The sequence below is a fragment of the Nelumbo nucifera genome, chromosome 5 (genome assembly GCF_055504915.1).
Source record: "Nelumbo nucifera cultivar China Antique chromosome 5, China Antique-T2T, whole genome shotgun sequence".
Classification (NCBI taxonomy): Eukaryota; Viridiplantae; Streptophyta; class Magnoliopsida; order Proteales; family Nelumbonaceae; genus Nelumbo; species Nelumbo nucifera.
This window is the reverse complement of record NC_142653.1, coordinates 63,059,329-63,131,417: the sequence shown is the minus strand read 5'-3', so window position 1 is coordinate 63,131,417 and position 72,089 is coordinate 63,059,329. Positions and strand designations below refer to the sequence as shown.

Here is a 72,089-nt window from a genome sequence, read left to right as displayed (position 1 = left end):
TGTTGTTTGGTTTAATTCTGTGTAAAACCCTAAAACTGGACATTTGTAGAGACTCATGTTAGTTTTAAATGTTCACAGCCGTTGGATAAGTCTGGGGAGATTTATCCTGTCAAGGCTGATACTGGTGTGCCACCAAGTGTTGGGATGGCCTGTCTCAGCCATCAGGGTAAGACCCGAGGCACATACAGCATGGGATTACTTGAATCCTTGAACCGGACCAGATTTCCAGTCTTGCCCTGGACCTTGGAGATAGATGGGCAAAACTAGAAAGTTACACCTGACCCCTAGACTCGATTATGACACTTCACTAGGTGCTAGATCAGTCTGCCTTTGATATGCCAATCAGTGAGATCCTTAGTGGGGATCAAAACCTGGGTATGTTGGGGCAGTTTGAGAATTCATCTGAGTGGGTGGTCATAGTGACAGAATCGGCCACTTTGTCGGACAAAGGGTAATGATCGGGAATGCACTCTCTCTGATGGAAACCAAACTGCCGGCAGTTGATTTCAATCGTTGGAATTTTGTTTTTGCAAAATTAATATATTTACATATATATGTACGGTTTCAAAATGTTTGCAAATGGTTTTAATTCCCGGGATCCATGTGAGAGGAGAGTGCGGCACTGTTCCTTGCAGCCGAGGGAGAGGTCCTCTCTTGTCGGGCAGTGCTTGATCATTAAGGGCTGAGAGGTTAAGTGTAAGACCATTTAGGATAATACCTGATGGGCTAATCTTGCACCTGCCCACAGTCCCTGGGTTTTTATAAGATGGCTTGGCCCAGGGACCACTTAATGTAAGTGTTGGGCCCATAGGGTTCATACGATGGACTCAAGGGGTTCATTGAGATTTTCAGTGAATTTGGCTGGGCCTTGTATTAAAGGCTGGGCCGAACCCATGTGGCTGGTGTGTAGATCAATGCTTGGGTCCCACGCCATACAAAGAAGCCCAACTGGGCAGCAGATTGGAAACTAATTAAACACTGAATACTTAATGGGCCAAAAGCCCATTTCGAAGTGGGCTGATATGATCACCCATCAATGGGGCGAATTTGAGATTGAAGTTAGCAAAAAGGATTGGGCTCTTAGCCTTATCCACTCTTAGAGACCAAATTCAAATCAGATTTGAATCTGGTAACCTTCTGATAAGATCAGGAGTAAGCTAACTCTATCTGGGAAAGGGATTAAGATTATCCCCTATCCAAATACTGATTTGGATTGGGATAACTCCTAATTAGGAGATTTCTTAATCAAGAAGAAAAGAGAGGAGATTTTCGAATGAACCAAGAGAGGGAAATCAGATTTCGATCCAAGAGGTTCTGGTAAGCAAGAAAGGTTCCTGCGAATTGAGATTAGATCTCATTCTCTCCAGAAAAGAAAACAGTTCAGCCTTTTCGTTTCTGGAAATCTCCTCCTGCCGCCGCCATCTGCATTGTTGCAAGATTTGATCTTTGCAGAAAAGAAAGTCAAGAAACCAGTTCTTGACATCAGTCTTGCAAGAAAGACTGAAAGAATTCAGTGTTTAGTACATCCAGGGGATTCTTGTGAAGGATCCAGTGTGTAGGACGCACCCTGCTGGTTCTGTTCCATCCATAGCTGTGTCATCTTCAGCAGGGACAGATCTTGGAGCATTCTTTGGGCGTGAACACCAACTTTGGGAGATACTGCTTCTCCGGATCAGGTATAATCCTCCCATTTATCTTTTGGTACAGATCTGGTTTGATTAGGGTTCAAGTAGATCCTTGAATATTGTATTCTAAATTCAGGGAATATGATTCCCAGTTGGGAGAAGGTAGGAAATTTTTGAAATTCGCCCCACCCATTCCGCAACCTTTATGGCGTCCATTAAATGGATCCTACCATTCTTTCAATCTACGTGCTGAATAGGGTTCCAACCAAATCAGTTCCGAAAACTCCATATGAGCTTTGGACCAGAAGGAAGTCAAGTGTGAGACACTTGAAGATTTGGGGTTGTCCTGCACACGTTAAAAGAACAAGTGCGGACAAGTTGGAATCTAAAACCAGCCGTTGCCTGTTTATAGGCTACCCAAAGGATTCGGTGGGTTATCTATTCTATGACCCAAGTGAGCAGAAAGTGTTCTGCAGTCGAAACGCCCGATTCTTAGAATCCGATTACATCCTGGACACCCATCGTCAGGAAATAGTTCTTGATGAGGAGAGCTCAGGAGCAGTGGGAGATGACCCACAAGTTCCAGGTAATGACCAACCTAGAAGGTCCACCCGGGTATCCAGACCACCAGTCCGATATGGTTATGACTAGGATAGTTACCTGGTGGAAGCCTTGACTAGTGAAGAGGATCCCGTGTCTTACGCGGAAGCTATGTTAGACACAGACTCCCAGAAGTGGGTGGAGGCCATGAGAGCCGAGATGGACTCAATGGAGACCAATGGAGTCTGGACTCTAGTGGATCCGCCCTCCGGGGTAAAAGCAATTGGTTGCAAATGGATCTACAAGAGGAAGAAGGGCCCCGATGGCAGGATTGAGACCTTTAAAGCTCGTTTGGTGGCGAAAGGGTATACTCAGAAAGAAGGCATCGACTATGAGGAAACCTTTTCACCGGTGGCCATGCTTAAATCCATTAGGATCCTGCTAGCTGTAGCAGCGTACCATGATTACGAGATTTGGCAAATGGATGTCAAAACAGCGTTCCTGAATGGAGATCTTAGTGAAGATATCTACATGCAGCAGCCGCAAGGCTTCATTGCTGCTGGTCAGGAACATATGGTATGTAAACTTAATAGATCCATATATGGACTTAAGCAGGCTTCTAGGAGTTGGAACATCCGTTTTGATTCTGCAGTCAAAACGTTTGACTTTGAGCAGAATCCGGATGAGCCCTGTGTTTACAGGAAATCCAGTGGGGATAAGATCACCTTTTTAGTCTTGTATGTGGACGATATCCTACTCATTGGGAATGATGTAGGAATGTTGACTTCGGTCAAGGTATGGCTATCACAGCAGTTCTCCATGAAAGATCTTGGAGAAGCTTCATACATACTGGGTCTTCGACTCTATAGAGATAGATCGAAGCGGATAATTGGATTATCCCAGGCTGCTTACATTGACAAAATTGTCAAAAGATACAGCATGGAAAACTCCAAGAAAGGAAACGTTCCTTTCAGGCACGGAGTCACTCTCTCCAAGAAGATGTCTCCCAAGACTTCTGAGGAGATTGAGAGCATGAGAGACGTTCCCTATGCCTCAGCTGTGGGGAGCATCATGTATGCCATGTTGTGCACTCGCCCGGACATAGCTCAGGCGGTGAGTGTGGTAAGCAGATTCCAGGCAAACCCAGGACAGGAGCATTGGACTGCTGTGAAAAACATACTCAAATACCTTCGAAGGACGAAAGAGTTTTGTCTGGTATTCGATGGTAGTTCACTGCAAGTTCTAGGGTATACCGATGCCGATTTCCAGTCGGATCCAGATGATAGAAAGTCTACATCTGGGTATGTTTTCACGATAGGATCGTGTGCTGTTTGCTGGAAAAGCAGCAAACAGGGGTCCACTGCAGACTCCACAACCGAGGCCGAGTACATTGCCGCAAGTGAAGCTGCCAAGGAAGCCGTGTGGATGAAGAAATTCATACACGAATTGGGAGCGATTCCATCCAGCACATCACCCATCCCGTTGTTGTGTGACAACAATGGAGCGATCGCCCAGGCTAAAGAGCCTCGGGCCCACTGGAAGTCAAAGCACATCGAGAGGAAGTACCATGTACTGCGGGAGATCATTGGTAGAGGGGACGTCCTAATTCAAAAGGTAGCATCAGCGGATAATGTGGCAGACCCATTTACCAAGCCACTGACACAGAAGGTGTTTGAGAAACACGTGGAAAGTATGGGACTCCGGCTTGTACCAGATTGGACCTAAGTGCAAGTGGGAGCTGTTAGACAGTTTTGTATGCCCTTAGCTTCAATCATTTTGATGTACTTTTGTTATTTAGTGGAAATAAATAAAGTGCATGTTTGATTCATGTTGTTTGGTTTAATTCTGTGTAAAACCCTAAAACTGGACATTTGTAGAGACTCATGTTAGTTTTAAATGTTCACAGCCGTTGGATAAGTCTGGGGAGATTTATCCTGTCAAGGCTGATACTGGTGTGCCACCAAGTGTTGGGATGGCCTGTCTCAGCCATCAGGGTAAGACCCGAGGCACATACAGCATGGGATTACTTGAATCCTTGAACCGGACCAGATTTCCAGTCTTGCCCTGGACCTTGGAGATAGATGGGCAAAACTAGAAAGTTACACCTGACCCCTAGACTCGATTATGACACTTCACTAGGTGCTAGATCAGGCTGCCTTTGATATGCCAATCAGTGAGATCCTTAGTGGGGATCAAAACCTGGGTATGTTGGGGCAGTTTGAGAATTCATCTGAGTGGGTGGTCATAGTGACAGAATCGGCCACTTTGTCGGACAAAGGGTAATGATCGGGAATGCACTCTCTCTGATGGAAACCAAACTGCCGGCAGTTGATTTCAATCGTTGGAATTTTGTTTTTGCAAAATTAATATATTTACATATATATGTACGGTTTCAAAATGTTTGCAAATGGTTTTAATTCCCGGGATCCATGTGAGAGGAGAGTGCGGCACTGTTCCTTGCAGCCGAGGGAGAGGTCCTCTCTTGTCGGGCAGTGCTTGATCATTAAGGGCTGAGAGGTTAAGTGTAAGACCATTTAGGATAATACCTGATGGGCTAATCTTGCACCTGCCCACAGTCCCTGGGTTTTTATAAGATGGCTTGGCCCAGGGACCACTTAATGTAAGTGTTGGGCCCTTAGGGTTCATACGATGGACTCAAGGGGTTCATTGAGATTTTCAGTGAATTTGGCTGGGCCTTGTATTAAAGGCTGGGCCGAACCCATGTGGCTGGTGTGTAGATCAATGCTTGGGTCCCACGCCATACAAAGAAGCCCAACTGGGCAGCAGATTGGAAACTAATTAAACACTGAATACTTAATGGGCCAAAAGCCCATTTCGAAGTGGGCTGATATGATCACCCATCAATGGGGCGAATTTGAGATTGAAGTTAGCAAAAAGGATTGGGCTCTTAGCCTTATCCACTCTTAGAGACCAAATTCAAATCAGATTTGAATCTGGTAACCTCCTGATAAGATCAGGAGTAAGCTAACTCTATCTGGGAAAGGGATTAAGATTATCCCCTATCCAAATACTGATTTGGATTGGGATAACTCCTAATTAGGAGATTTCTTAATCAAGAAGAAAAGAGAGGAGATTTTCGAATGAACCAAGAGAGGGAAATCAGATTTCGATCCAAGAGGTTCTGGTAAGCAAGAAAGGTTCCTGCGAATTGAGATTAGATCTCATTCTCTCCAGAAAAGAAAACAGTTCAGCCTTTTCGTTTCTGGAAATCTCCTCCTGCCGCCGCCATCTGCATTGTTGCAAGATTTGATCTTTGCAGAAAAGAAAGTCAAGAAACCAGTTCTTGACATCAGTCTTGCAAGAAAGACTGAAAGAATTCAGTGTTTAGTACATCCAGGGGATTCTTGTGAAGGATCCAGTGTGTAGGACGCACCCTGCTGGTTCTGTTCCATCCATAGCTGTGTCATCTTCAGCAGGGACAGATCTTGGAGCATTCTTTGGGCGTGAACACCAACTTTGGGAGATACTGCTTCTCCGGATCAGGTATAATCCTCCCATTTATCTTTTGGTACAGATCTGGTTTGATTAGGGTTCAAGTAGATCCTTGAATATTGTATTCTAAATTCAGGGAATATGATTCCCAGTTGGGAGAAGGTAGGAAATTTTTGAAATTCGCCCCACCCATTCCGCAACCTTTATGGCGTCCATTAAATGGATCCTACCATTCTTTCAATCTACGTGCTGAATAGGGTTCCAACCAAATCAGTTCCGAAAACTCCATATGAGCTTTGGACCAGAAGGAAGTCAAGTGTGAGACACTTGAAGATTTGGGGTTGTCCTGCACACGTTAAAAGAACAAGTGCGGACAAGTTGGAATCTAAAACCAGCCGTTGCCTGTTTATAGGCTACCCAAAGGATTCGGTGGGTTATCTATTCTATGACCCAAGTGAGCAGAAAGTGTTCTGCAGTCGAAACGCCCGATTCTTAGAATCCGATTACATCCTGGACACCCATCGTCAGGAAATAGTTCTTGATGAGGAGAGCTCAGGAGCAGTGGGAGATGACCCACAAGTTCCAGGTAATGACCAACCTAGAAGGTCCACCCGGGTATCCAGACCACCAGTCCGATATGGTTATGACCAGGATAGTTACCTGGTGGAAGCCTTGACTAGTGAAGAGGATCCCGTGTCTTACGCGGAAGCTATGTTAGACATAGACTCCCAGAAGTGGGTGGAGGCCATGAGAGCCGAGATGGACTCAATGGAGACCAATGGAGTCTGGAATCTAGTGGATCCGCCCTCCGGGGTAAAAGCAATTGGTTGCAAATGGATCTACAAGAGGAAGAAGGGCCCCGATGGCAGGATTGAGACCTTTAAAGCTCGTTTGGTGGCGAAAGGGTATACTCAGAAAGAAGGCATCGACTATGAGGAAACCTTTTCACCGGTGGCCATGCTTAAATCCATTAGGATCCTGCTAGCTGTAGCAGCGTACCATGATTACGAGATTTGGCAAATGGATGTCAAAACAGCGTTCCTGAATGGAGATCTTAGTGAAGATATCTACATGCAGCAGCCGCAAGGCTTCATTGCTGCTGGTCAGGAACATATGGTATGTAAACTTAATAGATCCATATATGGACTTAAGCAGGCTTCTAGGAGTTGGAACATCCGTTTTGATTCTGCAGTCAAAACGTTTGACTTTGAGCAGAATCCGGATGAGCCCTGTGTTTACAGGAAATCCAGTGGGGATAAGATCACCTTTTTAGTCTTGTATGTGGACGATATCCTACTCATTGGGAATGATGTAGGAATGTTGACTTCGGTCAAGGTATGGCTATCACAGCAGTTCTCCATGAAAGATCTTGGAGAAGCTTCATACATACTGGGTCTTCGACTCTATAGAGATAGATCGAAGCGGATAATTGGATTATCCCAGGCTGCTTACATTGACAAAATTGTCAAAAGATACAGCATGGAAAACTCCAAGAAAGGAAACGTTCCTTTCAGGCACGGAGTCACTCTCTCCAAGAAGATGTCTCCCAAGACTTCTGAGGAGATTGAGAGCATGAGAGACGTTCCCTATGCCTCAGCTGTGGGGAGCATCATGTATGCCATGTTGTGCACTCGCCCGGACATAGCTCAGGCGGTGAGTGTGGTAAGCAGATTCCAGGCAAACCCAGGACAGGAGCATTGGACTGCTGTGAAGAACATACTCAAATACCTTCGAAGGACGAAAGAGTTTTGTCTGGTATTCGATGGTAGTTCACTGCAAGTTCTAGGGTATACCGATGCCGATTTCCAGTCGGATCCAGATGATAGAAAGTCTACATCTGGGTATGTTTTCACGATAGGATCGTGTGCTGTTTGCTGGAAAAGCAGCAAACAGGGGTCCACTGCAGACTCCACAACCGAGGCCGAGTACATTGCCGCAAGTGAAGCTGCCAAGGAAGCCGTGTGGATGAAGAAATTCATACACGAATTGGGAGCGATTCCATCCAGCACATCACCCATCCCGTTGTTGTGTGACAACAATGGAGCGATCGCCCAGGCTAAAGAGCCTCGGGCCCACTTGAAGTCAAAGCACATCGAGAGGAAGTACCATGTACTGCGGAAGATCATTGGTAGAGGGGACGTCCTAATTCAAAAGGTAGCATCAGCGGATAATGTGGCAGACCCATTTACCAAGCCACTGACACAGAAGGTGTTTGAGAAACACGTGGAAAGTATGGGACTCCGGCTTGTACCAGATTGGACCTAAGTGCAAGTGGGAGCTGTTAGACAGTTTTGTATGCCCTTAGCTTCAATCATTTTGATGTACTTTTGTTATTTAGTGGAAATAAATAAAGTGCATGTTTGATTCATGTTGTTTGGTTTAATTCTGTGTAAAACCCTAAAACTGGACATTTGTAGAGACTCATGTTAGTTTTAAATGTTCACAGCCGTTGGATAAGTCTGGGGAGATTTATCCTGCCAAGGCTGATACTGGTGTGCCACCAAGTGTTGGGATGGCCTGTCTCAGCCATCAGGGTAAGACCCGAGGCACATACAGCATGGGATTACTTGAATCCTTGAACCGGACCAGATTTCCAGTCTTGCCCTGGACCTTGGAGATAGATGGGCAAAACTGGAAAGTTACACCTGACCCCTAGACTCGATTATGACACTTCACTAGGTGCTGGATCAGGCTGCCTTTGATATGCCAATCAGTGAGATCCTTAGTGGGGATCAAAACCTGGGTATGTTGGGGCAGTTTGAGAATTCATCTGAGTGGGTGGTCATAGTGACAGAATCAGCCACTTTGTCGGACAAAGGGTAATGATCGGGAATGCACTCTCTCTGATGGAAACCAAACTGCCGGCAGTTGATTTCAATCGTTGGAATTTTGTTTTGCAAAATTAATATATTTACATATATATGTACGGTTTCAAAATGTTTGCAAATGGTTTTAATTCCCGGGATCCATGTGAGAGGAGAGTGCGGCACTGTTCCTTGCAGCCGAGGGAGAGGTCCTCTCTTGTCGGGCAGTGCTTGATCATTAAGGGCTGAGAGGTTAAGTGTAAGACCATTTAGGATAATACCTGATGGGCTAATCTTGCACCTGCCCACAGTCCCTGGGTTTTTATAAGATGGCTTGGCCCAGGGACCACTTAATGTAAGTGTTGGGCCCATAGGGTTCATACGATGGACTCAAGGGGTTCATTGAGATTTTCAGTGAATTTGGCTGGGCCTTGTATTAAAGGCTGGGCCGAACCCATGTGGCTGGTGTGTAGATCAATGCTTGGGTCCCACGCCATACAAAGAAGCCCAACTGGGCAGCAGATTGGAAACTAATTAAACACTGAATACTTAATGGGCCAAAAGCCCATTTCGAAGTGGGCTGATATGATCACCCATCAATGGGGCGAATTTGAGATTGAAGTTAGCAAAAAGGATTGGGCTCTTAGCCTTATCCACTCTTAGAGACCAAATTCAAATCAGATTTGAATCTGGTAACCTCCTGATAAGATCAGGAGTAAGCTAACTCTATCTGGGAAAGGGATTAAGATTATCCCCTATCCAAATACTGATTTGGATTGGGATAACTCCTAATTAGGAGATTTCTTAATCAAGAAGAAAAGAGAGGAGATTTTCGAATGAACCAAAATACAGGGAAATCAGATTTCGATCCAAGAGGTTCTGGTAAGCAAGAAAGGTTCCTGCGAATTGAGATTAGATCTCATTCTCTCCAGAAAAGAAAACAGTTCAGCCTTTTCGTTTCTGGAAATCTCCTCCTGCCGCCGCCATCTGCATTGTTGCAAGATTTGATCTTTGCAGAAAAGAAAGTCAAGAAACCAGTTCTTGACATCAGTCTTGCAAGAAAGACTGAAAGAATTCAGTGTTTAGTACATCCAGGGGATTCTTGTGAAGGATCCAGTGTGTAGGACGCACCCTGCTAGTTCTGTTCCATCCACAGCTGTGTCATCTTCAGCAGGGACAGATCTTGGAGCATTCTTTGGGCGTGAACACCAACTTTGGGAGATACTGCTTCTCCGGATCAGGTATAATCCTCCCATTTATCTTTTGGTACAGATCTGGTTTGATTAGGGTTCAAGTAGATCCTTGAATATTGTATTCTAAATTCAGGGAATATGATTCCCAATTGGGAGAAGGTAGGAAATTTTTGAAATTCGCCCCACCCATTCCGCAACCTTTATGGCATCCATTAGATGGATCCTACCATTCTTTCAGTAAGACCATTGAGGATAATACCTGATGGGCTAATCTTGCTTCTGCCCACAGTCCTTGGGCTTTTTTAAGATGGCTGGACCCAAGGACCATTTAGTGTAAATGTTGGGCCCATTAAGAGCCCATGGTGATGGACTTAGGGGTTCACTGTCTCCTACAGTGAATTCGGCCAGGCCTTGTAACAGAGGCTGGGTTGAACCCATGTGGCTGATGTGTAGATCAATATTTGGGTCCCATGCCACACAAGGATAACCAACTGGGCAGCAGATTGAGGGGCTAGTGAGCAGATAGACTTAATGGGCTTAATGCCCAATTCGAACTGGTTTAATAAGATTAATTAAAAGAGGGCGGTTCTAGGATTTAGATCAGCAGATAGGATAAGGGATTATTTGTATTAGGAAACTCCTAATGGGATTAGGAGAACCTCTCTTTAAGGCTATAAATAGAAGAACAGGGCGAACCTCTAGATCATCTTACAGACTGTTGAATTCCAAAGAGAGACAACACAGTTTGACTGCACTATCTTCTTCTTTCCTGCTCTTGCCGCCCTACCAGTTCGATCTCCACCTGTGGGAGTGATCAAGAAAGGTTCTTGATATTAACTTTTGGTAGAAAAGGTAATCTGAAGTTGTGCTCACCAGCCCTCCATCACATTCTTGCTGAAAAATTTGGTTCTTGCTAAAGAGCCATCCTACTGATTCTGCTCCACCTCACATAGTGTCATCTTCAATGGGAGCAGCCTTTGATTTTCTCCTTGGGCGTGAACATCTTCGTTGGGAGTTACTGTTACTCGTATCAGATATATCCCTCTCCTACCTTTTGGTTTCATATCTGGTCCGGTTTGGTTTCAAGATTGATCATTGAAAATGCAGTTTTCTAAAATAGGGAATGTGATTCCCACATGGGAGAGAGAGAAATTTTTGAAATTTTGCCCAACCTTCCTGTAGGGTTCGGCCTTCCATATGATGGATCTCTCATCCCTTCAACCCCATCATCCTAAGACCTGAAGTTGGAACTGATTCCGATCGTCCGATCGAAGTCATTTTGATCCTAATCCTCATTTCAAATCAAATCCAAAATCCGAGACCATAAGTACATAGAGCCCAAAAATCCAAATCCAATGAAACCAAGATCACCCGAGTCCGACACCGTTTACCCCATCATCCTAAGACCCGAAGCCGGAACCGATTCCGATCGTCCGATCGGAGTCATTTTGATCATAATCCTCATTTCATATAAGATCCAAAATCTGAGACTATAGGTATGTAGATCCCCAAAATCCAAATCCAGCGACATCGAGATCACCCAAATCCGACACCGCTTACCCCTTCATCTCAAGACCTGAAGCCAAAATTGATTCTGATCGTCTGATCCTAAATCATAACCCCCAGAAAATATGAAATCCAACTTTATAGATGGATAGAGCTCGAAATTCCGTGTCCAACGGTACCAAGATCGTCCAATTCTGACACCGTTAGCCCCTCAATCTTGAGACCCGAAGCTAGACTCGATTTGGGCCCTCCGTTTAGAATCCTCTTCATAATAACTTCGAACCTAGGGCATTCCACGACCCAAACTTCCCTCAACCTCTAGAAACATCTTAAAAATCTAAGATTTGACCAGACATAGCTTTCAATCAATCAAATCAATCACCTAAACTTGGAATGTCCAATTTAGGTAAATTGGTGAAATCTTTCACTCTTTGTCTTGATTGATTGAGAGAATCTCTCACAAAGCTATCTTGACAGACCTTTCTCTCAATCAATCTCCCTCCAAAAACCATTCAGACATCATCCATTGATCTCCTTATCTTCCATCTCAGCCCTTCATTCCCCTCTCAAAAAATCTATAAATACCACCCCTTTCTCACATTCTAGACACACAAAAAAGCCTAGAGAAATTACTTTATACTCACTAGTATAGAAAGTACTCCCTTCACATCCTAAGCAGCTCCAGCCTTCATCCACTCACGTCCAAGGCCTTCCCCACTCACTCTCCAATATCCCTTAAGCTCCCCCATACCGGTATTACAATCAAAGAACTCTTACGTTATGTTTTGAAGCATGAAGCATTCCTGAAGTGACGACGATGTAGCAGAAAAGTTCCCATCATCCAGCACGTTCTCCACCACTTGGGCACATTCCATCACACTAAAATGACTCCAGATGTTTCGAGGATTGAACTAAAGAGTTAAATCCGTCTGCGCATTAAACTGAAGAGAGGAAATATAATGATTATGGAATCCGAAGCTTGTTGAAATGGACCATGAAGAATTCAATCACGGTCTACACCCATAAGCGGCATATCTCAGATCTGTTTTTGTCTCCATTTCATTTCTCTCATAATCTCTAATGTGATATCATTTGTTTATTCTTCTTAAATTTTTTTTACTTTTATAAGCTGCATATCTAGTCTTTTTTTTTATCTCTATTTGCTAGTTGGTTCATTATAATTACCATTTTCTTTTTCTTTTCCTTTCTTGATTTTCTTGAAGTAGCTTAATAGGACTAGATTGTATTGTTCTCCTTTTTTTGGTGTTGATTTACTAGCAATTTATCCAACCCAATGATCGGATTAGTCGTTTGCCACTTAGAAGTAGTAGTGTAAGATAGGATCAATTTCTTATTGAAGTCAACATATTTTTAGCATCATTAAATACGTCATCCACTCTCATTTTAGTTTAACAATCATTTGGCACTTAATAATCTAATTTCATCTTTTTGTAGCATTTTGAAAGCCAGCCCCATCCTCTTTTTGTCTCTTTGGTCAACCGGCCACCCATTTCTAATTTGTGATGACCCATTTCTTTTAATTCTAGTATTCATACATGTTTCTTTTGGCATTTACTTTTTTTTTCTGAAATTTTATAGGCTTTTATATTCACATTTCAATCACAACCCTTTCAAATTAGCTAGTGGTTTGCGTAATTTATTCATCTCTTCTTCCATGATTTAATTTGTTTCACTTCTAGCTTTCTTTTGGTAAATTCCATTTCTCTCGCATCTTGACAAATTTAAATGTGTGTGTTAATTAAAATTTCAAGTCCAAAAATTGAGAAATCTTTTTTAGAACATTGGTGAAGTAGAGGCCAGTTCAATCGGGCGCGTGTGGGGTGCTTAACACCTTCCGACACCGTACCATGGTTCCCGTTCCCTAAGAATCTCATCCCCATTGGGCAACGAGTTACCAAGAAAACAAAATGTTTTTCTTGAAAAATTTCAGGTTTCCTTAAATTCCCAATTCCAAAAATTTAGGTGGTGACTCCAAACTCCATATCACAATCCGTCCCTCCCTCCGGGTCGAGTAGCCATGGATGGTGACTCCACTAGGGATATTCTAAGAGGACATAACTCAAAAAACCAATTTTCAATGATTATTTTAATTAGTTTTGGGCTTTCACACATGTTACACACACATCACTCATGCTGCATTGCATTTTGTCTTTCCGATTCGACTATAGGTGGTTCTTGGTATGATTGCTTAAGGATAACTATCCTAGAAAGAGGCGGACCATCTATCTTACCTCTGGCATATCCAACCACCACTTGAATAAGGTTGGTGGCTCTGGATAAATGTAGTGAGGCCTCAACAACGTACCCAAGACTTGTCTTAAGGTATATGGACACCACGACCCAATTGAGGTTCCCCTACGCCCCTTAGGAGCCTATAGAAACAAACCCAAGCCATTGCATGTAGAGCCCTAGCAACTACCCTTAGGAGTTCCAACTAGGCATTTTAGTTAAATGGTACTTATTTGCATTTGCCTTTTACTTGCACTTAGTTCTTGTTGTCTAGCATCTTTCTTTTTGTTGCATTTGTATTCTTGTTTTTGTCATTGCTTAAACAAGCAGGTAGGAGCAATTGTGGGCGCACTCAGGTACAATTCTTCATTTTCTTTCAAATAAATGCTTGCACAACCTGAAACCATGATTACAACCCAAGGTCAACCTAACCCAAGTATGGACTTCTCACAATACCTAAGGGTTATTGAATAGATGTACCAAAACCATATGGAAAAATTGCAAAATCAAATAGATCTATTCAAGAGTGAAGTTAAACAGCTCTGACCCAATGATCAGGCCTAGCCCAACCAATGGTAAAGCATTCAGGCCCAACCATCGTGAGCCACATCTGTGCCAGTTCAACCCAACCAAGGGCTATACAACCAAGCCCACACTTCATGGTCCCCATGCTTTCCAATTCAGCCCAACCAAGGGCAAATCACTCAATCCCAACCATCATGGAGCTCATCCATGCCAATTTTGCCAAACTATGGTCAAATCACTCAAGCCCAACCATCATGGGCCACATTTATACCAGTCCAGTTCAACCAAGGGAAATACAATCAGAGCCAACCATTGTGGAACACATCTATGCCAGTTCAGCCCAACCAGGGGCAAAATACGTAAGCTCAACCATCATGGACCCCAGCTCAGCCCAATCAAGGGCAATACAGTCAAACTCAACTTTCCCAAGTCCCATCAATGCCAATTCAGCCCATTCAAGGCCATCCAAGGCAAGCCCGACCATCACAGGCCACAATTCCAATGCAACCCATCCAAGGGTATTCTTGTCCAACCCATCCCTCACCAATGCCAGTCCAGTCAAGCCAAGCCTAATTCAATCAAGCCCAAGTCCCAATACAAGGGGCAACAATAGCCCAATCAATCCAGACCCAAACACCTTGGTCCTCTGCTCCAATACATCCATCAATCCAAAATTCCATGCAAAGGGCAACCTTCTAGCCCGTGACCCCAATCAACCCAGGGTTGGACCAACGGTTAGACCTTGACTTGACTACTGGACATAGGCTACCTCCAAGATTTAAGTGGCCTGACATGGAAAAATATGATGGGACAGGATGCCCAAGGGCCCATATCAGAATGTATCAACAAATACTAAGGCCCATGGGCTTAACTAATGAGCTTCTAGCCCAATCATTCTTAAGGAGCCTAACTAGACATGCTCCAACTTGGTTAATGAACACCAACCCTAACCTAGTGAAGACTTGGCCAAGTCTAGTTGACACATTTGTCAACAACTTCTCGTCTAACACAAACATCCTATTGTCAAGGCGCAAACTAGAATTGGTCAAGAAAGGACCAGAAGAATCATTCATAGACTTCATAGCTAGGTGGAGGTCCCAGGCAGTCCAAGTCCTTAAGAGGCCTAGTGAGGAGGGCCAAATTTCAATGGTCTTATGGAGCTTGAATAAAAAATATGCTAGTAGATTGACCTTGACTTATCATCCTACTTTTCAAGCCCTAGTTTGTGTAGGTTGGCAAGTGGAAGACTCTCTAATAGCCGATAATGCATCCACCATCGAGGTATCACCAGCAATTGACATATCACCTAACAATGAGCAAATAACAGATGCCGAGTCATTAGAAATTGAGGTGGACCATCTCAGGAGTGAGCTTTGAACTTAAGCAACAATCTATAGTGCATCACCGCCTAACAATCAACCTCAACAAGCAATTTGTGAGAATAAGCTGATCCAAGCTCTAGAAGACCAACATCAAATTGATCCTCAAGGCCCAACAAAGCTGCAACAAGCCCTACCAAGTCATCAGATTAGCACCATGCAGCAAAAGAGTTAACCATTTGATCCCACCAAGTACATTAGGCCTATCTAGTCTATGAAGGTGTTATCAATATCCAAGGAAGATGAGGCTTTTGATTTGACAAAACTCATCAAGTCGATCCAAAGGTTAGGTAAAGAACCCCCCAAAATGGTAATCCACATTATCACTGTGATACAGCAGAAAATTGAAGAAGATTAACCATTCGATCCAACTCAATTCATTAAGCCCATAAAGCAGATAGACATCAACGAACTGGTCCAAAAAGAAGAACATAATGTGCAATTTGATCAACTAGACTTAGAACAAGGTTCTATTTCTTCAATTCAAGTGATTCCCACAAACTGGAGGCAAGAAAATCTTAGTACAGGTCTAGACCAAGGGCAAATAGAATCTCAGCAGGCCACCTCTGAATTTGGTATAGGAAACCAACATGGTATGAAGCAAGACATAGACATATGACATGGTACGTGGAAATTGGAGCAAGACTCAAATCAGGTCAATCAAGACCCCATTACTTTATCAGAAGACTGGCATGGTGCAAGGCAAGAAAAGCTAGAGCCAAAGAAAGCTGACCTAGAGCCCATCTCAAACACAAACACAGAAGACTAGCATGACACAGGGCAGGTAAATCAAGAACCTCAATAGAATAATCTAGAGCCTAGCCTCGTCATAGAAATAAAAGATTAGTAGAGAAAAAGACAAGGCAAGAGAAGTAAAAAATGGGTTGACCAAAACCCCACCATTGGCACAGAATTAGAAGGTAGGAAATACCAAGATCAAGTTAACCATGGCCCTGATCAGCCTCACTTGGGGGTAACTAACAAGTTGAGTCTAAAGACTCCCTATAACTACCTGAGCAAGGTTGCTTGCTTCCTAACCCAACTTCGAGTAATTTGAACATTGATGCTCCATGGGCTAGTCTTAAGCCCACATCTGACCTCCACCCTAGTCTAGGGCCTCACAATTTATTGCAACAACTTGATTAACTGGATCCACCATGGGTTGGACTTAAGCCTACATTTGTCATTGGCTCAATTGAAGGGCCTCACAAATTTTTGGAACTACTTGACCCACCATGGGCTAACCTTTAGCCCATATCATGCATAGGCCCAAATCTATGGACACACAGCTTCCAGGTACATTAGAACTTTAAGCAAAACTCCCTTTGTTCAAGCATGAAGCGGTCCGACGAATGACCCATTACTAACTTAGGCCCATGTCTGGAGCTTTCACACGTTTTGTAGGATGAAAACACTACCAGTCAAAGAAAACATTATAACCTAATTAGATTAGCGTCACCTAATACATCAACACTTTCAATCAAGCAAAATACAAATTCATGCATTTACTTATCCTTAAGATGGGCACATGATGAACAATAGTAGAAGTCAAAATGGCCTTTTGATGCTACTTCTCAAGAGTAGAGCTCATAGAGTCATGCATCTACTTAGCCTTGAGATGGGCATAGGATGAATAATAGTAGAAGTCAAAATGGCTTTTTGATGATACTTCTCAAGAGTTGAACTCATACGAGCATGCATCTACTTAGCCTTAAGAACAACAACCTTGAGTGGAAAGATATGCTTCATTAAGTAATTCAAATGGGAGCTTTAGATTTCAAATTTGGAAAGATAGGCTTCAAGTGGAAAGATAGGCTTCTTTAATTTCAGATTTGGTTTGAGTTTTTAGACTTTGATTTTGGGTGTAACATTGATAGCTTAAGGGGCACTTTGATGTTTTCTTAGATTAGGATTTTCTTTTAAGGGATTTAAGCTTTATTTTGAACTTAATTCCAAGGATGGCAACCACATAGTGCAACACTTGTAGTGTCCTGGTCCTAATAATGCTAAGGTCCTCCTATCCTACTTCCATCTAAGGCTCCTATGTATGGGTACTCTAAATGCAATGCATGAAGTTGTTGGGGAGTTCTAGACTTTGGGGTTCCAACAAGGTTATTAGCCTTAAAACCTCCACCCATGGAAAAGTGGGCTTCTTTGGTTAGTGGCTAGTTTGAAGGTTTTTGGTTGAGCATTTAAGGACCAAAATCCAGGGGCACACACATACTATCTTTACTCTAATAGATGAAATAAGATTCTAATTTTATTTACATGAGAGTGTGCGTGACTGTGAGTGTTCAAGCATGCAAGAAAATTGAATATAAAAGCAACAAAATAAAAAGGGGGGAAATGCAGCCACATGTTTATGTTTGCAAACAATCCTACAAGTTTTCAGGTCCACATTTGGGGATCTAATAGAAGCTAAGTTCTCTTAATGCTTTTTAACTAAAACAAAAAGAAGGAAAGAACAAGGAACAAATGCAATTTACTGGTACCCAAAACTAAGCTAATCATATTTAGTTACAAAGGAAGAGAAAACTGTAAACTTTGAGAGATTACCAAAGGGAAAGAACGGGGGAAGAAAAAAAGAAAGCAAAAAAAAAAAACAAAAAGGGAAAAAACAAGGGCTATACTGAAGGCTAGTTGCAGTAGACATTCAATGCACTACGAAAAAGGGCGTGATAAGATAATAGGGCGCAGGAAGGGTAGATGGGTGCGATTTAGGTGCGATAAGACTGAAATACGATGCGATGGGTAGGTTCCAAGGTGCGATAATCAAGTTCTAAGGTGCGATGAGTAGGTTCTAATTTGCGATGAGATTGAACTGATTTGCGGTTTTGGGCTTCTGGGATATGATGAGATTGAGTTGAGTTGCGATGAACTTCTAGGTTGCGATGAGCTTTTGAGTTGCAATGAGGTTGTAGGTTGTGATGAGCTTCTGGGTTGCGATGAAGTTCTAGGTTGCAATGAGCTTCTAGGTTGCGATAAGGTTCTAGATTGCGATGAGCTTCTGAGTTGCAATGACGTTTTGGGTTGCGATGAAGTTCTGGGTTGCGATAAGCTTCTGGGTTGCGATCAGCTTTTGAGTTGCGATGAAGTTTTGGGTTGTGATGAGCTTCTGGGTTGCGATGAGGATCTGAGTTGCGACGAGGTTCTGGGTTGCAATGAAGTTTTGGGTTGTGATGAGGTTCTGTGTTGCGATGAGGTTCTGGGTTGCGATGAGCTTCTGGGTAGTGATGAAGTTCTAGGTTGTGATGAGCTTCTGGGTTGCAATGAGCTTCTGGGTTGTGATGAGGTTCTAGGTTGCGATGAGATTTTGAGTTGTGATGAACCTCTGGGTGAAGTTCTAAGTTTTGATGAGGTTCTAGGTTGCGATGAGCTTCTAGGTTGCGATGGGACTGAACCAAATTGCGATAAAGATATGGTTCTAGGTGAAGTTTTAGGTGCGATTTGAACCAATGATGGTTTTGAGTGTACAAGGAGGAGGTTACCTACGCCAAAGAATGTTAAAACATGGTTTTGAATTGCACTGGTAAGGTCTATCACACCCAGCCTTCTTGAGGTGCAATTATGAATAGCAAACCAACCACTTTTAAAATTTTAAGCCCTAAAGTGCATAACAACTGAGCGTGAATTTGAGCCCTAATGTCTCCCCACAAAGGTTCTTAAAAGTCCCCCGCGGAGTCGCCAACTGTGAGCTCCGGGAAGCTTATGACTAGTTGAAAGAGATGGAGTTGCCACCCATTTTTTAGAGGAAATGGGCCTTCATTTTTAGATTCGAAAAACGGTTTACTTGTCTTGATAGTGACACCGTTCTCCACCAAAGAAAGACACTAAACTGAAAGGCTTTGGGTTCCAAAGATTGGGAGAGGGAAGGTGTTAGGCACCCTACTCTCCAAGCTGCTATAGCAGCCCACTACGGGAGTAGTTCAAGCTCAAATTCCGACAAAACACCAATTAATGGTATTTCTCAAAAGCTCCTGAAATCCAGAAAAAATATTCCCAACTTCACCCAGAATTGATTTAAGGTGATGTCATCGGGTCTTAGGTACTGGTTTCCTAAGACCCTCGCCTCTCTACCTCTTTTTATCAATTTAGAGGAAACTGGGAATGCAAGTTTATCAGAATTTAAGGATTTTAAGCAATTTGAAACTAAACTAAATCAGAGAGATGGGGGGATGAGAGGCTTAACTCTCGTATATGACCTTGAAACAACTTTCTAGCAACTAAAACGTCTTCAAATGAAACTTGAGCAAGGCGGGAGCTGGGCTGAGCATTTATGGTATTAAGTTGGAAAACAGGGGATGAGGCTTGAGCTTGGCTTTAAGGATTTTGGGATTTCAAGCAGAACAAGAGGGTTACAAAAGTTGGGAAACTCTCCTCCCCCTCTTTCAAGCTCAATCTGGGCCTCTATTTATAGGGAAAATGGAGGGAGATGGGTCTGAAACTCGTCTAGCTACAGTGTTTGTGATTTAGCAGAGTTTTTTCACTAAAATAGGCAAGGATTTTGAGAAAGAAGGGCCTGTAGCTGACCCTTCCTTCTTTGTGCAACAAATCTTCTTGATTTTGGGTGGTTTCTTATGGGTTTCATGCGTCTGATGAGGGATTGGGGCGTGCCAGATGATGCGGCCTCATTTTTGGGGCTGATAGTGGCAAAAAACGTAAATTAGGTGAACATTAAAAAAGGTTTTGTCCTTTCTTAGTTTTAAGTGAGGGCTTATTTGGTATTTTGAGCTCTTTAAGCCTATTAGGCTCAAATTCATTGGTCCAGGTGTTTTAATGGGGTTAAGTAAGGATCCAACGTTAGTTCCCTTCCACTTAAGATGCTAGGTTGGTCAGTTGATGTGGTGATTCAATTTGGGGCGTCAAAAAGGTAATTCCCTAGCTTAACGGTCAAACAGATGAATTTGGTCATGAAATTTGGCATGCTGGAGTTTTTTGGGTCTCTGAACACAGTGGTGAGGTTTGACCAAACAAATTGGGTTGGGATGATTGAGATCTAGGGCTGACAAGTTCAGATTAATAAGATTTGTTGAAATATTATCTTTGTTTGACGAATGGTCAAACGAGGGAATTTTTGAACGAAATTTGGTGGGTAGGCTTTTTCTAACATCCCGAATTTGATGGAAGTGATGGATCTTTGATCAGAGGTGTGGATTAACTGATTTAGTTCAGATCATGGTCTTAGCTTATGGTTTTCCAATCAATGAAAGGGTCCAAAATGGAATCTTACTTTTTCAACGATCAAATGGAAGTGTTTGATCATGAAATTTGATGTGTTGGAGTTTGTTGAGTCTTTGAACACGGTGGTGGGGTCTGATTGGTCAAATAAGGCTTGGACGATGGAGATTTGTGATAGGTGAGCTTTTGATCAATCAAGATTCGTTAAAACAGAATTTATGCTTGATGTTGGGTCAAACAAAGGAATTTTGGTATAAAACTTGGTGGGTAGGTATGGATTGGACTTATGAGGCTGTTGGAAGGGTTTGATCGTGTTAGGCATTTGCAGATCACAGTTTTAGTGTCATGGTGTTATATGCGTCGAAATGGGATCTCTAATGGATGATTGGCTAAATCTAGGAATTTAGGGTTGAAATTTTGCATGATTAGTTGTTTGAGGATTTTGTTTCACGTGATGGAGTTTGATTAGGGATCAAGTATGGTGATGTGGCATAGTCAAGGCCATCGAAAGGGAGTCATATAGATTTAACGGTGGATTTATTGGCATTTGGGCTAAAATTTGGTTTCTTAGACTTTTGGCATGTTTTAAAGTGACTGACGTGGTCTTATCGGGCATCCAGAATGTAGGATATGGGTCAAAGAAGGGACTAAGTAAAAATTGGGTGCTAACAGAACTATAAACAATGATCCTCAGTGGCAAAGTGTGTGTGTGTGAAGCTTAGCTGATGAACATCAATCTGTAGTGAGTGGAAAAGTGTGTGTGTGTGTGTGTGTAAAGCTTAGCTAATGAACACCGATCTGTAGTGAAGTTTGGTTGTTGAACCTCGATTCAAATAGGTAGCGAAATTCATCATTCATTCCCTTATAGATCAAAGATGCTAACCAGAGATTCTATGTAATCCAATTGGCTCTAATGAAATGGTGATAGTGGTCTAACTTTGAAAGTCCTAAGGAATGGCAATGGTTGTAGAGATCAGTGAAAGTAGAAGAAGGGAGGAGAGAGAGAGAGAGAGAATCTAGGTCTTTTCTTCTCTATAACAGGTTAAAGGAATATGATGTAAATGAGTTCTTATTAAAAATTTATTAATGAGTCCCCATATGGGTATAGGTCCCTATTTATAGTTTATTTAAAGTTAAACTAGTGGAGACCCGTGCGATGCACGGGAAAAAGAAATGCAATTTTTGACAAATTATCAAATTATTGTAATTTATTTAGGTTCATATTATTTGATAATTTGAAGTAATTATCATCCTATGTTCTACTAGTTTTTGGAATTTAATGGTTATTTTTACAAAGTTACACTAATTTCATCTATTTTATCATATTTTATGGAAATTAATGATTATTTTTCCCTAAGTTCTACTAATATTTGGTAATTTCTATTATACTAATTTATGAGAATTCTTGGTCAATATATACTTATTTTTTATATTTATTATATGATAGTTTATTGGTCAATTAGTGGAAATTAGTTCTATTATATAATTTCTACTAATTTCTAGGTAAATATATACTAATGTATTATATTTATTATATGATAGTTTATTGGTCAATTAGTGGAAATTAGTTCTATATTATATAATTTCTACTAATTTCTGGTAATTTCTATTATATACTAATTTCTTGGTAAATATATACTAATGTATTATATTTATTATATGATAGTTTATTGCTAAATTCTAGTAACTGATCAATTTTATGGAATTTAGTGGCTATTTTTGGATATTTCTACTAATTTATGATAATTTTTGGCAAATTATTTTAATGTATTTAGGATTATATTATTTGATAATTTCAAGTAATTATCATCCTAAAGCCTACCAATTTTAATAATTTCTTTTGATTTATTTTTAGTAATTTTTTTTATAAATATTGGTAATTTATGTCTATTAAAGGTAATTTCTTTTAATTTGTATTTGATAATTTTTATAATTATTTGACAATTGTTATTGTTACATTATTTGGCAATTTTAGGTATAACAATTATCAAATTTCAAAAAAAAAAATTCAAATAGCAATATTTTTAACTTACAATTTGTAACAATCTTCAAAGCACAAAATCTATAAATGTAAACCAAAGCAATTCAAGGTTCAAAGTATCGACACGTATCGGCCTGTATTAGCCGATACGTATCATGCCAGTGGCTTCCCGTTGATACGCCCCTACAGGGGTTGTATCGGGTCAGCCACTGGTTCAGAGGGTAGCTAGGCCTTAAACCGGTCCCTCTAAACCGATTTCAAAAAGACCCGACCTCCTAACTAAGGGACACGTGGATATGACTTGACATAAGTGACAGTTCAGCATGACGGCTTGGCCACAACTCAATGTAATAAGCTCATTGAAACCCCATCAGAACAACTCGCCACAAGACAGCTCGCTACAGCTCGCCACAAGACAGTTCGCTACAGCCCACTACAAAATGGCTTGTTGCAAGGCAGCTCGCTATTGAGTAACCCGGAGCCTTCGGGAAACTTCTTATCTGACAAGACCATGCTTGTCAGACTGCACCCACATCTCTTATCCGGTGGCGCAGCGCCTGCCAGTCCAGAGGACTGCGCCTACGTCTCACGTCAGGCGGCGTCATGCACGCCAGGTCTGCATAACGTCTCTCAAGTGACAGGACCGTACCTTGCGACGGATGCCTGCGTCAATCAAATCAGCCTGACGAATAATGGTTGTAGTAGAGAATCAGAGGTGGTTACACCCGATTTGGCAGCGCATTAATATATAAGGGCTCCGACCCCCAAGGAAAAAGGTAATTGAATTTTTGGTAATCGAGTAGTGCGCATCTCCACTCTTATCTCGTCATTACTCTCTAAGCTTTTCACCGAGTTCTAACTTAAGCATCGGATTGTTCCCACCGAGCGAGCTCCTTGGGAATCCTTCATCTTCTCCTTCTCAGGTGTTGTCCATTGCCAGTAGGAGCGAGGCCCCTGCCAGCTAGGAGTGACTAGATCGCGCTACATCATTTGGCGCCATCTGTGGGAAACGCTTCAAAAAAGCCTTCCAACAAAACTTTGCAAACATCAGTTCTCATGGCTTCCTCTAGCAACGCAGGACGCAGTGCAAAAATGAACACCGCCGAAAAGCAACTCCAGGTCCCAGCGGTGTGTATTGGACAATTCACCATCCCCCTCTCTGCGGATGGAATTCCCATTCTAAACGTGCCTTAGACAATGGCACCCGTGAATGCTCCACTCCCTTTCACGGATGGAACAACCTCCACCTAACCCTCCCTTGTTCCTCCCGTGACCGCCCAAAACCAGCTTGAAGACCTGGTGCAATGCATGCGAGCTATGCAAGCTCAGATGCAACAGGTTCAGCAATTCCAACTATATCAGCAGCAAGTGCTGCACCAAGTTTCTTAGCATCACTATCAGCAGTAGTTTCCTCGGCTGATTCAGACCCAGCAGCCGCTTCCTCCTCGGCATCCAGCCGCGCAACAAGTCCAGCCTTGCCGTCAGAACGAGCATTCTTCTCGCCGGGGAGAGACCTCTCAAACCCAGAATCCTCTCAAGAGTCAAGTCTCATCCCATGGGAGGAAGGAAAGACCAGTCACCCCAGCCTCGCCACGTGCAGTCAGGTCGGGAGGGTCCCAGGCCCGCATCACCTCAGCTTTCCGAGTTTGTGCCCCCACTTGTGGAGAACCGATTCGAGGTCTTGGCTACAGACTTCAGGCAAAATCCCTCTATCCGCAGCCATCACCAGCAGTCCGTCCCCCTCCCTGTGAAAACTGTGCCCGACAATACCAAGGCCAGCAGTACCAATGCGGAGCCCGTAAAAAAGCAGCGGAGACGTCACCGAGCTCACCAAACTGCAATGCATAACCTGCTCGAGCTCAAGGGTAAGGAAGATGTAAGCTCGGGTGAAATAAAAGCCACTCCGCTCCTCTCTGTACCATCCCCTCTGTCTCCTAAACTCTTGGCTGTCCCAATGCCCAAGGACTTCAAACTACCTCCCCTGGACAAATATGACAGATCGTTTGACCCAAATGATCACGTAGACGCCTTTCAGTCACAGATGCACTTAGCAAGGGCCAGTGAGTCCTGCATATGCGTGGTTTTCTCCACCACTTTCAAAGGAGTGGCCCGCACATGGTACAGGAACCTCACACCCGGATCAATAAGAAGTTGGGCACAATTCGTGCAAGTCTTCACTTCTCATTTCGTCACCAGGAAGCGGTGCCCGAGAACCCAGGAGAGCCTTCTTAGCATAGTCCAGAAGGAAGGAGAATCTATCCGAAGTTACACCAAGCGGTTCAATGACGCTTGTTTATAGATACCCGACCTGGACCCGCAGTTCGGCTTACCACGGCCAAGAGAGGCATCACGCACAAAGAATTCAAGTGGCACATGGTGGTCAATCGGCCCAAGACTGTAACTGAGTTCCTCAAGCTCGTGGACCAGTTCATAGGGACGGAGGAGGAGATTGACCAGAAAAATGAGAGCGTGCTTGAGAAAAGGAAAAGAGAAGCTGAGTCCTCAACCCATGGGGACAGTAAGAAGAAGAAAGACCTAGCTCGGGGGGCAAGGCTAGGACAACCTTTTCGAGCTCCTCCAGCAAAAAGGTCAGACTACACGCCCCTGAACGCAAAGCGAGCCGAGATCCTTATGGCGATCAAGGACAGCGATCAAGGACACCCCGTACGTGAAGTGGCTGCCCCGGCTGAGAGGGGACCCTAATGTAAGGAATAAGAACTTGTATTGTAGCTTCCATAAAGATCACGATCACATTACCGAGAGTTGTAAGAACCTCCGTGACGAAATAGAAGAGCTCATCCGTCGCAGATACCTAAGAAATTTTGTACAAAATAATAATAATAATAAAGCATGTCGACAGGGGGAGCAAAGTAGAGACGCTCCCGAATCCAGCAGCAGGCAAGCTGAGCAGCCACAGAGGCAGCCCCCCGAAGAGAGACCAGTTTGGGGCACCATACATGTGATTGTCGGAGGTCCGATTGTTGCGGGCTGCACCTCAGCTACAGCTCGGACATCAGCTCGGGAGGTCGGAAGGGAGGAGCAGAACCCCCCGAAGCGGCCAAGGACAGAAGACCCAATCTTCTTCACCAAGGACGATGCACGCAGGGTCCACTACCCCCACGATGACGCGCTCGTCATAAAGATAAGGATCAATGACTTCGAAGTCAAGTGTGTCCTCGTCGATTCCGGCAGCTCGGCAGACATTCTTTTCAAGGCAGCATTCAACAAGCTTCAGCTCCAAGAGAGCGATCTCAAGCCCACAAGTACTCCCTTGGTAGGCTTCAGCGGAGAGGAAGTCAGGCCCCTGGGGAGAATCGCAATACCTGTGGTATTCGACACCTGGCCTAGCTTAGTGCGACTCAACCACAACTTCTTGGTGGTCGCAACTCCCTCCCCGTACAACGACATAATAGGTCAGCCCATCACCCATGCTCTTTGTGCAGTGTTCTCCACCTATTATTTGGCGATGAAGTTCCCCACAAACTTCGGAGTTGGGGTAGCGCGAGGCGATCAGCTCGAGTCTCGCAAGTGCTATGTCGCCGCCCTTAAAGGGAAAACCAAGATGGCCGACGACCTCGAGCTGGAGCAACCTACGGAGCAATGTGAAGAGCGAGCTGCACCTACAGAAGAGACTGTCTCCGTCCCAACTTCGATAGAGGACCCAGCTCGGACACTCTAAATCGACGCTTCAATCAAGGAGCCTCTGCGATCCCAACTGGTAAGTTTTTTACTTGAAAATTTAGATGTTTTGGCATGGTCCGTGGCAGAGATGCCCGGCATAGACCCAAGCATCATCACTCACAGGCTAAATACTGATCCTGTAGTTAGGCCCTTTAGACAGAAGAAATGCAACTTAGCCCCGGAGTACTGGAGAGTAGTTGATGATGAGGTCGGGAAGCTCCTTGCAACCGACTTCATCAGAGAGGTCCATTACCCGAGCTGGGTAGCCAACCCGGTCCTGGTAAAGAAGTCCAATGGTAAATGGCGCATGTGCATCGATTATACCGACCTGAATTGATCTTGTCCGAAGGATTGCTTCCCACTCCCCAAGATTGGCTGCCTGGTGGACGTGACCTCAGGGCATGAGTTGCTGAGTTTCTTGGATGCCTACTCAGGCTATAACCAGATAAGAATGGACCCTGCTGACGAAGAAAAAACAGCTTTTATAACCGAGATAGGCCTGTACTGTTACAAGGTCATGCCCTTTGGATTAAAAAATGTCAGGGCTACCTTTCAAAGACTTGTAAATAAATTGTTTGAGCCATTAATTGGCAGAAAAGTAGAAAGTTATGTAGACGACATGGTCATCAAGACTCAGTTTTCAAATGATTTAATACAAGACTTGCATTCTGTTTTTGAGATTTTGCGCAAATTTAATATGAAGTTAAACCCGAACAAGTGTGTTTTCGGTGTCACCTTGGGTAAATTCCTAGGGTACATTGTTAAACGGCATGGCATTGAGGCCAACCCGGATAAAATTAAGGACATCCTAGATATGAGACCACCCCGGAAATTGAAGGAGATTTAGAGGCTGAATGGCCGCATAGCCGCTTCATGTCCAAATCAGTAGATCGCTGCATGCCTTTCTTTAAGGCAATTAAAGGAAAAAGCTTTGAATGGACCAAAGAATGCCAGGTCGCGTTCGACGAGCTCAAAAAGTACCTCGCCAGTATCCCAGTCTTAACCCGACCCGAGGAGGGTGATGTTTTGGAGTTGTACCTCTCTACAAGTGACGAGGTGGTCAACTCGGTTCTGATAAGAGAGGTAGATAGGGTCCAACGATCTATCTACTATGTTAGCAAAGTGTTGCAGGGAGTAGAGACGAGATATCTAGAGATCGAAAAGTTGGCGTATGCGCTAGTCATTGCAGCTTAGAAGCTCCGTCCGTACTTCCAAGCTCATACCGTCGTCGTCCTCACCAACAAGCCTCTGGTAGGTTGACGAAGTGGGCCGTCAAGCTTAGCGAATACGACCTCTAGTACAAGCCATTAACTGCTATTAAGGCCAAAGCCTTAGCTGACTTTGTCGTGGAATGCACTTTCAGCACCAAAGTCCCTAGGTCGGTCGAGCCCGAGGCCCCCAGGTCGGATCAACCCGAGGTTCCCAGGCCGGTTGAGCTCGAGCACCGTGGGATAGCAACCAATGCGGCTTCTCTCCTAGTTAGATCAAACCTGAGCTGGGATGAGGAGCCCTGGATCCTTCACGTGGATGGCTCGTCCAACCAACAGGGCGTCGGAGCTGGAATCGTTCTGTATGGGCCAAGCGGGGTGAAACTGGAGTATGCGTTACGCTTTGAGTTCGCGGTACCCAACAATGAAGCAGAGTATGAGGTGTTACTAGCCAGGATGGCTCTAGCAAACGAAGTGAAAGCCAAACACATCATCGTCTGCAGTGATTCTCAACTCGTGGTCAACCAAGTTACACGAGAATACGAAGCCCATGAGCCAACCATGATCGCCTACTTAGCCAAAGTAAGAGAGGCTCTACTCAACTTCCAGTCACACTTCATCAAGCAAATCCCGATATCAGAGAACGTTGAGGCCGATGCCCTATCCCGGTTAGCTAGCACCAATGATAATACCATGAGAACCGTGTACATAGAGAACTTGCCTCGGCCTAGAATTCTCGGGGGGTAGAGGAGGTCTTTCCTTTTGTTCAAGCAGAGCTGAGCTGGATTGATCTGCTCGCGAGCTTCCTGCTACATGGGACCCTCCTTGCGGATCACAATTCCACCAGAAGGTTAGAGTGTTAGGCGGCCAAATACGTCATAATAGACGAACGACTATACCGAATATCTTACACGCTCCCTTATCTGCGCTGCTTGCGACCTTCTGAAGCCGAGCTCGTGCTCCGTGACACTCATGAGGGCCTGTGCGGTGGACACTTGGGGGGCAGGGCTCTCGCCCAGAAGATGTGACAGATGCGATTGAGCTCGTCAGAAGATGTGACAAGTGCCAGAAGCACGCCAACATCCACCACCAGCCTACCGCCAACCTGAAGTATCTCACCAGCCTGTGGCCTTTCGCACAGTGGGGGATCGATATACTCGGACCATTTCCACCAGCGACAGTGTAGAGGAGGTTCTTAGTGGTGGCAATTGATTATTTTACCAAGTGGGTAGAAGTCGAACCTCTCACGACAATCACAGCGCGAAATGTGCAGTCTTCTGGAAGAGTATAGTGTGCCGTTTCGGACTACCCCGAGTACTAATCTCTGACAACGTTAAGCAGTTTGAGGATATTAAATTCTAAAACTTGTGCAAAGATATGGGGATTCAACAAAATTTCACCTCGGTAGCACACCCTCAAGCAAATGGTCAAGCGGAGGTGACGAACAGAGCCATTCTCCGCAGACTGAAGGCACGCCTCGATCGAGCCAAGGGGCTATGGGTAGATGAGCTACCCAGTGTACTATGGGCTTATCGGACCATGGTAAAGACCGCAACAGGCGAGACTTCCTTCAACATCACTTATGGCACTGAAGCAGTCATCCCAGCCGAGATCGAAGTTCCTACGCTATGTCTGGAAGTGTATGATGATAAGGCAAATGAAGATGAGCTACACACCAACCTCGACCTACTCAATGAGGTACGGGACCTCGCATACATTAGGACGACGGCCTACTAGCAGAGAGTAGCTCGGTACTATAACGCCAAGGTCAAGAAGTGGAACCTCCGCGTCAGAGACCTGGTCCTTCGTAAAGTTATGGTGCCTGAGCCCAGTGTTGGTAAGCTCGGGCCAAATTGGGAAGGACCCTACCGAGTAAAGCGGGTGCTCGGTGAAGGAACGTATGAGCTCGAAAACCTAGAAGGGAAACAAGTACCTCGGGCATGAAATATTGTCAACTTAAGGCAATATTACTTGTAATCACCGAGCCGAGTGGACTATAGTCACTCCCAGAGCCTAAGGGCCAATTCGCCGAGCTAACAAAAGACCTCGGCACTATAAGACCTAGTCACCTCTATGGCATGGGCGAACTCTAGGAGAGTGGACCATAAGTCACTCCCCCAGCCTAAGGGTTAAAACGCCGAGCTAACGAAGACCTCAACACCGTATAAGACCTAACCACTTCATCGGCATAGGCTAAGTATTAATACCAAAGGCGCAGGCAGCTCGGGTGTGAATCCTATGATGCATAGCCCGCCTCAATATACAAGTTGGACCCGCTAGGGACAACTAACTTCAACTTAAGTAACCCAGGTGCATATAGGTCGGGCATATGCTCACTGTGATGATCACCTCAGTGTACATTATAAAATCACCCCTACTAAGTACGGGGAGATAGCTCAGGATGACGATAGTCGAGAAACCCCACTTTGGGTGCTTAGCTCTAGCAGTTCGGGTGAAATAGTCACTTCGGCAAAAGAGTAAATCGCACAACACTTAGTAGAAAAAAGGAACATTTCATTACTAGTTCTAAAAAAGAAACCGAGCCTAACAGCCCGGGAGAGTACATCAGTAAAGCAGAAAGAAAAGAAAGAGAACCGGGCTCAGTTGCCCGAGAGCAACCACTTCATAAGTAATTCTTCAGAAGAAGAAAAAAAAAAAGAGAGCAACCAGCCTCAAGGCCCCACCTGCTCTACATCCTCGTCACTCTCCTCCAGGGAGTCGGGCTCCTCCTCCTCTGCAGCGTCCGCCGTCTCTAGGGCCAGGTCTCTCATTGTTACACCTTCAAGGTTAAGGCCGGAGAACTTCTTCCAGACCAGCCACCGGCAAAGCTTGAACCCCGAGCAGTAGGACTTCGAGCCGTATTCGACCTGGAGGTCGTGGAACTACTGGGACTCTTTGAAGTCCTCCACCGCCTTAGCCCGCTCTACCTCCACCGCGGCGTCGAAGTTTCGGGTCCTCTCATGGAGCGTGGACTCTAAGCTCTGGACCTGTTGGCGAAGAAGCTCCCTCTCTGCCGCCACCCTCGAAGACTCCTCCCTGTAACGGGCACTCTCCTCAAACAGTCGGGAGATACGTGCTTCCTGGTCCCTAACGAGCAGCTCCTGGGCCTCGCTCCCCTTCTGAGCCTGGAGAAATTAATCCCGTGCCTGGTCGAGCTCGCGTTGGAGGCTCTGCACGTTCAACCTCTGATTGACGGCGTCCTGGGAGTGAATAGCAGTCTGACAGGCCATGGCGTGGATGGCGGAGTTCGGCTGCCAATAGAAAGCCGAAGTAAGTAAGAGGGAGAGAGAAAAGAGAAGGGAGGGAGAAAATGGGAAGAAGCAGGCACTTACCACCATGCAATGAGCCGAAGCCAGCTTGGCGAGCTCCCTATGGTGCATCCCGGCCAGCTCGTGACCTCCTCATGAGTGACCGCCTGTCGGCTCCTTCGCGAAGCCACGAGGAAGTTGGTGACACTTTCGTCCCTTCCATCGGTAGGAAATCGCGGGAAGACAGTGGGGCCGGACCGCGCGGCTGAAGGGTACTGCTCCTGGGGTGGGACCTCTTCTTCTTCGTTGCCTCCCGCTGCTACTCCCTCAAAGGGCACAGGTGGGACCTCCGGCGGCGGAACAAAGGCTGGATCCGCAGCCTCGAACTCGGCGGCCCCAGAAGTGGACGCTTGGTCAGGGCACGACCTCTTCGCCCTACGCTTCTGGTTGCTCGACAAAAGGCGATGTGCATCCACACCAGACATGTTGACTGCAAGAATCACAAGGCATTAGTCCAACTCAAAAAAAAAAGGAGAGAAAAGAATAGGCGACCTAAGGGTGACCTATTGGGGCTCAAGCCGGCCTGCACGAGCTTGTCCTCAGCCAAGTAGTACCAACAGAGGAAGCCTACCCCCGCCCAAGACTACAGCGTTTCCTGAACTTTCGGGTTTAGCTCAACCCCCGGATCCTGAACGACAGCCCTCCAGTGGGTTGGAAAGGGCCACCCTCAGGGTTGTGAACTACAAAATAACCCTGCTTCTAGGCTGGGATCCTGTTTGGTAGATCGTGGAGGAGCTTGAAGCCAGGATAGGGGGAAAAGTAATAAGAGCGCCTTTCTGGAGGGGCTCCGGGGGAGGCATTCTTAATTGATAAGATAGTGGCAAAGATATCAAGGGAAAGATGAAGACAATACTCGGAAAACAGAGAAATTGTCCCAACTACGTTTCAGATTGAGTTCGGATGGAGTTGGTCTATAGTGACATTGAAATGGGTAAGAACCTCCACTATCAAAGGATGTAGTGGGAGTTGGAGACTAGCCACGAGCTGCTCCTCAAAGGCCACGATTTCGTCGTGGCCGTGTTCCCAGGGATAGTTACCAGATGGGAGGCTGTAGATGAGATCCCTGGGGAGGTTATAATAAGAGACTAGGGCCTGAAGCCTCTCCATTGACATGGAGGAAGGGCCGAAGCTATCAGGCTCCTGACCCTAGGAAGTGGAAGATGAGTTACCGGAGGCCTCACGGACTTCCGAAGCCTGCCCTTCAGGGAACCCCCAAGCTCCCCCTGAGCTCGAGGGGACCTCGCCCTGATTACCATCTTGGGAAAAGCCACCGTAGTACGGATGCCCAGACATTGTTTGGACAGAGTAGAGGACTCACCAGAAAAGTGAACTGAGAAAGCGACGAAAACGGGGATAGCTCAAGCAAACAAGACGAAGGCGCAACCTCAAACTGAAAGCAAGGCAAGTTAGCGTAAAGAAAATGAGGCCTGGGGCCCTCCTAGACTGAAATAAAGATGGTTGCACATCCTCCGAGACTGAAATAAAGATGGTTGCACGTCTTCCAAAACTGAAGGCAGTTTGGTGCGTTTTTTGGCGTCCAAAAAATCTAGAAGTCACCTGACATCCGCGCGTATACATCATGTAATCAGTCAACCTAGTTTTAAATATGGGTCAAATCCACCCATCACTTCATGAACTCCCCGCGCCAAAGTGAGACCCTTAGCCCGAGGAGTGGGGAGCAATTGATGGAGGGTGATTTGACCCGACCTCCTAACTAAGGGACACGTGGATATGACTCAACATAAGTGACACTTCAGCATGACAGCTTGGCCACAACTCGGCGTAATAAGCTCGTTGAAACCCCAATAAAACAACTCGCTACAGCCCACTACAGAACGGCTTGCTGCAAGGCAGCTCGCTATTGGAGCTCACTACAAGGGAGCCCGCTACAAAGGGGCTCGTTATTGAGTAACCCGGAGCCTTCGGGAAACTTCTTATCCGACAAGACCGTGCTTGTCAGACTGCTCCCACGTCTCTTGTCCGGCGGCGGAGCACCTGCCAGTCCAGAGGACTGCGCCTACGTCTCACGTTAGACGGCGTCGTGCACGCCAGCTCTGCATAACGTCTCTCAAATGACAGGACCGTACCCTGCGACGGATACCTGCGCCAATCAAATCAGCCTGACGAATAACGGCTGTAGCAAAGAATCAGAGGTGGTTACACCCGATTTGGCAGCGCATTAATATAAAGGGCTCCAACCCCCAAGGAAAAAGGTAATTGAATTTTTGGTAATCGAGTAGTGTGCATCTCCACTCTTAGCTCGTCATTACTCTCTAAGCTTTTCACCGAGTTCTAACTTAAGCATCGGAGTGTTCCCGCTGGGCGAGCTCCCGGGAATCCTTCATCTTCTCTTTCTCAGGTGTTGTCCGTTGCCAGCTAGGAGTGAGGCCCCTGCTAGTTAGGAGTGACCAAATCACGCTACATCATGTGAGCTATGTTGATTCAAGTCAAAACTAATTTTAATTAATAATTAGTAGAAATTAATACATTAATTATAAATTATTTCACTCAAATAAAAAAAATTAAAGAAAAATGGCCAAGGAATTTATGCTTATACAATTAGTGGTTAACCCAATAATTGTCTATAACATAACCTAACCTAACCCATTTAAATTTACCTAATGGATGATGAACTCATTTCCAACCCTTCAAGAATAAATTAGATATTGGTTGAATTGATTGAGTTTAACGGATTGGGTGAGAAATTGCCGCCCCTACATGAATAAATTAAGCTTTGATTAGGGGAAGGCGTCTAGCCCATCTATTCTAAATGATTGATAAGCCCAAGAAATATGGTGTAATAGTTTCCTCATGGGAACGGCTTATTTTAAGATTCGTTCAAGAAATATAAAATATCACGCCACTTCCATCCTCCATACAAATATACAAATGAAAGTGACATACGAAAAGCTAAAATATCGAAAGGAAAACTTAAAGAAACCTTTTGCCAAGAAAGCCTGAACTTTCTCTTATTAATTATGATAACTCATTTTAAAGCTAAAGACATGGAATCGAAGCTTTATACGTCAAAGCACAAACACCCACATGGCATAGTCCATGTGGCACCTGTTGAACCCTAACCACAGAACACCTTTGATCCGGGAACTGCAGGAAAAGATCTTATTTAGTTATTTAGTGTTTCTCTTTGAATGGGGTTTGATTTGACAAGATTCTTGCCTTCTTCAAAGTAAAGAGTGGGTTAAGTGTGCTGACTTTTCAAAGGCTTTATTTATGACTTATGAAACTGTATCTATTTGAGACTTAAACCCTAATCTTAAGAAACAATTAAACACTGATATGGAGGCCACATGAGCAACCCGTTGGTTCATTAGGATGGGGTGCACATGAAAAGAATTTTAGGTCTGATACCGAAAGGACCCACCCACAGACATGAGAAAGAGGCCCATGTCAAGAAGGAACAATAGGGAAAAGAAAGCTCTCTGATGTGTAAAGAAAACGGCCGACCAACATATTCTTACTGCAAGACAGGAGAATCTAAAACCATGTATATAAGACACGCCATTGAGTGCTGGAGGGACTTGTGACAACTCGAAGACAAAGAGGTCTTGGTGCAACAACCTCGAAGCTAGTCTAAACTAGTGGGAGGTTGTCTGCAGAAAGCTAGCTAAAACAATATCAATGGCACGGGGAAAGGTTCAGATGAAGAGGATCGAGAACACAGTTCACAGGCAGGTTACCTTCTGCAAGCGCAGAGCTGGACTTCTGAAGAAGGCTAAGGAATTATCTGTGCTGTGTGATGCTGATGTAGGGATCATCATTTTCTCCACTAAAGGAAAACTCTATGAACTCGCCACAAAGGGGTCTCTCTCCTTCTTTATCTCAGTGATTGTCAACATTTTTCCAGCTGCTAGCATTATTTTCTAATTTTCTGACTGGAGGTCTTTTAATTTGAATTATCAAAGAAACATGCAAGGGCTGATTGAGAGGTACATGAAATCCACACGGGCGGTTCAAATTGAAGATACTGGAGGAAGACTTACTCTGGTATTACTCCATTTCTCCATGTTGTAAGGACAGTATATATGTATTAGTTAATTTCCTTCCAGTTCCAGAGAGACGAATTATTTCTTTTGGTTTTTTATTCATATTAGATTTATTTACAACAGTGTTTTTTGCTTTGCTTACTAAATAGGAAAATAAAATTTTTCTAGTTTTGTCATCCTTTCTCTCTTTCTAAAAGCATGTTTTGTGTGAAAGAATAGCAGTATTTGGTCATCATCATTTGTGCCAATTTAATTTTCAAATATCTAAAAGCATGTTTTACTCGAATTTAATCATTTGTGCCATTTCTAGACTCTGAAGTCATCTTTCATTATTTATTCAACGAGTTACCCAACTCAAACTCGTATTTACATAAACACATGAATACCTATATGGGGTATCTGTTTTGTCTGTGTAGCTCTCCTATTAGGGGCATATAACTTGGTCAAAATCTAAATCTACATTCCCTCACTACTGTGAAAGAACAGGTTCACACTTCCATAGAACTAGAGTTACACCATCAAATATGTACATGTTCCTTTTATTATTATTTTTTTACTTCCCAGAAAAAAATTATTAGAAGAATGTTAAAACAGAAAGCATTCTAATTAAAGAACTTGGGTGACCCGGCAGAAAGAAGAACAAAAAAAAACTATTAGTTAACAGGAAAAATGTCATGCTAACCTTATATGAGTGATCTTCCATGTGTAAGATGGAAACAGTGCAAGTTCATCTTTTGAGAGCCGTCTAGGAATCTAGGTTCTATACCCACTTTAGCTAAGCACCCTTCCATAGCAGGCTCTGAATAGCTACTGCACTGATTTCACTGTTAATGTTCCACTTAACTGCAGATTCCCATCTCAAGATATCGTAATTTACCATTCTACCCCATAAGCAGATGCAAAAAGAAGCCATCCAAGACAAATTTTGGGAAAGATATTAAAAGTTTCAAGCACAAAAGAGCAAGTATATTTGCTTTTTAGATAGGCTATGATCATCTGTGTTTGGTTGCAATGCAAATAAATATGCACTGCTGCAAAATTTTGGCAGTGCAAATGATTTGAGTGTAAATCCTAACCTATTTTTGTTTCAAATTTTAGTTTATTTTGTTTGATTGCAGTACAAATGAATTAAATTAAGACGTGAATCAGAATAAAGTAAAACCCAAAACAAAATTAAATGAGAATTTGCATTTTTTTTTCATTTGCACTCCCATGCATTTGTATTAGTGCAAATAAATTTGCACTGCAACCAAACACTGCCTTATGAAAAACTACTGAAAGCCATCTTTAATGGCTTTGCACACACCCAAGCCCTTAGACGACAATCTATCTCAAACATATACAAGCACTTGAATGAGGGTATCATTCAAACATTGTATTTATTGTCCCAAGAAAAATAACATTGTAAATTTGAAAGCAAAATGTTTTTTTCATATTATGGGAATTTGTAAACATGACCAGCCTTTTGATGCAAAAGATTTTCTTTTCTCGTTCAAGAAAGTTGGTACTTCTATTCTTTATAGCGTAGCTTTAACTGTGAAAAAACAGAAGCACCTACTTCCTGGAAGGAGTGAAAATTTTATCCACTCTTATGAAACTGTTTGGCATCGTTGCCGTTTCCTGGAGCAATGGCGCAACATCAATGCCATATGGGAAAAAAACGGTGCTCCAGGAAACACGCATTTGTTTAGAACCGTTTTTCCATAAAAAACAGTGCTCGAAGTCATGCCTCGAAAATCGGAAAGCTATGGCCTGGAGCAATGCTAGATTTGGCGTTTCTTGGAGCTGCAGCTCGTTGCTGCCAATAGGGCAGTGATGTGGCACTGGATAATGGGTACCAATGCTGAAAACGTTTCCTGGCAGCAATGATTCCAAACAAAAATAAAGACACTATTTTCTGAAAAAACTGTGCTCCAAGCCACATCAGCAGACGGTTCTGCAACTGCAACATCGATGCCAAACATATACTATATGATTTGACTCGTAGTAGCATATGACTTATCAAACTCCATCCACTAAAATGTTTTCAGCTCTTATATGACTTATCCAACTCCCTCCATTAAAAAGCTTTTATCGATGGGAAATCATGGTAGACAAGATACAAACGGAAAAGTTGTTCAATATGTGCTTCTTTCTACTATGATGAATCTCTCCACCTGCTCTCACATTTAAGATGTAATCATCTAGTACTTATCAACCATTTTAAAGCTAGATAGCATCCAAATCCACTTGTAGTAATAAGAAGAGACCAATATATATGATTTTTTAGTTTATATTGTTCCCTAACGACAAACAAAAATGATCCTCTTTCTATTTATTTGACAGGAATCAGAGGAAATAACTAGTTTGAAAGAAGAGATTCAATTACTCCAAAAGGGTCTTGGGTAAATCTAATATCCTTTGACATGTGAATCTTGTGCATAATGACTAATTATATGTTCAGCTATTTCATTCAAGATAAAAAGAAACTTGTTTGCATCTAAGGCTCACTTTGGGAATAGTACAAATACAAATATGTACAATAAATATTTGTAGAAGAAATATGTACAAAATTTATCTTAACATAAACTATAACTATACATAAGTAGATCAAAAATGAAATCTAATGTGAGCTTTGTATAACAGAAAAGAAAACATGTTAATCTAATATTCAAATTGTAAATTTATTTTAACATTAGAATTAGATGTTATGTGATGTTATATGATTTGCAAAGTTTATGGCATAAAAACTTTTTTTTTTTGTATTGATACTGTAAAATGCAATTATATTCTATTAGTCATCACAGTGAGACATTTGCTACTCAAGGTTCATTTCATGGTAGTAACACAAGAATATATATATATATATATATATATATATATATATATTAACGTATTTTTATGGCAAGCTAATCTTTTTAGAAACTCTATCCTATTACTTTAGGAAACAATTAACAAGTTGTTAACTACAGAATCATAGTTGATAAATAATGCAAAAAATATATGTTAAAAGTTCAACAAAACGTAATAATTGTATCAAATTCAAAATTGGGATTTATATAAAACTTATAATATTTGTTAAAATCGTTAATAAAATATTTTAAAATTGATAAAACTTCATAAAATAAATAATGAGAATAAGGACATTAAGACAAATAATAAGGCTTAAAAACAATGTATAATAAAATTAATTTCAATATTGATATGTTATAATTCTTAAATAATAAATATTATGATCTTTATTTTTTCAATTTTATCACATTTTCTTATATGCTCTTCTATTCTTATTTTACAATAATTCTATATTAATTCATTTTTTAAATAATAATAATAATATAAGGAATAAGTTTTTTTGAATATCTGAATTTCTCTCATATTTATTCTTATTCTAAACATACTAAAATCCTAAATGCCATAATTATTTTGTAAAATTATTGCATTTTTGTAAAGTCCATAAAGTAAATTTAATTAATCAATTTAATAAAAAAAATTATAAAAAATAAAATGAAAGAAATGGAAAAAAATGGAAAAGCACATAATGAGATGGGAAAAGATAATATTTGTCTAATAATAATATAAGCATCCCTATTACATGTCTTAGAAGCATACTTAACCATAGTAATAAGATTGTATCTCAAATGTGTTTTACATTTTCTAATAACATTATAAATTCTATGGTAGTTCTAGTACACCTACTAATAAATAATCAGTTATGTAAACCCCTTCAATCATAATTAATGAAAATCCTATATGTAATAGTTTTGACTTTAATAGATAAATAAAAAGTGGAGATTATTCTTATCATAAAAAATTGTATTTAAATCTCAAACCAACAACCGTACCCCTACTTTATACCTTTATAATATGGGATAGATGAAGTGTTTGAAGGATCATTCTTAATAAATTGTTATAAGTTTGAAATATAAATACTACTTACAAATATGTTAGTTATAAGTAAGTAATTTCTTTTTACATTATTTTTATGTAATTTCTTTTTCTTTTTTACTTTTCTACAATAGAAGATTTTTTCTCTCTTTTTGTTCTTTTGTGCTTAATTTTTTATTCATCTTATTCTTTGTAATAATATTAAAAGTGTTATCTATCCTTTCTATTTAAAGGTTTGGTTGTTCCAAAATTCCTTTCTATTTCCATATTTTAATCATGTTATTGTTAGTCAATTAAGTTAAAAAGTAAATGAAATATTAAAATTTATTCTTTTTTAATTCATAAAATTAAATGTGTTTAGACTTTTCAACATTTATTTTGCTCTCTTTACCATATTAGTTTGTTTACTTACTTTTATATCATTAAAAATAACCATCTAGTAAAATGAAACTATTATTCTAATTATAATGGTATAAAATAATTATTAATTTTTAATTATAAAATTTGTAGAAGCATAAAAATATCCTATAAATTCTCTTAATCTTATTTATACTTACTTAAAACTAAAATGAATTTATTTCAAATATTACTAAACACTTTCAAAATAAAATAGTTTCATATAATAAAACATGTGTGATATATAGTTGATAGACATAAAAGTTTGATTCTAATTAATGTATTATGTAATGATTTCTTTTACTTAGTGTAGTTGTCTTAGTTTTTGAAATCGATCTTTTTATATAAAATATATCTTTACTCATAAAAATATTAAATTTAATATAAGCATAATTATTCTTATAGGAAAAAATAAATGATAATAAGGAAAAGGAAAACAAATGCTTAAGCACTGATTAAAGTTCACTTTGATATAGTGATACCAGTGTTAGTTAATTGATATATAACCACATCATCCATGTCAAAATGAATTAAATTCCTGATTAGTACCCTATACTTTGGGCATAGTGTCACTTTGGTCATGAACTTTAAAATGTGACAATTCATTTCCCGAACTTTCTAAACGTGTCAATCTAGTACTTGCTGTTAACCAACCCGTTAAGCAGTTGTTAAGTGGCATTTGAAAAGACACAAATGCCCTTTGAGTGTCATCTAATTCTCTTTATCAACCATTCAAATTTTTACAAAAAAATGAAGGTCTCAAATTCTTGCCTCTTCTGTTCAAGAAAATTGGGGTCACGTCTCAGTGAGCATTCTAGTGACCCCAACTTTCTCGAATAGAAGAGGCAAGGGTTTGCGACTATTCATTTTTATCAACGTTTGGATGGTTGATAAAGAAAGTTAGATGACACTCAAAGGGCATATGTGTCTTTTTAAATGCATCTTAATGGCTGGTTAACGGTAGGTACTAAATTGGCACATTTTGCAAGTTCAAGTATTGAATTGTCACATTTTAAAGTTCAAGGACCAAGATGGCACTAGGCCCAAAGTACAAGATACTAATTGCGATTTTTCCCTAAACTTAATGTGATAAAAGAGTACAAAAATAGTTCACTTGGCAATATTTAAAAAGAAAAAAAAAACTTATATAAAAGTAAAATGGGATTTTTACTTTAAGAGAAAAGAAACATAATAATTAACTAAAATACAAAAAATTATGGATATAATTAGAAATAACATATGTTTGGAAGAAGAAATAAATCAAGTTATCAAAATAAAATATGTAGTAATAAATTTTCTTTCAGGTATACGTTTGGAGGGGGAGTGGAAACTATGTCACTAGATGAATTGCATGCCTTAGAAAAACATCTTGAAGTTTGCATATGCCATATACGCTCAATAAAGGTACAAGTTAAATTTAAAGTGGTAATTACTTTATATATATTATTTTGTTTGATTTAGGCTCTTATTTTTCTTTGTTATTTAATAAACATAACAATTGATATTTCTTTAATCTCAGATGCAAATTATGTTTGAAGAGATTGAAGTATTGAAGAATAAGGTAAGGAAAAATTATATCTTTCTTTCATTTAGTTAAAGATTAAAATAATATAAAAAATTAGTAAAACGTTTAACGACAGTTTCAGAAAAAAAATCTTTTTTGATCATTTTTATTGCATTAAGATTATGAAACGGAGAAGGTCTCAAATTTCATTACTAGCTTAACAAATCTTTTATCAAATATAGACATTTGTAGAATTGCAAAGCTATTCCTTAATATTTATAAATTTTTAATACTAAATGAAAAAAAATGCATTTGTCTATGTCATATAATAAGGTTACCACATTATACTATAATTTGTAGAAATGCATTCGGGCATACTATAATTTGTGAAGGATAGATACCTCAAACCTACCCTAAACTTTGTCTTGGCCTTATAACTCCCTTGATTTTTGGGAGTAAAGAGATTTGCGCACCCCCAAAAATCAATTGGGGAGACATTAGTTGACCATTATGGCCCTACTAAAGATGTTAATTTATCCTCAATGTTTTGACCTTAATGAAAACCTCCCCTATTGTTTTGAAAAAAAAGGTGCAAATACCCTCCTTTTGTCAACATTCCAAATAAAAATGCATTACATCCTCAATATTGATGTAATGCATTAATTTTCCTTCACTCAAACTTTTTTACCTTACTTTGTCTAAGAAGAGTAAGGAGAATTATTCTTTGAAAGTTGTTTGCCAAAATAAATTAGTAGAGGATAAAATTGAAACTTTAAATTATGTATGATAATACATTAACAATGACAAGGGTATCTTGAGAACTTCAATGTCTTTGTTACCGAAAAGCCAAGGGAAAGGAGATATTTGCACCTTTTTCTCAAAACTATAGGGGAGACCATTGTTAGGGCCAAAATACAAAGGTGGTTTATAGAAATGTTATAAGAGGATGTTATTTTATAATTTTACCTAAGTAACAAACATAATAATAAACCAATAAAAATTAATAAAAAAAAATCAAAAAAATAATAAAAATTAGCATTAAGATTAAAAAGCAATACAAATTTATTTAGAGAATAGGAAATCATCCACTCTCACTAAAGCACAACTTAGATTGTGATTGGATAAACTAGACATAACCCAAAAAATAATATTTGAATTGAACTTAGATGAGAACCACTTAATTGGAAATATCATAGAGCTCCATCTTCAATTTTGCTTATAAATAAAGCTTGTGCATCATGCAAGTTCTGACTAGTGATGGTTTAAAAAGATCTAACAATTACTTGGTTTTGAAGGAGGGAATATTGAAAGCTGCCAATGAATATCTTCACGGAAAGGTAAACTCTTATTTTTTATCACTTTTACTTTTTATTGTTTTCATAAAAGTACCAATGAAACTTTACTAGGCTAACATATAGACATTTTTTTTTTCTTTTAAGCAGATTCAAGAACAAAATGGGATGTTTGACTTACCGTCGCCAATGATAACTGGATTTCCATATCCACTAACCATACAAAATGAGATATTTCAATTTTAGATCTCTATTTTACATGAAATAGATTACTTATGATAGTAGTTAGTAATGTGAGAAAGTGTAGTAAAGGATTACAAATTTAACCTTTCTCAGTGGAAATTTTGCTATACAAGTAGTAGACTTTAAACATATTTTAATGGTTATTGTTAATTATTTAAGTGTGTTTTATCTTAAATATGGTTGTAGTACAATGGTCAGATATGTATTGTTACTTGAGATTTGTATGGTGGGAATGTTGCCCTTTTAGTATATATGTTTGTGTATGTTCTTCTATACGAGGGTGCTTGTTTTTGTTAAAGGACACCAAGCTTCATTATGTAAATAGTTTTGACCATCAAATTGATTATTGGTTTTCATACTTAATTGATATTGATCATTAATTATGTATATTTGTTTTACATTTGGCTTTGTTTTTATATATTCCATTTTGCATCTCAAACATTTTTATATAAACTAGTTTTGAAGATTATGTTTCAAGTTAAAAGGTTGAATATCAACCAAAAAATTGCCTTCTAATTACATTAACGAAAATTCTAGTAGTCTTCCATATATTATACATAGTTTTGTTTATTTACGGTTAGTTGTAGTTGGTTATCAATAATTTAATTTCTAAAGTGATAAGGGTTCATAGTCTATTAAAAACAAATTTAAAACTTTTTTTTAAACTCCATATTAAATTGGGTATACTCGTGTCCAATCATAAAGCAATCTTCTACAAAGAGTACATTAAAGGTTCATTTCAATAAAAGAGCAATGCAAAAATAGATTTTAATTTAATCCTATTGTTGGAAGGGTTAGAAATCAGATTATGGATGGCCAAACTATGCTTGGTGGCTGGGCAATTTTCAAAAACTTTGATTTCCTGATGATTTTAAATCTGAAATTTTTGAATCGATCTTGTACTGAATCGGACTAGATTTGAAATGAAAATCAAAACTGATTATACCTTATATAAAATCCACAAATCACAACTCATAGAGTGGTAGTTCACGCCCAATATCAGTTCCAAAACTTGCCTCCAACTGAACATGGCGCCGTGTATATGAAAAACTAATTTAGCCACACCGTTTCAGCAAAACTGTTATCCAATTTGCTTGGATATCGAATGGGATTTGTGAACCTGATTTACTTAACATTTTTCTTGCAAAATAAAATGAAAAAACTGATAAAATTCTGTTCTTGCAATGGCTAGGTCATGTTAGGGTTTCGAAGAGACAAGGGAGAAGAGGAAAGAACAAGAGAATTAAGAAAATTAGCTGAATTGGACACTCTCCTTTTTCTCCTTTATATAGAGCACTCTCCTAATCTAATTAAGAGCTGATCCAAATTTAATTTGGATCAAAGACTCCATCTTTAATTGATAGACATTATTCTCTTAAGATGATACATGCTTCATACCCATATCCATGCCCATTTTCAACCCAAGTCACATGACAATTTAAGTTGTCATATAATCACTTAACTAATCATATTAATAATGGGCCCAAGGCCCATTTTTTTCCAATGGCTCACATTCCCAAGTGTTGCATAGCCACTTTGGGCCTGGAAATTGTATGGCATAAGACCCTACAAAGGTCTCACACAAGTCCATAAGGGTTCAGTCATACCCCTAAAAGAGGTTAGATCAAATTCACTATCTAAAGTTATTCACTTACTGATAAATGTTTATGTACAACACTCTGATTGAAGCTAAGGGCAACACTATCTAACACCTATATCCTTTTTTATTGGTTTCACCTAATTTTTACCATCACATGAAAACCCTATTTGGCCTCCAACTCAAACCAAAACCTGTTGTGAGAAAGAACCCACTTCATAAAAACTTAACCGAATGCATAAAATTTTGTTAATAATATAAAAAAAATCATTATTATTAGAAACTTTTGGGTATAAACATCACCCTTATCATAATGTGAAAATATTCCTTATCAAGTTAGAAACAGGGTTTTAAATCGATATACTTTAAATCTAGTAGGGTGGTGTCACATAGAACCACAAACAAAAGTTTTAGTAGGAATGCAAACACCATACGCTATACTACTCAAAACACTTGTTCAACAGCTACTCAGCATAAGTACCAATCAAAGAAATGTCATGTCAAAATACCTGTGCTGATGTTTTGACATAAAATGTCATTGCCTCTCTAAATGTTTTGAGTCAGAAATGACAACGGTACAAATCACAACCTACTCATGCAATGCTACTACAATTCTAGAAAACAGTGGGATTCCTCCAAAAGAACAGCACCAAAAATTCTATTCCTTTATATGTTCAATTTGAAATCCGAGTAGAGGGTTCAAGAAATGGATAATCACAAATTCACATTAACAAAGTTCAGGGTCCCCTTCTACAATCGGCACCTATGTAGAAGATTCAAGAAATGGATAGTCTGTGTAACCAATGACAGGATCAGTTGTATAAAATGTATCTCTATTGTACTTGTTAAGTGGAGCATCAAGTTCAAATCTCCTTGGCAAATCTGGGTTGGCCAAAAACAGACGACCATAAGCAACAAGATCAGCATGATTTTTATCGATAGCCCTATTTCCATCTTCTCTATCATAGCCCCCAGCAACAATGAAAGTACCATTGAAAGACTTTCTCATTGGTAGAAGACTTTGTGGACATTCAACCTTCTCACTAACTGTCTTCATCCTTGGCTCAACCATATGGCAGTAACAAATTCCATATTTGTTAAGGGATTCAGCCATGTAAAGTCCTAGAGCTTCTGGGTTCGAGTCCCCAGACTCCATGTAATTTGCAAAGGGAGAAAGCCTAATTCCAACTTTGTCAGGCCCAATCACATTAACAATGGCCTCAACTACTTCTAGAGGGAAGCGGCAACGATTTTCTAAGGTCCCACCATATATATCTTCTCGATCATTCACTTGATCTTTCATGAACTGGTCAAGAAGGTACCCATGAGCTCCATGGATTTCAACTCCATCAAAACCTGTATATTAAAATAACTTGCAAGAAAATTCAAAAGTATGAGGGCACAGTTCATGCATTATTCTACCCTAAAGATAAAGCCCATTATAACATATGCACATATAAAACAGATGAGATGAAAAACAATGAAAAAGATAAAAGAAAAGATAGAAAGAAAGAAAAGCTCGTAGTAAAAGAGATTCAAAAGTTTGTAAGATGAACTGATTTTATTAGGATGACCAAACCTACTTAAATGACACATCATATACTCCTAAAATTGAAATATCCAGCACTGCAACACATCTTTTTTTATTTTTATAAGAGCACTGCAACACATCTTTTTTTTTATTATTATTAGAGCACTGCAACACATATTTAGCAACCATTATGACCAATCTCCAGGGGTGCAACTTTGGGTTAGCCCAAATCAACCTGAAAAAGTCAGGCTGAGTGGAAATTCAGGTTAGGGCTAGCTGAAAAACATGAATCTTACTGAACTTCAGATTGGGTTAGGGTTAAGGCCTTTGGCAACCCAATGCAACCAGAACCCAACATTATGCATCAACAATTTTAAGGCAACGATTTTTTAATTTAACATTAGTATTCGTAGAGCACCACAACTTTATCCTTTTCCTAAAATCTAGGTAAATGTTGGAAGTAGGAACATTTTAGCAAAAAGTGAAAAAATCAGGCCAATCTGAGCCTATCCCTATCACAACCCATTGGGTAGGGTTAGGATTTGGGTTGTGGTTTCAACAACTCGGGTTGGGTTAGGGTTGACCTTAACCCAACCAAACTCAGCTCAACTAGCACCCCTACCCATCCTGGTTACTTTTTTTCTCTTTTGCTTCATGAGACTACACATATTTAAATTGCTTTAAGAGCGAGCTGAACTTTTCTTTCTTGTTTATTTTTAATAACAACAATAATAATTTTTAAAAGATGACAATTTTTTAGTAACCTTTGTCTCAGGTTTTGGGACCATCAAAATCCCATTCCGTTTACTTTGGAGAGTAGTGTATCGAATCATAGTTTTAAGTAATAGTTAATAGCAATGATGATGTACTCATGGAAGCCCCTGGAGTGATGCTCCGCCACTATTCTCTATATAGAAAACATAATAGATTTTCTGTTATCTGATAGCAGGATTTTGGGAAGACCAACCAAGAATGACATGAATCCATGTCGACATTATAGATTTAAGATCAGGGAAGCACTATACAAAGATAGAAACATGTGCTCAATAGAAAATTTAATCCCTACCTACCCCAGGCCAACCCTTTAACCAGAGAATGGCCATTAAAGCATCTAAGGAAGCAAACAGAAAGAGATGGAAAAGTCAGCATCCGGTCCAACTACTATTTTCCCAATGTTGTATCACTCACAATGCTTGCCCAAGTAAGAAATCATAGCCAGGGATATATTTACCCCTATGTCAGTCTGTGTTGAGGGCCCGGGAATAGGATCTCGTCACGGGTCGGTCCACGGGGAAAACCCTCTGTTTTCCCTTGTTCCTCCCTGCTCTTGATGAACCTATCTACGCGCCCTAATGGTGATTTGTTCAAGAGATCACCTAACTCTCCTTTACTCTCTTTCTTGACTGAATATTCGATATCCTCATTCAATAATGGTGTCTCCTTAAATAGGAGATTACAAGAGTCCTAATCTTAAGGAGTCTCCTTGCTGAATAGGGAGACTTCCAATTCTATCTTGCTAAGGATAAGATAAGCTAATCCTAATCTGATAATAAGATAAACTAATCCTAATCTGATAACAAGATAAACTAATCCTAATCTGATAATAAGATAAACTAATCCTAATCTGATAACTTACTAACAAGATAAGATAAGAGCAATAGAATAAGATAAGAACAAGCAAGATGATCTAATCTAATCTGGCGGTGGGTCAGGTTCCTATTGCTGCTGGCGGCGATGGACGTCTTTCCGAGGAATGCATCCATAACATTACTCCCCTCTTGGACTACGAGCTTGTCCTCAATCTCGAACTCCGGATATGTGGCTTGAAACTCTGTCAATGGGATCCATGTGGCTTTGGCCGATGGTAAGCTACACCATTTCACCAAGACTTCAAGAACTCCTTGATTGAAACGAGAGCGAATGACAGCTTTAGGTTGGGGAATCAGTTTGCCATCTTACAGGGGTGGCAGGGAGGGGACTTGGTCTGGAGGAACACCCGTAAATGGTTTCAGCAAGGCGATGTGGAAGACATCATGAATCCGGCTGGTCTCTGGGAGTTCCAACTGGTAGGCCACACTGCCAATCCGTCGTAGAACCTTGAAGGGCCCATAGAACTTAGGGGCCAGTTTCGGGGAAACTATACTAGGACTAGTAATAGCTGCTCGGAGAAGCTGTTGTTGCTGTTGTTGATCATGTTGTTGCTTCTGCTGCTGCAGTTGTTGCTGTTGTTGGTTGTCTAGCTGCTGTGGCTGAGGGTGTTGCTGCTGCTGTGGACCAAGAAGAGTCTGCTGCTACTACTGTTGTTCGTCGGACGGCTCCATCAAGTCTGGTCGGAGGCTGTTTGTGGTTACAGCCCCTTCTAGATTCCTCTCCCTGTTAGAGAAATATGATTCCAGCAAGCGTCGCAGCTCCCGGACATCGTCTTTGACCTCACGAACCTCCCTGCTGGTTTCTACGAGCCTATGCTCTAGTTCGTGGACCCTGGATGATAGGTGCTGCATATCTCCCATGACGACCGGCTCTAATACCAAATTGTTGAGGGCTCGGGAATAGGATCTCGTCACGGGTCGGTCCACGGGGAAAACCCTCTGTTTTCCCTTGTTCCTCCCTACTCTTGATGAACCTATCTAGGCGCCCTAATGGTGATTTGTTCAAGAGATCACCTAACTCTCCTTTACTCTCTTTCTTGACTGAATATTCGATGTCCTCATTCAATAATGGTGTCTCCTTAAATAGGAGATTACAAGAGTCCTAATCTTAGGGAGTCTCCTTGTTGAATAGGGAGACTTCCAATTCTATCTTGCTAAGGATAAGATAAGCTAATCCTAATCTGATAATAAGATAAACTAATCCTAATCTGATAACAAGATAAACTAATCCTATTCTGATAATAAGATAAACTAATCCTAGCCTGATAACTTACTAACAAGATAAGATAAGAGCAATAGAATAAGATAAGAACAAGCAAGATGATCTAATCTAATCTGGCAGTGGGTCAGGTTCCTGTTGCTGCCGGCGGCGATGGTACGTCTTTCCGAGGAATGTGTCCATAACAGTCTGCCTCAACATAAACACGAGAAAGCTAGCTTGCAATGAGAAATGTGGGGCCTTTCAAAGGACTTGTTTTCAGCTCTTACAAATACAAGTCCAAATTCCATATTACAAAGCCCACTTTGCTCCACTGCTCTACTCACTCCAATGTTTATACACACGAGCCAGAAAGAGAGAGGAGTGTAATTAACTCTATAAATGAAATAATGGAAATGCTCTATCATAGAGCATTGCCAGCAGTGTAAAGCTTTGCCTGAGATTCGACTAGAAATAAGGCCCCTCCTGAACCAAGCTGGAGAAGTTTTTCCTAACATGTAACAAAATGACTGTCATACAAATCCCTTGGATTCTTAAAAGGAGGGGCCCATAGGAAGCCATTGCTAGCTCCAAAACCCTCAGACTTGCCCTACGTTTTGAGGATAACAAACACACCAAGACTTGTGGAATCTAATCATGTTTTAGGGTTTTGCAAAATGGTTTGGTTAAGATTTTGCAAATCAAATTCAAGCAAAGCTACACCCTTTGTGTCATGTAATTGTGATTTGGCAACACCTTGAAGAGCCAAATTGGTTTATCATCATTCAAGCAAGGCAAGAAATGAAATTTGGACAAGTTTGAGCAAAGAAGTTGCATAATAAGACAGTAAGGTCTTCATTAAGAACATGTGTAAACAATTCTTTTGCTTTAACTTGGGCTCAAATTGATTTAACCTTTGACTTGAAATGGTTTATCTTTCCCTTTTAGACCTTATTTGGCTTAGAAAGACCTTTGAAAAGGTTTGGGAAAGTTACAAAATTGAAAAAACTAGAAATATAAAAAGCAAGTAGGGCATCTAGATACGCAAAGTTGTCCCTGAAGTAAGTGGAGCCATCCCTAAAGCAACCCAACTCTTAAGGAACCATTTTAAAACCATTTAGACCACATTAAATGCACTCAAATCTAGTTGTTTAACCCAGCATTGGTTTTGACTTGACGATCAAACAATTTGACTTTGAGCAACATTTGAATGAATCCTATGTTTATAGAAAAACAATGGGAGACAAAGTTGCCTTTCTGATACTTTATGTTGATGACATTCTACTCATTGGGAATGACATATGGATCTTATCCTCAATGAAGGTATAGATTTAACAATAATTCTCCATAAAGGATTTTGAAAAAGCTTCCTACATCTTGGACTTCAACTCTATAGAGTAGATCAAAATAGATCCTATGACTGTCCTAGGACTATCACAATCTACGTTTTAGACAGTGTGTAAGCCCTCAACTCCAACTAATGTATTGTACATAACTATATTATGAATAAAGTCATTTATTTCATGTGTCATGGGTTTACTTTGCTACCACTTAGTTCATATTAGTATTATATATGAAGCCATATGGTTATTGCAATATGGAGTTATCGACTTAAATGTTCACAACCAGTGGATAAACTTGGGGAATTTATCTTGACAAGATTGTCGTCCTCACATTGCCCAAGTAGTAGAGCAATGGGTCTTAGGTGCTCAAGTTGTGACTAAGGTGTGAAAATCATAGTTTCAAATGTCCCGAAATGTTGCTAATGTCGCCCAACATATGTTGACGTAGAGGCTCACCGACATGAAAATGGATGGTAATATAAAAATTACATTATTTCGGTCGACATTTCCTATATTTCGGAAATGCCAACCAAATCGGTCCAAATAACCGAAAAAAAAGACAGTTTTTCCTATTATGTCGACAGGATGTAGATAATGTCAATAGGATGTCGACTAATGTACATTAATAATATAATATATTAGTATATTATATTATTATAATACAGCATATTAATATAAATTATTCCATTAATAATTTCTATTTAATATTTCAAATAAAATATTAATAAAAAAGAATTAACAAAATATAAAAACAAAAGAATAAATTAATTACTTTATAATATAAAACATAAAATATTTTTCAAGTAATAAAATATTAACTAGTTAGTATTTTTTAAAATATTTATTAAAATCAGAAAATGTTTATTAAATTTTATACTAAATCATATTCTACATTTAATATAAAAAATCAGAATAAATTTATTACATATTATACTAAATCATAATTTATTATAAGTTTAGTATTAAAAATCATAATAAATTCATTAAGTTTTATAAGAAATCAGAATTTATCATAATCTTAATACTACAAAAAGGAGAATCAGTTTATTAAATTTATAATAAAACATAATGTATTATAACTTTAATATTTAAAAAATCAGAATAAATGTATTTCTATTTACTAGTGTGAAATAAATATATTAGAACTTATAATAAATCAGAATTAAAAACAAGAAAAGAAAATATCAGATAACCTTGTAAAAACATCAAAATGCATAATAAATCAGTAAATTGTCATTTACTAATTTGTTATTGATCTAGTTTCTTAGCTTTATATAATAGTTGGGAATAAGATAATAGTCTAGAAATATGTATTAATGCTTTTTTTATCATTTTACAAAATATCATTGCATATTTCCACATATTTCATAATATTTTTTTTATCAGCAAAAAGATTTCTATTAATAACAGAGAGATATTGAAATACAATAGTTATAGGTTGCAGAATGCATTAACCCAATCTGCAAACACTACAAAACATATTTCATAATATTTCCACATTTTTACAACATTTCCCCTCGACATTTCCGACATTTCCAACATATGTCCTATATTTTGGTAAGCAACATTTCCATCGACATTGACATTTTAAACCTTGGTGAAAATGAGTGTGCAAAAAGCATTAAACTGGAACAAACCCAATGTGTTCCTGACTTTATGATAGGTGGAACAATCAAGTATTACATTTAACCCCTAGAATTGATATTGGTATCAGTTGAGTACCAACTTGTCTATCTTTGATATGCCAACTAGTGAAATCCTTGGGTCAAATAGTTGGGTATGTTGGGGTATTTAAGAATGATTTGTCAACTGATGATCAATTTGATAGGATTTTTTACTATGTTAAGACATAGAGAATGCTCATACTTCTTATGAAGCATGCTTGAATCTACCAACAGTAGGGTTACATGACTCCTCCATAAGGATCCATTAGAGATAGAGGCTAGGCACCATGGCATAAAAACTAATAGGGAAAAAGTCCTTTTCCATATGTAGTGTAGAATATTATTAGAAAAGAGATTGATTACAAGTGATATGTTGGGCTAATTTAGCCTGATATGGACTGAACGAATTAGACTTGGGCCTTTAGGATGGTAAGGTCACAAGTATCTAAGAGTGTTTAGACACTAACTGGGTTGATACATTAAGGCCCGTAATAGATATGGACGAATTGGCCACATAGGTAAATTGCTTTAAGTAGCTGTTCCCACTAGCTTAAGTGTTAAATTTGTAGAGTTAAGAGTCAGTTCACTCATTAATAGTGGGTCCCATGCCATACAAGTTGGTTTTGCCATTATAATAATGATTTCCAAGATTTAATGGACCCTATAAGTTGGTTAGAATCTTCCTAAAGAAGCCTAGTCAAATAATCGAGAAAAAAGTCAAAGTTACAAGATTTGACTAGGATACTTAACTAGAAAGGTAGTGTATGTTACAGAGTTGACTGGTTGGATTGGAAACCTAATGAACTCTGCATAAGGGATTCATGACTTCAACAATCAATGTCATCCATGCTGTAGCAACACCAACAATCAATCCTCAATCAAAAACAATAGTTGCAACAATTTGAACTTAACTAAAAAGGTTCTAGTATTTGGGCTGAATAAAGAGAGGAAGATCCTCTCCAAGATTTTCCTAATTATATTAGGAAACCTCTTTGGATTAGGAGAGGACTCTTTGCAGTCTTTCCATGCCCATAAAAGGAGATCAAAGAAGAGGAGATCAAACCATGCACTCTTTCTCTCCACATAGCTGAATTTAGCCATCCTATTGTGAGAGACTTGCTTAGGGTTTTAGAACCCTATTCGACCAGACCTTGTGAGCATCCATTAGAAACTGATTCAACAAACCTCTTGAGTAAAAAAAACCACCCAAAGTGTGGCGCACATCTCATCCTTGTTGCTAGAATTCTTGGAGATCAATTGGAGCTACAAACACCAAAGTTGCACCATCTTCAACTTGTTGCATCTTTCTTGGGAGCATCAAAGCTAAGGTGTGAACTGCCACTTGGATCTCTTCACTTCTGGAAAGATCAGGTATTTCACTCATCCCAAATCCAAAGATTTGATCTTGCATGGTCCAATAGACCCAAACGACCCAAGAAAGAAAACTGTTCTCATGTTACACAACTTCAACATTAGAGTTGATCAAAAAATTTGAGCTTTTCACTCATCTCCATCTTATCTCTCCACTGCCATTCTCTCCGGACCTTTGGAGACCGGACCAACCGACTGGAGACCATGGTAATTAGGCTCTCCCTTTCCTTGGCAAACCCTATATGCCCCATTCTTGCAAAAGGTCCTTGATTGAGGGGGGACAGCACCAACGCAGATTAAGAGCCCTTGAAAAGTGGCTCCACATAGTTGAGCTGAAGCTGCAGTAAAGGAACAAGTGGCTTACAGACTCATCCTCCCTCCTGCAAAACACACACAATCTGTCTTGGATAGGATACCCCTTCCTCAAGAGCATTTCCTCAGTCAAACACTTCTCTAGAACAACCACCCAAGTGAACATTTTCACTTCAGAGGGTGCAGCTGAACCCCAAATGGCTTTGCTGGGAAAATGGGTTGTTGAAGCTCCAACCAAACCCCTGTGGAAGTCCACTTCCAAAGTCTAGAGTCCTGCCTCTGTACGTCCAAAAGTTGATTCTGCAGTAGAGGTAACAGATCAGAAATTTAATTAATCTCCCAATCATTGAAACTTCTTCTAAAGGAAGGGTTCCAGCAAATCGAGCTACCAGTCACCTCATAGTATGGCCTTGCTGGGAAAATGGGTTGTTGAAGCTCCAACCAGACCCCTGTGGAAGTCCACTTCCAAAGTCTAGAGTCCTGCCTCTGTACGTCCAAAAGTTGATTCTGCAGTAGAGCCAACAGATCAGAAATTTAATTAATCTCCCAATCATTGAAACTTCTTCTAAAGGAAGGGTTCCAGCGAATCGAGCTACCAGTCACCTCATAGCAGTTTGCCACCCATGCCAATTTGTTGTCTGCTAATTAAACAAAGAGGGAAGTCTGTCTTTAAAGCAGCATCACCGTACCAAGAGTCCACCCAGAATATTACCTTCCATCCCCTACTTTGAAAAGCCGCCCCTCACTAAAGCTACTCAAAGCTTTTGATGTGCCCTTCCACAAGCTACAGCCAAAGGATGAAAGGGACATTTCAGCATCCCATCCATTGCTACACAAACCATATTTATCAGCAATGACCTTCCTCCACGAATTGTTTGGCTCCATAGCAAATCTCAAAGCCCAAGAGATTTGCAGACCTGAACCGAGCTCACCAAATGATAATTGGAAGAATCCTTCCAACCGCTCCACAAAAAGTTTCTCATCCTCCTTTCTATCTGATTAGCCACCTCAAATGGGACTGGGTCCACTGGGAGAATAGACATGTAATAAGCTGGGAGGCTTGCTAGCACACCTTTAATAGTCTCTCATCCTTCCAAGAAGACAACTTCGAGTCCACCTTCTCTAACACTGGAGTCCACAGGGCTTTTGAAGTGCACTTGGCCCCCAAGGGCAGACCCAAGTACTTAGAGGGGAGGTGCCCAACTTTACAACCCAGTAGCCCTGCCAACTCAGCTACATTCTCAACTTCCCCGACTGCCATTAACTCACTCTTGCCCAGATTCACTTTCAAGCCAGACACCACCACAAACCAATACAGCAAGTGCTTTAAATTAGTTACCTAAACTGACAAGGCATCACAAAAGAATAGAGTATCATCTACAAACTGAAGAATCTGTACCATTATTTGACTTTGATGCCTTCCACACACCCTGCTTCAGCAGCGCAAACCACAAATTTGCTTAAACCTTCCATTGAAACAATAAAGAGCAGTGAAGACAACGGATCATCACCTTGCCGTGACCCTCTAGAGCTCTTGAAATTCCCATCCACCAACTTGTTTAAGCCTTCCATTGCAACAATAAAGAGCAGAGGAGACAATGGATCACCTTGCTAACCCTCTAGAGCTCTTGAAATTCCCATGAGAAACACCATTAATTAGGACCGAGAACCTGGGAGTGGTTAAACAAACCTTCATCCAGTTTCTCCACTTGATGCCAAAAGCCAGCATATAATCCAGAAAGGCCTAATTGACATGGTCATAGCCTTTCCTAAGTCGAGTTTGCACTCCAAACCTTTCCTGCCACTTCTCCTTCTTGAATCAATTAACTCATCTGCGACTAACACCCCATCCTGAATGTGTTTGTTATGCACAAAAGCCCCCTAATAGATGGATATGAGGGAATCCATGACACACCTTAACCGTGAAGCCATAATTCTAGCCAGGATCTTGTACACACTTCCAATTAAACTAATAAGCCAAATGTCCTTCATTTCCACAGCGTCACTCTTCTTGGGAATTAAGGAGATGAAGGAAGCATTCAAGCTTCTCTCAAAGGCTGCAAACTGATGAAACTCCTCCAAGACTCTCAACAGATCAAGCTTTAGAACATCTCAAAATTTTTTAAAGAAGAGAAATGTAAAGCCGTCAGGGCCTGGAGCTTTGTCCCCCTCCATCTCATCTAATGCTCTCTTTACCTCCTCTTGAAAGGGTTTTTCGGTTTTTCCAACTCAGCAACTTAGTGTTCAGTCAGTCTCAAAGTGAAGTCCATCCCAAGTTAGTCTGACCTTACACAGTTCAGCATAAAGCTGCTCATAAAAATTAACAATGGCTTCCTTAATCTCCCTCTGATCCACTATAGAATCCCCAACTTGAAACCTCTTGATGTCATTCTTCCTCCTCACATTTGCTAACTTGTGAAAAAAAGCGGTGTTATTGTCACCTAATTTCAACCATATGGCCCTAGATCTCTGCCTCCATTTCACCTCCTCTTGAAAAGTTAGAAAATCGTAGTCTTTCTTAGCCTTAAGTCCTTCCACTCTCCTTGCTTCCCCCAAGGTACCACCTTCCTCCTCTGAATCAATCTCAGTTATAATTTGCAAGCATTCAGCCCTCCTTTTTCATCATTTGACACCCTCTCCTGCTGCCATTTCTTGATATTTCATTTCATCCATTGTAACTTCTTGCACAAGATGTGACTAGATGACCCCTCGAAAGCAGCCTCAGCCCACCAGGATTTTATTCTTGTTTTGAGCTCCTCCGATTCTAGCCAACACAGTGTTCCATCCAGAAGGGCTGAGCCTTCTTCCTTGGAAATCTAGCCATACTGCAATGGAATATGAACAGACAAGACTTTCAGCAAAGCTTCCTGAGAAGTATTTGGGAAGAGCTTGTCCCAATCAGCTGAGATAATGAACCTATCTAACCTAACCAGAGACAGCTCCTAGTTGTTGGTCCAGGTGTACCGTGCTCCGCTCAAAGGTAAATGAAGCAATTCCCACATTCGGATGAAATCCACAAATATCTGCATTCCCTTGTTTGTGCCCCTGCACCCCTTCTTAACCTCCTGCCTCAAGATTGCATTAAAATCCCCACCAATAGCCCAAGGGCCACCCCACTTCCTCCTTCATTCAATTCCTCCCAAAAGGCATCTTTTAGAGAAGAGACGACCAGCCCATAGACCCCTATCACCACAAATAGGTACATTGTTCTGCAACCATAAAGTTTTACTGAAATTGAAAATAGACCCACCTCCTTGTCCACCAACTTAAACACCTTGCTCTTCCAAATTAGAACAATCCCCCCTGCTTTGTTTTTAGCTAGCACAGCCAGCCAGCCACAAGGCTCAGATCCCCACACACTTCAAATCACATTGTGCTTCAACTTCTAAAGCTTAGTCTCCTGCAGAATTAGGATGCCAGCCTTCTTGTCTCTCAAGAAACCACCTGCCACTATTCTTTCTTCTACCAAGGCCAAGGCCCCGGATGTTCCACGATATCAATTCTAGACTTTCCGTCTGAACTATCTTCATGAAGCTTTGTTATTCCGGCATGCACACCTCACATTTTCATTTAGGCCCCAAGCAAGTCTCAATAGCTCTTTTGCTTTCCTCTTGTTCCTCTTCCCCTTCTCTACCAGCCATCTGTTTTCTACTGCCACCAAGAGAGCTTTCATTTCCTCCTCCATCCCTTTAAAGGAGACCCCCAAAAAATCCCCAAAACCAAGGAATTTCGACCACACCCATTCCAAAACTTCGTTCTCTTCTACATACCTTAGGTTTACTGACTTAAGTTGCAAATGACTCGCTGCCACCTCCCTGTCTGGTAATATTACCACTAAAGGTTCCAGTGGGGCTAACGACAGTCCTTCTTTTTCAACAACTGCTACTAATAAATCAACTGTTGACCCCTTCTGCCCATATAACTACCAGGTTTCCCCAAAACTTGCTGCAACTCCCTCCGTGGAAACCGCATCAGGTACACCAGCTTTTGGCCCTCTTTTCTCTCTCTCGCCAGCACCACTATTTACAGTCAGGCAGACCCCTTCTCCAACCCGTAAGCCATTACTAGCCTCTATGACTCTCTATTCTCCTGCTTCCACCCTTGGCAAGCTAGCTTCAGGTATTTGTTTCCCACCACAAAAATCATCTGAGTTCTTCTTCCATCTCTCCTTCACACATCATGGAGTATAGACTCAACCCTTCTCCATCGTCTACATAGCTTCCATAGTCTACTGAAGAAGAGTAGGATGAGTCTTCAGATTGAACTAGTAACTTTCCCTTGCCTTGGTAACCCTTTGGCTCCAACCCCCATCGACAAGAAAGAGTTGGGCTTTTAAAGCTTATCAGGCCTAGCACCCTTGGTGAGCCAATAGAGCATTGGGCCCCAGTCTTCCCATGGGTCTAAGCCCCAAGTCCTAAGTTCAATTCAACACTCTAGAACTTGAGATGGTTAACCACCACCATCGAAACCTTTTCAATAAACTCCACGTCTTTGCCTAAAGCCTTCCACCTGTTTAAAATTTGAAAGTCATGTGACATCACCTCAGTCGTTTGAGATGGAGAGAATCTCTCCTGATCGGTCGATTTGCTTGGTCCTCAATGGTCACAATTTCGTCTTCTTCCTCTGCTCCTTTCGACCAGCCTCCATTCCCCTCCCTGATCTGCAGCGGCAATAGCCTTCCCAGCTTCCTCCTCTTCTACCCCCTTCCCTAGGTTTCCTTTTCCACTCTTCTAGCCTTGAAAGAATTTCTACCTCAATGGAGCAGCCTGCCAAGACATTTCGGACCAGCTTTGGTTCAATTTCCACCGCCTCCTAATAATCCTCTAGGACTTTCATCTTCTTCGGTTTCACCTCCAACCATAGTGTAACTTACATATCCTCACCTACCACTATATTCTCTGTCTGAGGTGGAATGCCCAACCATCGCACCTTGATCCAAATGCATTCAAAAGACTAACTAAGAAACTCCGTGTCATCATCCTCCAAAAAGCCTCTGTAAAGATCACCTAACTTCCTAGCAAGCTCAGAGCTCCAGAGGTGGAGAGGCAATCCGCAAAGCATCACCCAAATGAACCCAGGTATGTCTCCACTTTTCCGCCAAACTCCAAATGAAGTCAGCCAGGGCTCAAGATGTAGTAATGCCCTGTTAAAAAACCTAGACCCCGTGTTCAGGACTCTTCGATCATCTTCTCCTTTTGGAAAATTGAAAATCCATCTCTTATCGTCTAGATGTAGCACCCTAATCCCCAATGGGCAAACCCAAACTTTGTTAACCCATTTTTGTAGGTCATTGAACTGAAAGTCCTCCTAATCGAAAGTCCTGACCAAACACAATTGCGAAAAGCACACTCTCTCTTCTATGCTCTCCCTGTCCACCACCAAGAAGAAGGATTTCAGATTTGCCTTGACAAAGGTTTCTCCTTCCGACGGCCACAATCAGGTAACGCCACCTTCGACTTGCTTCCTTCCTACCCCGAACTAAGCAGCCTCCCCTCCTTGTCTCCTTCCTCTTACCTGGCAAAAAATCCTCCCCACCTTCTTCTAAGGGTTACCAAATCCCTTTGAGATTGATTCCCTCAATGAATCCACCGCCGAATCTCCCACCCTTCAATCCCCGTGTAGCGACTCATCACCAAAATCTCAACACTCTCTTTTTTTTGTTACGCAACAAGAATTCAAAATGAACATGATAGGAGAATTGAACTTCTTTCTCATATTGCAAGTCAAGCAAGAAATTAATAGAATTTTTATCAATCAAGCTAAGTACACAAAGGAACTACTCAAGAAATATGGAATGGATCAATCCAAAATGGCTGATACACCCATTAGCACATCTCTAAAGCTTGACAAAGATCAAGAAGGTAAATCAGTTCATACAAAAGGATGGTATGATTGATAGTCTATTGTATTTGACAGCAAATAGGCCAGACATAATGTTAGTTTGTGTTTGTGCCAGACTTCAATCTTGACCCTAAGATGAGTCTTTCGATATATTTATATATTTGAAGGTACCCTAAATCAAGGTTTTAAATATCGATACAGCCTAATATGCTAAATGGGGTGTATCAGGTGTGTTAACCCCATACTCCGTTTTTCTAGATTTTTTTTTTTCAAAAACCAGTCAAGGGCTCAACCTAAGGCCTGCCTAGCCCCTAAAATCGGTCAAAGTTGCAAAAGACCAAAATTTCACATATTGATGACATAATGATACAACACATATTGACTAATTTATTGCAAAATTTTGATCCTTGCTCCAAATTTAGGACTTTGGTATTCCAAGGGCGTTGACTTCAATCTAATAGGCTACTCAGACACAGATGTGATTGGTTCTAAAGTTGATAGAAAAAGCATAAGTGGTGCTTGTCAATTTTTAGGAAATGCACTAATAGGATGTCATAGTAGAAAACAATCCTTAGTGACACTTTCTAGGGTTGAAGCCAAGTACATAGCTGTTGGTAGTTGTGTTACTATTGTGGATGAAGCAAAACTTTAGATGACTTTGATTTAAAATTTGACCATATCCCAATTATGTGTAACAACACAAGTGCTATCAACTTGACCAACAACCCTATCTCAGAAATTAATTCTTCTATTTATAGATTCCGAACTACTATATTTATGTTCATTTTCTAAATGTATTCTAGAATTCATTTTTACTTTTAAATAGAACAAAAAGTTCATGATTACAATGTATTTCTGGAAACGTGCAATATAAGGAATTTCTAAATTTGATTCCTCTTCCTCGTCATATTTACCACACTCTCATTCATAGATTTCATCGTTGAAATTTGACCAATCAGGTTTGATGTTTGTTTGTTTGTTTGTTTGTTCTACTTCAAAAAAGTCCTTTAGATTTTCCCTGCCTTTGACAGTCATTTAAGTTTCTTTTTTCTAACTTGGTTTCAAGGGGAAAAGAAGCACTAGACAAGACGAAGGGCAGTGCATTCTCAATTTCTTTGAAAGTTCTTTCAAAGCTTGAGAAGCCATAGATTTGGTTTGAGAATTCTCACCAACTTCCATAGCATTCCTTGCTGCAATCCTAAAATCATTGACAACTTGATAGATTTCCTCAGTTTTTAATCGTCGTGGAGGTGAGAACTCTGCTACATCAACACCATTAGCTCGAAGTTGTGCCTTCAATGGTTTATCAGTACAAGAGATGGGAGCTCTCCCATTTGGCTGAAAACCTGTAGGGTGTTGAAAAGAAAAATGAGGATCAATCACAATAAACCTAATCTTTCAAAGGGATCAATTAGTTCAGACAATCAGGTTAGAAAAATGGTCAAATAGAAGCATAACAAAAGCATATTCATGTTTTCTTCTTCTATAAGATAAATATATAACTTCATCATTTTAATCAATAAGTGATAGCATCCCTACAATTTTTCTGATTGTAGTAGTTTAAAAGGAAATAAATTACAGAATTTCAGGAAGTTTTCTCTGCTTACATACTTCATAGAGTTATAGAAACTTTTTCTTCATGTCATTCCTCACCTAACAAAATTTAATGAAACCTATAATACTCATATACATACAGACACCATTCAAGTCAAAACTTACACTACATTACTACCTAGTCCCAGTTTATTTCTGGTAGAAAATTTTTGAAGTTCCTATGTTACTGGAGATAGTAAGGACACATCTGGAAATGGTATCAGAAATAGAATGTACACTGAAAAATTGAAGTATCTGACACAACATGGCACCCTTGTACAGCAGTACAGGTATCCCCGGGGTCATAGTAAAGTTCTACTCGGTGCAAATTAGCTACAGCACAACAGATTTTCATCTCACAAAAGAAAGAAATTTATAGAAACTATGCAATGTTCCAATATTACATTAAGATTAAAAAAAAAGTGCATGGCACCCGTGTACAGATATCTCAGGTTCATGGTAAAGTTCTACTCGGTGCAAATCAACTATAGCACAACAGATTTTCATCTCACAAAAGAAAAAAAATACAAAAACTATATAATTTCCTGATATTATATTAAGATTAAAAAATCTTGGTGCAAGGGAATTTGCAAATTTGCAAAGATAAAACATCAATAGCAGAAAAGATTTCCAAATCTTATCATGAGTTTCTTTTGATTGGGTGATGGTGTGTAAGAAGGGCAGGTGGATTGTGATGATGATTTGGGCTGATCTGATCATTTAGAGCTTGGGGATTTTGTTTTGTTTTTCATTTTGGTATTGGGGTTTTTATGTGGAGTGAGGTTTAGAAGGGTGTGGGCCTTCTTTGCTTCTGGGTTTCTTTTCAATTGGGTGATGTCTTGTCACCTTGCTTATAATTTTTCTTTTTAGGCACGTTCATTTTTCAGGAAATAGGAGGGGGGAAGTTGGTCAGAAGGAAAGTGGTTCCCAGTGTCCAACTTTACTATGTTATTCTCGATAAGTTGTGGGCCCTGTGGCAAAGTTATTTTCCCTGGGTACCATTTACCTGGATAAGTGATACCCATGTCCTAGGTGGGTAAGTAACTTTCCCACCTGGAGGGAAGTTTACAAAATGTAATGGGACAAGTTTGCCCATTCTAACAATGACTTTTCATGGGTAAAAAGGTCATTGTATAACTTGCTTAGGAATCAAAAGAATGCAGGTAACTGAATTACCAGGTAAGTGGCCTCCTAAAAAACAAATGGGGCCTTAATAAATGTTTTTTGTTTACCATCGAAAAAAAATCCACACATGTTGACAAACATAAATTTCTTAAACAACACATGGAGAGTTCAATCAAAGGATACTTCTTCCCGATATATGATGGAATCTTTCTACTAATTCCATCTTGTGGATGTTGGGACCATGGCTGTTTTCATCATATATAGTCAAGAAAACAAATAGAAGAGTAGAAAATAAATTGGTTCAATTCAGAATATACCATAGTTAGAAACCCTTCCCACATGCCAAATCTGGCAAAAAAAGATGCCACCCTTCATATGAACAGCATCCACAATAGGTTTCCAGGCTTCCACCTGCTCTTTGGTCCAAATACCAGGTGTATTTGGATACCTTGAATTATGGAAGAAGAAGCAAAGTTAAACATACATGAAGTTAAAGACAACATGCAGTTTCTTTTCTTAATTTCTAAACAAAAAAGAGAAATTTCTAGATGATAAATTTACCCTTGAGAAGTGTCAGAAACCCCTGTCGCTTCACTTATGAGAAGTCCCCCTTTGGTGGTTCTCTGAGAATAGTATAAGACAGCAGGTGGTTGAGGAATGTTGTTGAATGATCTTTGTCTAGTTAATGGTGCCAAAACTACTCTGAATACACAAAATAGAATGCAGATCCTCAGTTTGAATATTGACATTCAAAATGTATTTAGCATCTAAGACTATGTAGTTCGGTAGCAACTAAGAAAGTCAGCAAAGACGCACTTTATATCATTGTCATAATGCATAATTGGAGAATAAAAATAATATAATGGATGAACAAATTTGTTTAAGAGATGCAAATAACTCAGATGATAAGAACCATTGCAGGAGAAGCAAAGCCACAACAAACTTGACTAACCCACTAAGTGAAATTCTTTCATTTAGGATATGTTTGGTTTGATAGAAAATAAAAGAGACACAGAAAGTTCAGAGAAAATTCATAACAAATTTTGTGAAATTCCTAAAGGCTCAGTTTGAAAAGAGTACAAATACAAATATGTACAGTACAAATACATACAAAATGCAAAGTTTTGCACTGCACATATTTGTATTTGTACTCCTTCCAAATTGAACCTAAGGCCGTGTTTGATTGCAATGCAAATAAATTTACACTAATGCAAAACCATGGCAGTGCAAATGATTTGAGTGTAAATTCTGACCTATTTTTGTTTCAAATTTTAGCTTATTTTGTTTGATTGTGGTACAAATGAAGTAAATTAAGACATGAAGCAGAATAAAGTAAAATCCAAAACAAAATTAAACAAGAATTTGCATTTTTTACATTTGCACTCTCATGCATTTGTACTAGTGCAAATTGCAACCAAACACAGCATAAAGAACTTTGCTAACTTTATCTCTCTCTTATTTTCTATCAAACCAAATATAGCCTTATTTTCTTTGGGTTAAGAACATGCAGATTGCAGTTAATACAAAACACTTGAAAACAATATGCGCCCATTTCTACTCAAGAATAAAAGGCTATTCCAGAATGTTGATCCCGGCTATCCGGGGTTCTTGGGAGAGTGGATTGCACATGGCCGTTCTCTGGTTTCTAGTCAAAATACAAAAGCGAAAAACTATAACATTGGCAAATACAAAAGTGAAACTATAACATTGGCAAGTACAAAAGTGAAACTATAACGTTGGCATCTAAATATGGAACCAAATGTGGCAGGTCTCTTGTCAAGAGGTGACCTCTCTACTGAATAAAACCTACAAGGATTTCCACAAATACCTGTTTCTCAAAAGTACCCCAATTCATTCGGAATTCAAGCCGATGTTTATATCTATCCACCAAAAGAACATAAACAAAACTATCCCTTTTAACAGATTGTTTTGTACTTAATACAACACACTAACTTTTCAACGTAGGTGGGTTATAGCGGGACTCGAATCCGCGTAACCCTGCTAACATGCCAACAGAGCCACCACTGGGTTGGTTAACAGATTATAAATTATACTATAGCAGTTTTAACAAAACCCAAGCTCGTTAAGCTCAAAAAGGAACAATTCAAACAAAAACAAGATTGAACGGACCTGTGAGAAAGATCGAACTTGCCCATTTTATAGGGAGTGAGGAGGGGAATAGTGATTTCCTCCATCTGATGTTTCTGATCTTTTCCTTCGGCATTCACGACGGACAACGCCGATGAGATGAGCAGATGCCACGTTTGGAGGACCCAAGTTCAGCGGCTCTTGGCTTTCCAAGGTGAGCCACACGGAAACCTATAAGATAATTCGGAGTCGAAAAACATTCTTCTGGTCCCATATCGAAGGCCTCCTTATCGTTGAAATCTCAAATATTTTTTTCTTTTTTATAGATGATAAACAAATTATATAATTTAAATGCCCCTAAAACCGTAATTATTTGGGTGGGATTAAAAGGTTTTGGGTGTGAAATCTTTTTTTCTTTTTTTCTTTTTTTGACAAGGAAAATCACAATATATCAACAAAAGGAGCAGCTTACAAGGTTTTAGACACCGCCTGATAAGTGGGTAACAAAAAATGTTCCCGTATAACATATTTACTCCATTTTGCTAATTGATGTGCAGGAACATTATACCCAGATGGCAAGGGGGTGGGGCGGGGACCCTCTCCCCGTCCCCGTCCCCACGAGAATCCCCCTCCATCCCCGTTCCCATCCTCGCTAACGGGGACAAGGTTATCCCGATCCCCGCGAGGATTCCCTTTTCCTATGATTCTTTATAATGTTAATCATTTTGTTTTTGTTTTTTATTTTATTTAAAAAATAAAAATAAAATAATTAGAATTACAATCGTATTAAAAAATATCCAAACATATTCAACCATATTTTTAAAAATATTAATACATAGATGTATGTTTACATATTTACATATATAGCGTATGCATACATACATATATATATATATATATATATATATATATATTTATATAGTAGGGATCCCATGAAGCGGGGGTCGGGGTCCCCGCGGGGCGAGGAGTGCTCTCCCCATCCCCGCCCCGTTCCCACTAACGGGGATGAAAATTTCCCCATCCCTGTCCCCGTAGGGGAAAATCATCCCCATTCTTGCCCTATTCGGGGCGAATCCCCACGAGGATTGGGGAAATGGGGAAAATTACCATCCCTAATTATACCTCCTATTAATATATAATAACTGAAAAGATCTAAAAGCATAAAAGAGATTTTGATTTTCTAGTAACAGTCCTAAGGATGACCAATGCAGAGATGTTTGTTTTTGAAAAGCTTGAACAATGATCTAGGAGTCTGAACAAATCATCGGATGAAATTTTCCAAGTTGTTGGGCCAAAATACTTCTTTGATAGATAGCAAAAAGTTCAGCTTTTGCTACAAATGTTAATCTTTTCTTTCCTCCTGGATACAATGTAATTGAACATTTAGGATGATAATTCCATAAGAAAATAGAGAGTGGTTAACTTTCCCTGCATCAGTGAAAATGATACAATCAGTATATGGTTTGATCTATAAACATAGATGGGGGGATAATTCTACAGATAGATTTGATTGCAGCTGAGAGCCCAAAAAGTCATAAAAAGTAGCATTAGTTTTCCTTATAATCCAACGATTGGAAATATTTGAATTTGAAGATTCTTTCATTTCTTGCAAACCAGATGTAATATAAAGCAATAGCATACCAAGAAAGTATTGTCCGAAAAGTGTTTTTATCTGGGCTCTTATGATCAATATTAATAATACAGTCAATCCATGATCAAAGAGTTGCATCGGTAAGATTTATATTCTAGGGTGATGCAAAGAGAACATATTTTTAAAGGGACACTCAAGGAAAAGATGATTTAGGGTTTCATGATGATTTTGGCAGAAAAAACAGGTTAGATCTTGAGTGTCAAGAAGGATTTTATCCTTTACAAGGATGTAACCATGGATGATTCTACACAATAAAAGTTGGTAACAAGGGGGACAAGAAAGTTTCCATATCCATTTGGTACAAAATTTTATTTGATCAAATAGGAAAGGAATAAAATCTTGAGTTAAAGCAGTATAAGCAGCTGAAGTTTTGAATTTTCTTGACGAGTGCTTAGTCCAAATCCATTGGGTAGGAGTATTTACAAGTAAAATAGGAGTCTTAAGGATTTGAGTAGTTTGTTGAGAATCAAAATGACTTTGGATTGTTGGTATGTGCCGAGTACCATTTTCCATAAGATTAGAGAAAGTAAAATCTGCTAATTGAGCAAGGATAGGTTGAATAATAAGCTGAAACTTATCATTAATTTGTAACTAGGGAACTTGAGTAATACTATCCGTGGAAGATTTCGAGACTAAGAAACCTACCTCTAGGAGAAGATTTTGTAGTTTGGGTGCTACCGATTTCCAAAAATAAGAACTAGAATGAGGAATGTTGTGGGGAAAAAGGGTATTACGGGGTAGGTATTTAGATTTCCATAACTGGGCCCACCAAATTTGCTGATTATTAAGAAATCTCCAAGCGAGTATCTTAAGGACATTATTAATTAGCTTGGTTTGTCTAAAACCTAGTCCACCAAGTGATTTAGGAAGAGTGAGTTTGTTCCAAGGAGCCCAATCATAAGGATAGGGATTCTTTTTAGATTTGCTCCACCAAAAAATTTTAATGATTCGATCAATCTCATTAATTGTTTTCTAAGGTAATTGAGTTACAATCATGGAATGAGAAGGAATGGATTGAAAAACAGATTGTATAAGAACTCATTTACCTGCTTGACTAATGGTGGAGGTTTTCCATTTATTAAGTTTATTCTTAAGGTTTTCCAAGATGAAAGAGAATTGAGAATGCTTGTTGCGTCCCCAAATTAAAGGGAGACCTAAATATTTTGAATTTGTAGGAAGGGATTTCATTTGGAGTTGTCTCCGAATCATTCGTTGATGTTTTGAATGAGTACTTTTGCTAAAATAGATACCAGATTTGTCCATATTAATGAGTTGTCCTAAAAGATTCTAAAACTGGTGAAGAAGAGTTTTAAGGGAATTTAGTTCATCTTTATGACTTCTTAAGAATAGAAGAATGTCATCAACAAATAATAAGTGAGAGATGGCAGGGGCTCGCGGTGAGATTTTTAAACCTTGGATTTGGTTATCATTTTCAGCTTTGGAGATCGTGTGAGTTAAGTATACCATGGCAATAATAAAAAGGTAAGGAGATAAAGGTTCTCCTTGCCTGAGGCCCCTAGTAGGTAAAATTTGGCCCTCTACAGTACCATTGATTAGAATGGAATAAGAAACTGAGGAAATACATTCATGAATGATTTGATAAAAGTTTGGTGCAAATCTTAATGCTTTGAGAACTTCAAGAAGAAAAGACCACTTGAGGCGATCATAGGCTTTTGTCATGTCTAGTTTAATAGCCACATAGCTTATACCTTTTCTATGATGTTACAGGTAGTGAAACCTTTCATGGGCAATAATGGTATTGTCCACCATTTGTCGGCCTAGAATAAAAGCTTATTGGTTAGGAGAGAGATGCATTTATCCAATACAGTACATAGTCTATTGGCTAGAATTTTTCAAAGGATTTTGTACAGAACATTGCAAAGACTAATTAGACGTTAATCCTAAATTGTGATACAATTTTCCTTTTTGGGAATTAGACAAATAAAGGTATGATTGAGATGTTTCATTAATTTCTTATTTTGGAAAAATTCTTTAGCAAAGTCTATGATATCAACACTCATCAAGTCCTAGAATTCCTTATACATTAGGATATGCATTCCATCTGGTCCTGGAGAGTTAAGACTCCCTATACTGAATAGTGTTGATGTGATCTCTTCTTCAGAAGGGATAGTAGTTAGCATCTGACTGTCTTCCTCAATGATGATGGGGTTGAAAAAATCAGTGACAGATGTCAAATCAGAAGAGGAATGGTGAGTAAAAAGATCTGAAAAATAGTCAATAAAGATTCCAACTATATCCTTATGAGCAGTCACACAAGTCCCTTGATTATTTTTAATTCCTTGAATTTCATTTCTTCTTTGGCGACACATTGTACTTTTATGAAAGTAATTAGTATTTTTGTCTCCCAAATTGAGCCAGAGTTGTTTGGATCATTGCCTCCAAAAACTTCCAATTTGTAATTTTGCTTCATTATATTTTTTTATGTATAGAAATCTTATTTCCATATGATTCCAATGGGTATTTTGTTCTAATTGAAGTATTTGGGATTCTAACTGATTCAAGTTATGGTAGGGATCAGTGAATTTGGTTTTCTTCCAATGAATAAGATTATGCTTGATTTGATCCATCTTTGATGAGATTCGAAATGCCGTATAACCAGTCATAGGAGAATTCCACCCATTTAGTATTTCAGATTTACGAGTTTCATCTAAAAGCCACATTTCAAAGCACTTGAAAGGTTTAGGATGTTGATCCCTTTTTGGGGAAATATCAAGAATTAGAGGATGATGATCAGATCCCCATCGAGCAAAAATATTGAGGGTTGCATGAGGAAAGGCTGAGATCCAATCAAGGGTAGCTAAGGCTCTATCTAGAGTCCTATTAACTAGACCTATAGATCTCTTATTAGACCAACTCATTTTACCACCTTGGATATAAATTTCAGTAATATTATGATCAAATATCAAGGTATGGTATTGAGTAGAGGATAGCCTACTTGTTCTGCCAAAGGGGAATGGATCTTGGATTGTGATATGATCTGCCTCATTAAGGTCTCCAATAAGTAAGAAAGGTAGATTAATGTTTTGAAGTCATTGATTTAATTGAAACTAGAAATTATTTCTATGGGCTTTTACCGATGGTCCATAAATAAATCCAAGTAGAACCCTGTCTCTCTATTTACATAGTCATCTTTGTTATCTAAAAAAATGACTATACATAATTAACATAATCTAACCTAGTGTTGTTAACCTTTTTCACAAGTTGGGTCTCGGGTTCTCTCTCTCACTCTAGTTCAGGGTTAAGGTTTCAATTAATTTGAGCCCCTTGTTGCATGGGCCTGTCCAACTTTATATGTAATTAAAAGAGAATAGAAATGGCTATAAATAAAGCTCTTGAACATTACTTAACATATATATATATATATATATATATATATATATATATATATATATATATATATATATATATATATATATAAAACTTTTGAGCATGCATGGATAAACAAAAGTTTGAGGTTCAACATCTTCAGAAATACATCCCAAAACCTAATAAAAAGACTATAAAATCTTTTGAGAGAGAAAAAAGGATAAATCCTAAGTCCAAATGAGAGAAGTTGAATTCAAGAGAGCAAAGCATATTCCATAAGTTCATTGCAAGTTTTGCTATAGATTTCTACAAGTTTGTAGCCACCAATGCTCTCTAATGCAAGGTCTTCCTGTAACAAAAGAAACATGGCAAACATATAAAACACAGGGTAAAACCATGAGAATATAAAGCATATGGTTCACTATAGTTCAATACCAATAGGCCTAATGGAAGTGTGTACTGTTTGGGTTATGGTTGAGTTGGCCCTGGGTGCTACGTGTCACCTCCGCGGCCGCCTTATTGTAAGACAATGTATGCCCTTAGCTCCAATCAGATTGATGTACAAATACATTTATTGTAAATGAATAAAAGTACATAATTGTTTCATGTTATCATTGGTGTGTTTTTCCGTAATTACCCCTTAAACTGGACACTTATGAGACTTTTGTTAGTTTAGATTGTTCTTAGTTGTTGGGTAGACTTGGGGAGTTTATCCTGCCAAGGTTGACACTAATGTGCTGCCAAAGAAGTTTGGGCAACTTGTCTCAGCTGCTCGGGTTAGAACCAAAGCACATGTAATGTGTGTTTGTTTAAAGAACTAAAGCCAGACCATTTTCCAGTTATGCCCTGGACCTTGGAGACTGATGGGCAAAACTAGAAAGTTACACATAACCCTTGGACTTGATTATGGTGCTACACTAGGTGTTAGATTAGGCTATCTTTGATATGCCAATCAATGGGATTCTTTGGGGGTCAAAACCTAGGTATGTTGGGGCAATCTGAGAATTCACTCGAGTGGATGATCATAGTGATAGGATCAGTGCCTTTTTCAGACAAAGTGAATGATTGGGACTGCACTCTCTTTGATAGAAACCAAAACAGTTAGTAGTCGATTTCAACCGTGTTTGAGATTTGTTTTGAAAAATATATTTATATGATAATATATATATATATATATATATATATATATATATATATATATATGTATGTATATTATGTTTTAAGAAAAAGGGTTTGCAAAAGGTTTTAATTCCCGGGACCCATCCTAGTAGTGAGTGCAACACTACACCTTGCAAGGGTTATGTGTAACTTTCTAGGGACCCATCCTTCCCTGTCGGGCAGTGTGATCATTATGGGTTGAGAGGTTAAGTGTAAAAGACTATTAAGGGCTGTTTACCTGAAGGACTATATCTTGCTTAAGTTCATTATCCTTGGGCCTTCATAGGATGGCTGGACTCAATGATCATTTAACTATAAATGTTGGGCCCATTAAGAGCCCATATTGATGGACTTAGGGGTTCACTGCATTTGGTAGTGAACTTAGCTAGGCCTTTTCACAGAGGTTGGACCAAACCCATGTGGGCTTATGTGAGGTCATTGTTGGGGTCCCACGCCATACAAATTGAACCTATATGGGCCAACAACTATCTTGGGACGTGAGCTACTTGCTTAATGGGCCTAACACCCATGATTAATGTGATTAATCAGGATGTCACATGATAGCTTAAGTAGTCATATGACATGGGTGAATATGGGTATAGAGCACCCATTCTCATAAGAGGATAATTCTTATCCACTGATAGAGTCCAGATCCAAATAAAGATTTGGATTAGGAACCTCCTAATTCGATTAGGAGTGGTGCTCCTTATGGCTTAAGAAAAGAAAGATCGAACTGATCCAGATCACTCTCTGCTTTCAGTTCTCTCTCTCTGCTCTTGCCACCCCAGAAACCCTAACTCGATCTCCCCTTTTGTGACTGATATTGATTAGTTTAATCTCTGATTTTTGCAAGAAAATATTAGAGATAATTCGTACTCGCCTCCCTTGTTCGATCCAAAGAGTTGGATTGCAGTTTTGCCGAAAACTGTGCTGCTGAACCAGCTTCATTCCAAGCTGCGCCATCTTCAGTGGAGGCTGGTTTTGGGATTCAATTTGGGTGTAAACTACCACTTTGGGAGCTACATTTGTTGAATCTGTATTAGGTACATTTCTCCCTTTTGTTTGGTTTAAATCTGGTCCGTTTTCGGTGCAAGAACGATCCTTGAAAAATACAGTTTTTCTAAATCTTGGGAATGCAATTCCTAAAAGGCTAAAAGAAATTTTTAAAATTTCGCCCAACCATCTAGCATGGTTTGGCCATCCATATGATGAATCTCACCTTCCTATAGTGGTATCAAAGCCAGGTTCAATCTTGAACTGGAAAAGATCAGATCTGAACTAAGACTCAAATCGATAGAACTAGTCTGGCTGAATTTGAGTAGTTTGTAGGTTTTTTGAGAAATCGGTTCTCAGTTTTGGGCGAATTGATCTGAAATTTTTTATTATATTATGATATAATTTAGAATTTTTCTATTGTGATTTATTTGGTTCTTGGCCTATTTGTGTAATGGAGATTGAATTCTTTAATGGCACCAAGATCTATGCACCTGAGAAACTTATTATTTTATTATTGCTCTATAATAATTTTTGTTCTTTTCAGAAAAATTGTATGAGGATTTTTTCTTATGTAAGTAATAGAAAATTAGGGTTTTCTATTTCTTTACATCAAAAGACTTGTTGGAGCGCACGAAGGAGAATAAGAAAGATTTTGCAGAAAAACTACAATCTGCGATTAACAGTTTTTGTAGGTTTGCAGTTCGTCTGGACCAGATTCGGACCATCACACTTGCAGCCCCAATTTTTTTATTTATTTGCTGTGATTAATTGTCAATTTTCAACTATTAAATTTCATATCAGATTCACATGAATTGTTGCATGTTTTGGACACCAAACCCTAGGCCGATTTAACATAATTTGGTCCAAACTAGTTAGGCTGAACCAATGGTTCGATGGGGTCTGATCACAACCCCATGGGTCACATTTTTTGTGGCTCAAAACTGGATTTGGACCAAGGGTTTGACATTCCACTACATGGACCAATTTGGCCCTCCCTTAAAAATCCTATTTATGTTAGGTTAAAGCAACATCATCCCATTTTCAGCATAGCTACTATATGGGCCGAACTGCCTTTTGCTGTTTAGCCTATATACCAAGATAAAATTATTGGATAATTTTGGGCCTTTAATGGATTGATTGTGTGTTAACCTAAATTAATTAGGGTTTTACAAGCCTTTAATCGCAGTCCTCTGCACCGCGGCGTTTAACAACAACCCCAACAGACCGCGGTCAACCCTGCCCAATTCCAAGCGATGCCAGAAAAGGTCGATCAAATCTTGACGATGATGCAAATGCTGGGGTCTACAGAACAACCTCCTCAGACCGTCCCCCCTCCTGCCCCGACTCTTATTGCGACCAATCCTCACCCTGAGGACCCCAAAAAGTGCCGATCAGACAAGGACAGGGCACGGTCTGACCAAGAAAAGTAGGAGACCACAAGAAGATTAGGCTCCTCAGCCCGGTCCCATGAATGCGACAACCATAGCAGAACGCACCAATCTGCCTAGATTCCAGTAAAGGAAAGGCTCAATAAGTGGATGCAATAGCAGGTCTCTGCCACCGAATCTAGCTCGGTTAAATATCTCCCAGTAGTGCTAAAGAAGGAAAATATTATGCATGCAACACCGGACAATAGGGACATGGAGATCAGGGAACTCTAGCAGCGCCTGACCGAGCTGGAGCACAGTTAAGCCAAAAGAAGTATGTTTCC

General features: G+C 39.9%; 2 protein-coding genes across 2 annotated transcripts; one reads left to right on the top strand and one right to left on the bottom strand.

Moving 5' to 3' along the window:
• The first annotated feature begins 34,156 nt into the window (after positions 1–34,156).
• AGL12 (AGAMOUS-like 12) lies at positions 34,157–42,084 on the top strand. Its single transcript, XM_010247223.3, has 7 exons — positions 34,157–34,452; positions 34,555–34,636; positions 36,961–37,019; positions 40,200–40,299; positions 40,415–40,456; positions 41,695–41,736; positions 41,842–42,084. Exons 1-7 carry the CDS (start codon positions 34,271–34,273, stop codon positions 41,935–41,937), a joined length of 603 nt encoding a protein of 200 aa, XP_010245525.1. The 5' UTR covers positions 34,157–34,270; the 3' UTR covers positions 41,938–42,084.
• A 1,921-nt stretch (positions 42,085–44,005) lies between these two features.
• On the bottom strand, positions 44,006–63,541 carry LOC104589042 (putative 12-oxophytodienoate reductase 11). Its single transcript, XM_010247222.3, has 5 exons — positions 63,289–63,541; positions 61,720–61,860; positions 61,476–61,606; positions 59,610–59,786; positions 44,006–44,887 (listed from the first exon to the last, which is right to left on the bottom strand). Exons 1-5 carry the CDS (start codon positions 63,351–63,353, stop codon positions 44,295–44,297), a joined length of 1,107 nt encoding a protein of 368 aa, XP_010245524.1. The 5' UTR covers positions 63,354–63,541; the 3' UTR covers positions 44,006–44,294.
• Between the last annotated feature and the right edge of the window lie 8,548 nt (positions 63,542–72,089).

Excerpts from the sequence above, each read along its gene's own strand:
- AGL12 (XM_010247223.3), top strand. The coding sequence starts at position 34,271 with ATGGCACGGGGAAAGGTTCAGATGAAGAGGATCGAGAACACAGTTCAC. Across the intron at positions 34,453-34,554 it reads TATGAACTCGCCACAAAGGG|AAACATGCAAGGGCTGATTG; the intron begins GTCTCTCTCCTT and ends GAATTATCAAAG. Across the intron at positions 40,300-40,414 it reads GCCATATACGCTCAATAAAG|ATGCAAATTATGTTTGAAGA; the intron begins GTACAAGTTAAA and ends CTTTAATCTCAG.
- LOC104589042 (XM_010247222.3), bottom strand. The coding sequence starts at position 63,353 with ATGGAGGAAATCACTATTCCCCTCCTCACTCCCTATAAAATGGGCAAG. Across the intron at positions 61,861-63,288 it reads AAGTTCGATCTTTCTCACAG|AGTAGTTTTGGCACCATTAA; the intron begins GTCCGTTCAATC and ends TTGTGTATTCAG. Across the intron at positions 61,607-61,719 it reads GTTTCTGACACTTCTCAAGG|GTATCCAAATACACCTGGTA; the intron begins GTAAATTTATCA and ends CCATAATTCAAG.